The 60948-nt window shown below is 35.7% G+C and overlaps 1 protein-coding gene across 1 annotated transcript; it reads left to right on the top strand.

Annotated features, from left to right (window-relative positions):
• Window positions 1–7173: 7173 nt before the first annotated feature.
• On the top strand, window positions 7174–56256 carry LOC111721248. The gene is made up of 5 exons (XM_031940832.1): window positions 7174–7326; window positions 37925–38162; window positions 43299–43446; window positions 51625–51836; window positions 54880–56256. Exons 2-5 carry the CDS (start codon window positions 37972–37974, stop codon window positions 54956–54958), a joined length of 630 nt encoding a protein of 209 aa, XP_031796692.1. The 5' UTR covers window positions 7174–7326; window positions 37925–37971; the 3' UTR covers window positions 54959–56256.
• Window positions 56257–60948: the final 4692 nt, after the last annotated feature.

Genomic DNA, 60948 nt, shown 5'->3' with positions numbered 1-60948 from the left:
AAGACCATTGGAACTGGCATCAATTATCTCATTATTGGAAAATCACATTCATCAGAATTGATTGTCATATAATATTGTTATTGCTGTGTATAATGATCTCCTGGTTCTGCTCATTTCATTAGCATCAGTTCATGTAAGATTCTCCAGTCTTCTCTGAAATTATCTTGATCCTTTCTTATAGAACACTAATATTCCATTATAGTTTTCCTAATATTGAACCAGCTCTGCATTCCTGGTATAAATCCTATTTGGTCATGGTGTATTATCCTGGGATGACTTGCTGTAATCTCTTTGCTAATATTATATTTAAGATTTTTGCATCAATATTCATTAGGGAAATTGGATTATAATTTTCTTTCTCTGTCTTGATCCTACCTGGTTTAGGTATCAGCACCATATCATAGAAGAAATTTGGTGGGATTCCTTTCTCTTTTTTTTTAAAATGGTTTGCATAGTATTGGAATTAATTGTTCTTTAAATGTTTGGTAGAATTCACATATAAATACATCTGGCCCTGGAGATTTTTTCTTTGGGAGTTGATTAATAGCTTGTTCTATTTCTTTTTTTTTCTAGAATGGGACTATTTAAATAATTTATTTCCTCTTCTGTTACCTAGACAATTTTCCCATCTACTTCTATTCTTCCATTAGCCTCTACCTTTTCTTTCTCCTTTCCCCTCCTACTTCCCTATAGAGTGTGGCAAACTTCTCTGTGAAGCTAAATGTGTCTAATATTCTTTTTGAGCCAGATGAGCTCTGATGAGAGTAAAATTCACACAATGCTTATCCTCTCCCCTTCTTTCCCTCACTTGTAATAGGTCCTTTTTAGTCTCTTCATAAGATGTAACTTACCCCATTTTAAGTCAATCTTCCTCTTCTTCCAGTAGAATCATTTTCTCTTCTAGTTTCTTTTTTAAGTCATCACAATAAATCAAATCATACCTGTCCCTCTAAGTATACCCATGACAGAGATACAGATCTCAAGAGTTAAACATATCATCTTTCCATATAGGTATATAAGCTTTTTACCTTTTAAAAGAAAGTTTTTTTTCCTTTTCCTTTTATCTTTTTATGCTTCTCTTGAGTTCATTTGAAGATCAAATTTTCTATTCAGCTCTAGTCTTTTCATCAGAAATAAATGAAATTCACCTATTTCATTGAATGTCCATTTTCTTCCTGAAAGATAATACTCAGTTTTGCTGGATATTTGATGCTAGGCTGCAATCTAAGTTCCTTTGCTATTTGGAATATCAGATTCCATGCCCTTTCATCCTTTAAAGTGGAAGCTGCTAGGTCCTAGTAATCTTGATTGTGGCTCCTCAATTATTTGAATTGTTTCCTTCTGGCTGCTTGCAATATTTTCTTTTTGATTTGATGATTCTGAAATTTTGCTATAATGTTCCTTGGAGTTTTCATTTTAGGATCTCTTTCAGGAGGTGATTGATGATTTCAGGAGGTTCCTTCCTTCCTCCCTTCCTCCCTTCCTCCCTTCCTCCCTCCCTCCCTTCCTCCCTCCCTCCCTCCCTCCCTCTCTCCCTCTCCCCCTTCCTCCCTCTCTCCCCTTCCTCCCTCTCTCCCTTCCTCCCTCTCTCCCTCTCCCTCTCTCCCTCTCTCCCTCTCTCCCTCTCTCCCTCTCTCTCTCTCCCTCTCTCCCTCTCTCCTCTCTCCCTCTCTCCCTCTCCCTCTCTCCCTCTCTCCCTCCCTCCAAGGCAATTAGGAATTAAATGGGTTACCCAGGGTCACACAGCCAGAAAGTGTTAAGAGAGCAGATTTGAACTGAGGTCCTTCTGACTTCAGGGCTAGTGCTCTACTCACCTAGCTGCCCCTTGATGAATTTAACCTCTGGTTCTAGGACATCAGTACAGTGTTCCTTGATAATTTCCTGAAAGATGATGTCTAAGCTCTATTTTTTTTTTTTTCATCATGGTTTTCAGGAAATCCAATACTTCTTAGATTGTCTCTTCTAGATCTATTTTCCAGGTCAGTTGTTTTCCCAATGAGGTATTTTACATTTTCTTCTGTTTTTTTCTTTTCTTTCTTTTCTTTAATTTTTTTTTTTTTGATTTTGTTTGACTGATTTCTCTCTCTCTCTCTCTCTCTCTCTCTCTCTCTCTCTCTTCTGTTTTTTTTTTTTTTTTTTGGTTTTTTTTTTTTTTTTTGGCTGAGGCAATTGGGGTTAAGTAATTGCCCAGGGTCACACAGCTAGGAAGTGTTAAGTGTTTGAAACAGATTTGAACTCGGGTCCTCCTGACTTAAGGGCAGGTGCTCTATCTACTGTTCCACCTAGATGCCCCCTGATTGACTAATTGTTGAAATCTCATTGAGTCATTCACTTCCATTTGTTCAATTCTAATTTTTAGTGAATTAATTTCTTCAATTAGCCTTTTTATCTTCTTTTGCATTTGGCCAATTGAACTTTTAAATGAGATATTTTGTTCATTGCATTTTTTCCCATTTCACAAATTCTGTTTTACAGTGATTTGGTTTGTTTTTCATATCTATTTTGTAGGAGTTATGTGCCTTTTCCATTTCATCAAATATATTTTTAAGGAGTTTTTTTCAGATAATTTTTGTTTTTCCTTTTTTATACTTTTTTGCCAAATTCTCATTTCTTTTCCCCATTTTCTTCTAACTCTCTTTTAAGATTTTTTTTTGAATTCTTCCAAGAGAGGTTTGTGGAATGGGAAGCAAGTCATATCTCTTTTAGGGCTTCTTCTGGAGATGATTTGCCTTTAGGATCCTCAGAGTTTGAGGTTGTTTCTTCTCTTTCTCCATAAAAACTAACTATGGTCAGAGATCTTTTTGCTTTTTTGCTCAATTTTTTAAAGATTGAGTCTACTCTCAAAGGTGGGACAACCACTTTAAGTTGCCCTTAGGCCAGTGCTTGCTTCTGGTGCTGGATAGATATGGCCCGGTCCCATGTTTTTCTGGGGTTCAGAGACTCACTATTTGCCTTTTGTATTTGCTTTGGGTGAATTACAGCTAATCTGTTGATTTACTGGCTTATCATTAGGACAGAGTAGCCTAAGAGTTAAGCTGGACTCTGCAAAGCCCTGGTTCCCTGCCCTGGGCTCCCTGTTCTGCAATTAGCCTCAGCAACCTCTCCCTCTGCCGGATTGAAACAGACATCTTCTGAAATTCTTCCAAAGTATCTTCTTCTGGAAATTTCTTGTGCTCCAAATATTTGTGGGTTGTTACTCCAAAACCAGTTCAGAGTCTTGATCTGAGGGACACTGGGAAGAATTTAGATAAAGGCCTGTCTACTCTCTGCCATCTTGGCTCCACCCCTTTGTTAGTCTTTTAATGTTCTAGTTTAATTAATGTTAGTGTTCTAGTTCCAAGTTTTGACAGAATACTTTTTAAAAAATCATATATCAAGCTTTGCAATACTGCTGCTCTATAGGGCATTAGGGATACATATGGATAGAATCAAGGAATTGGTCCCATAAAATCATCAATCATAACGTGTAGTCAGGTTGTGGTTCCCTAGAGATTTAGGGTGGTGATATCCTGAGCTGGGATTGTGATGAACATGCCATGGAGTCTGGGTATACCATTGACATAGACTGATGTCTTGGCAGAGAATTCAATCCATTTGTGCCCTTGCAATACTCCTACCAGAGGCCAAGTATGGTGACTGCCCCTCTAGAGGAGGATTTAATATTATGTGATAAGATAATTAATGTGAGAGAGGGACGCTGTGAGAAACTGAGAATTAAATGACTTCCATGTCTTAGAATTTAGGCTTCTCAATATAGATAACTGCGAGAATATTGAGAGGGGAAGCAAGTTGCAGCACAAGACTGTCAGTTATTCATTCAGTAATTGTGATGTTGTGGGACAATGAATGAATGAAGCTGCAGTCCACCTAAGCACTTATGTATTTACTAATATTCTAAGGGTGCTCATTTGGTCTTCAACAAATGCTAGAAGTCATATCTTTTAACCTGTGTGAATTTATAGAGGTCTGCATGTACTGAATTAGAATTTATTTTTCAATAATAGTGTACTGAGGATAATTTTCAGGGATTACAAGTATCTTTTCCCCCTTGCTTCCTATCTCCTTTGGGAGCTTAACTTTTTCATCTTCCCCTATCCTCCTTTCTTATCCACTGACTCCTTTGTTACTACATACAAACATACCTGGGTCATCTCTATTCTTAAAAAATCCTTTATTTGACCCTGTTAAAGCTCTTAGCTGTTATACTATGTTGATCTCTCTTCTCTCTTATAGTCAAAATTTTTAAGGAGATTTTTTTTTGCTTCTGTTTTCTCACTTCTCACTCTTTACTCTTTGCAAAATGGTTTCAGAGTTCCCCTTTCCCCTTTCACTTGACTAAAATGATTTTTTCTAAGATTACCAACAGTCTTTTACATTTGGATTCTGATGGCCTCTCCCTGGTCCTCATCCTTCTAGAGCTGCTTTCAGATTCTGATAACACTGTTGACAACCCTGGATGCTCTCTTGTTCTTTGGCTTACATGACAACTTTTCTGACTTTCTTCTTATTTCCTTTGCTGGATCACCATTCATCTCTATCCACCCTGTTTACAGCCAAGGATGACACACTCTTCTCTCTTTACACTTCCTTGATATGATCTCATCATTTCTAGTGGGTTCAGTTATTATTGCTGTACAGATGACTCCCAATTCTATTTATCCTCCCCTAATCTTTACCCTGGATCTCAATCCTGTATTACCAACTCTAGGGCATCTCTACCTGCATAAGCTAACTCAAATTCAACATGTCTAAGTTGGTAAACTTATTATTTTCTTCTCCAAAGCAAAACTTTTCTTTAGATGTCCTTTTTTTCTGTTATTGTTCCACTGTTATTTCATTTGCCTAAATTTGCCTCAAGGTATTGAATCCATGAGAGTGACTTCTTGACTTGTGGCACTGGTATCAGGCAATGCAGCCCTGTTACAGAGGGCAGTCACTGGCTCTCACAGCGAGTCACAGATAAACCCCAATATAGGACAATGACAATGATCAGCTCTGGCAGTGAAGGGCAATGGGTCATGGAGACAAGTACCACTCAGGCTTATGGCAACACATAGCCTGGGCAGAAGGGGCAGGAGATAGAATTTTATCTGAGAAGTGAAGAAGAGATAGAATTTTATCTGAGAAAGGGAGCAAGGAGGTAGAGATGTAACAGAGTTTTCCAGACACAGGTAGTTGATGTTGTTCACTGAACAGTCTTTGGTAGTCTTGAACAAGTCACTATGGTGGTTAGTTTCCTTACCTGTAATAAATGAGGAAAGCAGTGCTACCCACTACCCGACTGAGGCAAAGGACTGAGGCTGCAGAATGAGACTGGATTATGGCCAATTATGACTCGATTGTGGCTGATGGGGAAATTTGATTTTTCTTGACCATGCATGTCTGTTACAAGAATTCTACTTTTCTTTTTAAACAATAGGCAGGGAAGTAGAAGGAAAAGAAATAGATTTCTGTATATTGAAAATAATTTAAATTTTAAAAATGACTTGTAAATAGGCCACTATTATTTAGAGTCAACAAAAGGTTTGGTAGTTCTTGGACTTTGTGTGTTTCTCTAGCTATTCATTGGACTTGATAGCATATACCCTTCTTGCCTTGTGTTAATCTTGTTGGTTAAAAAGGGACTGCAAAAGTTTTTTTTTTTTTTTTTGTATCTCAACCCTTTTATATATTTAACAGTAGTTGGGGGTATAATTGGACACAAACCGCGGAAATATATTGCCAACAAATAACTGGAAGATGAGACAGAAACCAGTATTTTAAACTGTTGCATCTTCAAAGAAAAAAAAAAAGAGAACTGGCTTAGAAGAAGTAAGAGGAACAGACAGTGCTGGAAAGACTTAAAAGACTCTCATAGTTTGGTTGAAGGCCAAAGGAGCCTCTAATTTTGTGTGTGTTTATGGGAACTGAATTTCTCAGGCCAATAATGGGTTCAGTGGGAGGTTGGGATGCTAAGAATTTTTTCTGGGTGCCTTCTCTCCCCAGGTGAAGATTTGGGGGAGTGCTGTAACCCATCACTCCTCCCTGATATTGGTTTTTGATTGTTGAAATCTCTGCAAGATATTTTGGGGTTTACAGGCTAGATTTCTTTCTTTCAAAAGGACCATGCCTTAAACCCAAATTAATTCCAATCCCAGCTTCACTTGATTTTGATTGGGGCCCTGATTACTCAGGGTGTAAATAGCAAGTATTTCTATTTTGGTCAGAAACTGAGGTACTTCCCCTCTCTGACTGATTTTTTTTTTCTTGTCAAGGTAAAAGAAGTCATTCTCTGCCTTAGTTTTTACCTAGCTTTAATCACGGAGACCTGTTAAAGATCTTAGCTTAAAAGGCCAAAGTCTCCCATTGCATCTAGGGCCATCTTCAGTTATCCTGATCTTTATCTGTCCATTGGACTCAGATGGCTCTGGAGGGGAAAGTCTAGCAGGTGACCTCCTTCACTTAATTCTAATTCTATTCACTTGCATGACACAGCATCACCTGCCTGATGTCATGTCCTTTTTGAGAATGAAGTACAACAACTACCTGTGTCTGGAAAACACCTCCTCCTCACTTCTGTTTCTTGGTTTCCTTCAAGGCTCAGCTAAAATCCTACCTTATGTAAGATACCTTTCTTAGTGAAGTCTTTCCCAGTTCCCATAATGCTTGTTTTCTTCCCTTTGCAATCATCTCCAATTTATCCTGAATATACATCTCATTTTTACATAATAGTTTGCACATTGCCTCTCACTTAGACTGTCAACTCCTACAAGGCAGGGACTGTTTTTGCCTTTCTTTGTATCCCTGTTCCTTAGCACAATGCCCATCACAGAGTCAGAACTTAATAAATCCTTTTTGAACACGACTAATTTTATATGATTACATATATATAATCTTCATAAAACTACTTATCGTTTTAGGGAGGGAAGAGGTGAGTGAGGGAGAGAGGGAAAAATTTGGTACAAAAATTTTTTTAATGAATATTAAAAGTTGTCTTTACATGTAATTGGAAAAATACAATTCAATCAGCAAAAAAGTAAATGAATAAATGTATAAATAAATTAAGTAATTAACAGTTAACAAACAATGATGAAATAGATGCTTGTTGACTTGGAATCTGAGGGTATTGTACTAGGTAATAATGTGTAAAGTCTCTTCCAGCCTCAAAATTCTATGTTCTACGTTCTATATTTTCAATTTCCTATAGAACAGAAGAGGCATTCAGAAGAGAACACAGGAAAGTTACTTTTGGAAATTGTTGATTTAGTCAAGTCTAAAAGGCTCCTAAACTCTAGGAACTTTGAACTGACCCTGAACTCTAAAAGAAGCCCCAGGAAACAAGGGCAGGTAGGAAAGGATGCCAGATGCTACTGATGAATACTGATGGTGTTTGTTGTTCAGTGAATCACTGATTGATGTTGTTCACTGAACATTCTTTGGTAGTCTTGAACAAATCACTATGGTGATTAGTTTCCTTACCCTGTAAGAAATGAGGAAATTTAAAAAATTTAAAAAAGAAATGAGATAATTGAAAAGTATTTTTTCAAATCTAATATGTTATGATGGAATATATGAAGAGAAAAGACATAACTACCAATTAAACAAAAAATAAGCTTGAAAATAAGTGAATTGGAGCCTTCATTTTTCTGTCTATAAAATAACTGAATTATCTTTAAGGCACTTTCTAGAGAAGTCAGAAAGAACTGAATTAAAATCTGGCCTCAGGTACTTCCTAGCAGTGTGAGTCTGGGCAAGTCACTTTACCTTGTTTGCTTCAGTTTCCTTATCTGTAAAATGAGCTGGAGGAAAAAAATGGCAAACCATTCCAGTTTCTTTGTTAAGAAAACCCCAGATGGGGGTCATGAAGAGTAAGATATAACTGAAAAATGACTGAACAACTACATAAGGTACTTTCCAGTCTTAACATTACAAGATTCTAGGATTCCATTGAACTCATTTATTATTACATGTAAATCTGAGTAGAAAAAATTTTTTCACACATGTGTATACGCGTGGATGTTTATGTTGTATACCTTGAGGTATGACTGAAGCTAACTCATATGGAAAGTTGACAAATTTTCTGAGTTAAGTGTTTACCCCTCAAAAATCAGCAAATGTCATATCTCAAAGCTTGATGCATTGTTTTGTTGATTGATTAGATTTAAGAAAATGATGGAGAAGATATTAGTAATACAGGTTAAGCTTAAAAGGATGCCATGGGTATATTATCCCTTCTCCATGTTCTTTAATCAGTATTTACCAGTGCACCACTATATGCCCTCCTCCCTTTCATTTTACAGATTGGGAAATGGCTCCAGAAAGGTTTGAGTGGCTTGCCTAGGATTATATACTTAGACTAGAATAGAGGTGAGATATGAATCCAGATATGAACTCAGTGCTTTTTCTACCATATACCACTGAGCCCTAAGATCCTTTTTATATCTAGTCAAATTTTTTAAAGATTTTTGACCTCCATATCATATTGGCCCATGTATCTGATTCAATTTTAGACTGATGTATGCTGAAATCTCTAGGATATCTAAGATAATATGAAAATATAATCCAAGTATCTTTTATGTATTTGCTTTAGAGTTATTTCCAATCAAAATTTGCTGGTTACTGAAATCTTATATCCAAATATATGAAGGATTTCTATTCCAGGCTAACAGCATGGAAATCTTCCCTCTTAGTTTGTCTTTATGCTTATTAAGGAATGTTGACTTAGGACCTTAAAAGTTAAGTCTGGGAGGGATATTAAATTCAATCTTCTCATTTTACAGATGAGGAAACTAAGGCATAGAGTATGTAAGTGGCTTATCTTAGTTCATGGGAGTAGAAACAGCTGAAAATGGAATCAAATTTGCCAGCTGTCCTGACTAGTGTTACCTGATGGAATTATGTAAATGTATACTGAGGGACAGTGTGGTATAGTAGATAGAGAGCCAGCCTTGGAAGCAGAAAGGGCCAGTTTCAAATCTGACTTCTGTTAAATGCTGGCTGTGTGACCTTGGGTGATATAATTAATTCTTAGAGTCCTAGAAAATTGTCTTAGAGGTTATAAATTTTGCAAGAGTTGCCAATATATATTGCTGGAGGGAATTTCTTGAGGGTTCCCTTACATGAATGAAATTTCAGATCTGGACCAAAAAATGACCTTTAGCCCCTAGATATGACATCTTAAATTAGAATTGTGCATTAAACTTTTAAGCCTTCCATAATCCTCAGAAAATGCGTCATTTCCACCTGGAATTCTGCAATTCCACTTAACTTCGTGTTGTTGGTTTTTCCTTCCAGAAGATGGCAATAGAGTGTCATAAATGACAGCCCACCTATATCACCAATAGTGCCCCTTCAGAGCATCTTTTGACCTTGCAGATCAGAGATCTTGACCTGTGTTTGATATTCTTTGGGGTGTCAAACTTGCAGATTCTATTTTGATGCAGTTTTGGAAGAACAGACAAGCTTTTCATTCCTTTTTATTCATCCAACCTTATTTTTTTTTAATTTATGTTGTTACAATAGGGATTCAGATTAAATGTGTCTTTCTCCAGAGAGAAATCCCTAATTCTATTGGGTCTACCGAAAGGGAAACAAGGGTGGAGGGAGTTTTGATCCTAGGATTGAGAATGGAATTGCAAAACAATAGAATAGCAGCAATATTGGACAATGATAGTAAGAGTAGGATTTGAACTCAACTCCATTAACTCCAAATGCAGCATTCTGTTTATTATGCCAAGAAAGCCAACTCTGCCCGATAATGTCTGATCCTGAGTACAACCTATATTTGAGATGTCTCATTACATGGTTAGAGGAACTAAATGACTAAAGTCAGGAAGATGCTTCCTGATTTCAGGCTTAGCACCTGAAGACAGGAAGACCCGAGTTCAAATCCTGGCTCAAACTCTGGATAACATTTAACCTCTTCCAGTTTCAATTTTTTTTCATCTGTAAATGGGATCACAACATCTTCCTTAGTGGAAAATCTAATCTATGTAAAGGCCACCCATTTGACCTATTTCTTAACATAGAATCTGGGCTTTTATTTTTTTTCCTCTAAGAGGGAGAGGTCCTTAATGCTTAGGAGATTATACTACAAAGTTTACTTTTGTAGGACTGGTTGTGTCTATTAAAACTTTAGACTGATATCACAATAGCCTGCCCACTTATCACTGTCCCTTCCCCAACTTGTTGTTTTTATATACTTCCCAATTTGTAAGATTCATTTTCAATTCTCTAGTTAATGTTATTAGGTTGAAACTGCAAACCAGAAGCAATCTTATTGGAAATAGGACTGCTGTGTGGTCACTTCGAGAATTTTGGGGGGGAAATTAAGCAAACTTTAAGAGCCAGAGCTTTGTGAGAAACTGGAATGGGTAACTGGAGAGAGAAACCTTAAAAATGGAGAGGAAAAGAAGCTGGATGGGGTACTGGGCTACGACATAGAAAAGTGAGCATGCTAAGGAGGATGAAGGATGTTTAGGGGTATAGGAGGAGAGAATAATGACCTTAGAATCATAGAATGTTAGAACTGACTCCTAATGTTCTGTGATTCTGTATTTGTTAATAGACTGCATGGAGGAAAAAAAGACAATTACTACAGAGATAGTAATTGTAAAATGCTTAGCATAGTGCTGTATAAATGTTGGCTGTTGTCATTATTTATCAAAAGGTACTTGTGCTATTGGAGAGCTAAGTCTAAATACCTTGAGAAATGAGAGGGTGGGAGGAGACTTCACTCTCAGAGGCATGATGGAGCCAGATTGAACCAGCTTTGGGTGAGCCAATTGTCAAATTTTCAGGGTAAACATTTCAAGTTCAAAATTTGGCAATCTGATATCAATCAGGGCTTGATTTATCATTTTGTTGATAATATAGATTTAAGAAAAGGGTGGAGAAAAAAATACATATTTGTAACTTAGAGAACTGTTGTAAAGCATTTGCTACCACATCACCAATCAATTGTGAACTTTAAGAAATCTACTTTAAACTCATTGGAAAGGGGTAATCTTGATGAATCTCTATCAAGTAACATGTTTACATGAAATAGGTGAACTTTTTTAGTTTTCAGTGATAAATTATGGGAAAGAGAGAACTTAAGGGATCAATTTAAGGTAATATTTAATTTAGTAATTTAATTAATTTAATAAATAAATAAATTTAATTAATTTAATAATCAAATCTGGCTTCAGAAACTTACTAGCTGTGTGATACTGGGCAAGTCATTTAACCTCAATTTCCAAATAATAGCACCAATGTCCTAAGATTGATATGAAGATCAAATGGGATGATTGTTTGCCTCAATTTCCTCATCTGTAAAATGGGCTAGAGAAGGAAATGGCAAAGCACTCCAGTATCTTTGCCAAGAAAACCCCAACTGGGGGTCACAAAGAATCACACTGGACTGAACCACAAGGTAAGATGAGAAAATAGAGAAGACTTCTTTTCTTTCTTAGTCATTTTCCACCATCCTTATGAATTTGCTCTCAATCAACCAACCAATCAATAAAGCATGTATATGTTTATATATTTACTTACATATTTATAAGTATGTATTTATATACTTATAAACTTACTTTGTTCCAGATAGAAGGGATACAAAGACAAAGAGTAAAACTTTTCTAGTCTTCAAGGATCTCCCATCCTAATGAGAGAGACAACATAAATGCATATGAATGTAAGCATAGAGTTTTTTAAAAGGTAGTTTGAGGAGGGGGTCCCTAGAAGGTGGTGGGGAGAGGACCAGAAAAGCCTCCTGCAGAATGTAGCCCTTGATTTGAGTACTGACAAAGACCATGGCTTCAAAGACATGGGAATGAGAAGCGAGAATATACCAAACATGGGAGAAGATCTATGTAAAACAGAGATGGGAAATGGAATGTCCTGTATGGAAAACACTGAGTAGGACTGTTTGAATAAGAGAAACACTTTTCATCATTTTCTATAGTATAGTGTTTTATGAATGGAACCCTAGTTGACTCGAGAAGATTGTGTCTCATTTAAAGTGTTCATAAACACTATGCTCAAAAAAGTTATCAAACTGTGAATACCCTTTGATCCAGCAGTGTTACTATTGGGCTTATATCCCAAAGAGATTATAAAGAAGGGAAAGGGACCTGTATGTGCACGAATGTTTGTGGCAGCCCACTTTGTAGTGGCCAGAAACTGGAAACTGAATGGATGCCCATCAGTTGGAGAATGGCTGAATAAATTGTGGTATATGAATATTGGAATATTATTTTTCTGTAAGAAATGATCAGCAAGATGATTTCAGAAAGGCCTGGAGAGACTTACATGAACTGATGCTGAGCGAAATGAGCAGGACCAGGAGATCATTATATACTTCAACAACAATACTATATGATGACCAGTTCTGATGGACCTGACCATCCTCAGCAAGGAGATCAACCAAATCATTTCCAATGGAGCAGTAATGAACTGAACCAGCTACGCCCAGAGAAAGAACTCTGAGAGATGACTAAAAACCATTACATTGAATTCCCAATCCCTATATTTATGCCCACCTGCATTTTTGATTTCCTTCACAAGCTAATTGTACAATATTTCAGAGTCTGATTCTTTTGGTACAGCAAAATAACGGTTTGGTCATGTATACTTATTATGTATCTAATTTATATTTTAATGTATTTAACATCTACTGGTCACCCTGCTATCTGGGGGGGGGAGGGGGAAGGGGTAAGAGGTGAAAAATTGGAACAAGAGGTTTGGCAATTGTTAATGCTGTAAAGTTACCCATGCATATATCCTGTAAATAAAAGGGTATTAAATAAAAAAAAAATAAAGTGTTCATAAACTATCCATTTAATAAACAGTCTGAAACTTTGGTAAGAATTACAGTCAAACTCATTGTTCTGTAATTTGGAGAATTCACTTTCCCTTTTTGAAAAATCAGGAATCCATTTTCCTCTCTTCAGTCCTATGGCATCTTTCAGATTTCCTGTGGTTTTTCAAAGGTCAGGGATTGTAGCTCATTAATTATAGCTATCAGTTCTCTTAGTCTCTGCCATTACTCATCCAGCCTTGATGACCTTCACTCACTGAGAAGATAGAGAGAACAAGAAGCCAGTTGTCCTCATTGAGTTCACTTTTGAGGTCTGACCTCTCCATCATTTTTGTACAAGCCTTCCTGATTGGAAGGCTTTGTGATAGAAAATAGTCTTAGTTAACTAAGTTACTAAGTTGTCTTTTTTTTTCTTAATGAGAAAAAAAATTCAGATAAAACCTTAATGATGGCTATTAAATCTTAATGCAGCTTATTTCCTGGGGCTGTCTAACAGAAATGTTCTCTGCACAATTCCTTTCAGTAGTTTGGGTTTTTGCTGGTAAAAAAAAAAAAAAAAAAAAAAAAAAAAAAGAGGGTCCTTTCAAAGATAGAACATCTATGAATCTTATTATAAATAGTGAACAGAATTTTCCTTTCATGTGAATTAAATGTTAAGTGTTTTTTGTTGAGGAAATATGGAAAAGTAGAGAGTGGTGGGCTTGGGGTCAGGAATAATAATAATGGTAGTGATGATGAGCTAATATTTTTATAGCTTAATATATAATATATATAATAAATATATAATATTTCTATACCTACAAAGTACCAGACATTGTGCTAAGTGCTTTACAATCTTTACCCTTCAAAGTAAGTGCTCTTATTTTCCTCATCTTACACACATGGAAACTGAGGCAAATAAAAATTAAGAAATTAAGAATTTAGAAAAAACAATTAAGTAACTCACATTTATATTATTCTTACTATGTGCCAGGCACTGTGCTAAGTGTTTTACAATCATCTTATTTGATCTTTATAACAACCCTGGAATATAGGTGCTATTAATTTGGGCATTTTATAAATGAGGAAATTGAGGCAAAGAAAAGTCAAATGACTTATCCAGGAATACTCAGGTAGCAAGTGACTGCATGTCAATTCAAGTCTCCAAACCTGGTACTCTATTCACTGTAGTTCCCCTGGTAAGATCTAAGTTAAAATTTTATCTCAAATATTTATTAGCTATAAGATCTTGGGCAAATGACCAAACTTGTCCTTGACTCATTTTCCTTATATGTAAAATGAAGAAACTAGATTTAATTCCAATTCCTAGATTCTTTCCAATTCTGAATCTGTGATTAGGGTTAGGGTATACAGAATACCAGTAAAATGGTAGCTTAATTGTTGTTCAGTGTTTCATTTGGGGTTTTCTTGGCAAAGATGCTAGAGTTGTTTGTCATTTTATTCTCCAGCTTATTTTACAGATTTACTGAGGCAAACAGGGTTAAGTGACTTGTTCAGAGTCACACAGCTACTGAATGTTTGAGGTTAAATTTGAATTCAGTCTTCCTTATTCCATTCATTGCTCCATCTAGCTGCCACTTAATTCTATCTTTTCTCCATAACATCGCAATTGTTTCATCTGCCCAAGCAGTGGTTCTATGTAATCCTCGTTTATTCTGTTGCCCTAAGCATACCTTTTGTTTTCTACATCATTCAGTAAATTTCAATTAGTTCTGGGCTTTTGCATTCCTGACATAATTTTTATGGCACTTGGCTGGCTTTTCTTTTCTTGCTTCTCCCATACCTTTTTTTTTTTTTTTTTTTTTTTAAATTTGAGTCAGCAAGCTCTTTCAACATCCACATGGGTTTCTTTACACAGCTTTGCCTTGCTTTTTCTTATTAGTATCATTTGTATTTGTGTCTTCAGAACTCCATTTGTAGGAATTGCCTGACTCTTTTGAGCTGAATTCTGTGGAGTCTTAAAACTACTAGATCCAAGGTCCTTTTTTTTCTGTACTCTTTTAAAAGCTACTACGTTCCCTCAAATCTAGAGTCCAAATCAGGTAATGTCTGACATATTTCCTTTCTTTTCCATCATGAATTCAATGGTGGCGTGATTACTTCCTCTCAAAGTTCCCATCATTTCTACTTTGAAAACTAGTTCTTTATTGATAAGAATCCATCAATTTTTCTACATTGCCTCTTTGATCTTCTGAAAAATGAAAGATGTCACTACAGAAGAGGAGGACCAAAGAAATAATTTTTTTTCCTTTTCTGGTGCAACCAGGTTAAGGATAATTAAGTATTCCTATAAGATAGGTATTCTTAGCTTTTTTTTGTGGATCTCTTTAGAAGTCTGGGAAAGCTGTTGGACCTCCTCTTAGAACAATCTTTATAAAATACATAGAATGAAATATCTAGTATCACAAAGAAAACCAATTATGTTGAAATGCAGCAATCGAATTTTTTTTTTTAAATAACCTTAGGGACAACAGATTTAAGTACTTTTGAATAAGATGTTCCTACTTTATCAACTGTGATACCTTTAAATGGAGAGAATTCCAGTTGGTTAGAGAATTGAATTGTTCCATGACTGCTATATCACTTTCATTCCAGCTTTGTGATCTTTCAGAAGGTGTCATTCATTTCCTCCTTTTACCCAGAATGGTCTGGTTTATTTATTTTATGATTATTATATTTTATAATTATATATTATTTATAATTTTATATATTATATTCCATAACATATTATATAACACAAAATATGTTTTAATTTTATTTTTATATTATATATGATTATATATTTTATTATTATAATATCCATAATAATATAATTTCTTTTTCTCCTTCCATTGATTTTTACCTAAATACTCTACTACCTGCTTTTCCCTGAAAATTCAAGAATTTTCTTTTCAGAGAGATACAATGCTACTTGATAGCCCCTTTGTCAAATATGTTTTTCTTTAGAAAGAGCTACATTCTTCCATCATTCTGTTCCTCTCATCAGTCATCAGTCTCATGCAGCCAATTCTCATTGATACATCCTTGTGTTAAGATCTCAAGTTCATTTTACTCATTACACAGAATATGCATTTGCATATAGAAACCTGAGGCTAAGAGTATTATCATTGATCCTATTTCTGGATCTTGTCTCTCATGAATTATTGGGCCATCCCATGCTGGCTCTAAATGAATAGTTTTCTCCATCCCCCTCCATTTTCAATTTAAAGTCCTCTTGAATGAAACTAATATTTATTTATGGGAAGCTATACCTTAAGAAGCATCAGAGTGTAAAATAGGGTTCAAATTTTCCCATATATTTTCATCTTCAACTACAATTAGCAATTTCTTTCTGAAGATGTTAGTCACTGGACATCCTATGACAGTCTTTTAAATATTACTCCTTTACTTTTAATTTTTAGCTACTGAGCCATGAAGAATGTAGAGGGCAAAACAATATGATACAACAAATTTTCAAGGATTTTAGCCATTCTACTTTGGTAATATTAAGGATTTGGCTTCTAGACAAAGAAAGCTGAAAGTTAGGATTCTGTTTAAAAAGAAATCAATTCAATCATTCAGCAGTTGATTAAACAGTCAGTGGGTTATGTAAGTCCCTTCTTTCTCTGATCTCTTCCTCTAACCAGATCAACACCTGAGCTTTCTGGGCTATCTTGGACTATGGACTATGTACTTAGTACAATGGAAGAATCTGGGCAGGCTTTGGGCAGAATGGATGCTCTTGGGCCCTCCTATTTTGCCTTTCATCTTCTTGATCATTTGGTGCTCTTTCTTTCCAAAAAACAAGTGTATCTTCTTGCTGTTTTCTGGCTACAGGGCCCCTACTATGACACTATGACTTGCTTTTCCTGGACAGTGGTATGGACATCCAAGCAATTGTTTCTCTTCCCCTCCCTTCTACTACAAGATGATTTCCTTAGGGAAAAGGGAAAAAAAAGTTCTGTTCAAATTAATTCCCAATCAAGTATTATGGCTGATGATATTTAATATGCTAGGTTTCTCCCGGGGATTGTTTATAAATTGAAAGACAAGTGTATTAAATTCAAAGAAATGGATTTCTATAAGTGAAATATTTTTTGCTTTAAATTTTTTTCTCTGATGCAAAAACTTTAAATAAAATATTAGCGGAAAGATTATAGCAATTTATCAGCAGGATAATACACTATGACCAAGTAGGATTTATACCAGGAATGCAGGGTTGGTTCAATATCAGGAAAACTATTATCATAATTGACCATGTCAATAACAAAACCAACAGAAATCATATGATAATCTCAATAGATGCAGACAAAGCTTTTGACAAAATGTAGCACCCATTTCTATAAAAATACCAGAGAGAATAGGGATAAAAGGAGCTTTCCTTAAAATAATAAGCAGTATCTCTCTAAAACCTACAGCAAGGATTATTTGTAATATAGAGAAGCTGGATGCATTTTCCCAATAAGATCAGGGATGAAACAAGAATGCCCATTATCACCACTATTCATATTCAGTATTGTACTGGAAATGTTGACGTTAGCAATAAGAAAAGAAAAAGAAAATAAAAGAATTAGAATAGGCAATGAGGAAATAAAACTATCACTCTTTGCAGATGATATGATGATATACTTTAAAAAAATTCTAGAAAATCATCCAAAAACCTACTGGAAACAATTCACAACTTTAGCAAAGTTGCAGGATATAAAATAAACCCACACAAATCCTCAGCATTTCTATATATTACTGATAAAACTCATTAGCAACAGATAGAAAGAGAATTTCCATTTAAAATTATTGTAGATGAAATAAAATACTTGGAAGTCCACTTGTCAAGACAAACCCAAGAACTACATGAACACAATTAAAAACACTTCTCGCACAACTAAAACAAAATCTAAACAATTGAAAAAATATCAATTGTTCATGGCTAGGCTAAGCTAATATAATAAAAATGACAATTCTGCCTAAATTGGTCTTTTTGTTCAGTGCCATGCCAATCAAATTCCCAAAACATTATTTTATAGTACTAGAAAAAATAATAAAATTTATCTGGAAGAACAAAAGGTCAAGAATATCAAGGGAATTAATTTAAAAAACCCCCCCACAAAGGATGGTGGTTTAGCAGTACCAAATCTAAAACTATATTATGGGTCATCAAAAACCTTTGAATCTAAGAAATAGAATGTCGATCAATGGAATAATTAGATGACAAAAAATAATCAAAGCTTTAAAAACTAGTAATTTGATAAATTTCAAACCCCTTTTTGAATAAAATTATTATTTGACAAAATTCTGGGAAAAATATGTAACCTTTAAGACCAATCCACACCTCAAAAACAAAACCCCCAAATAAAAAGGGAAATTTACACAATTTTGAGAAAAGAATTTATACAAAAAAAAAAGGTTATAAAGAAATGGAAATTTTTACATTAATTAAAATTTTGACAAAAAAACCAATAGAAAAAATAAAAAAGCCAAATTGGGGAAAAAACCTTTAAACAGATTTAAAAGTTTACAAAAAGAAACTTTCAATTTATAAAATTCCCATTTCCAAATTAAAAAATGGTAAAGGAACAAAATTTGAGGGAAATTAAACCATTTGAAAAGAAAAAATGAAACACTTTAGAAAAAATGAAATTAAACCTTGATGTACATCTCAAACCTTTAGTTTAAAATAAAAAGAAAAAAAGTTGGAGAATGGGAAAACTGGGACACATAATTGTTTGGAGTTTATAATCCAACCATTCTGCAGAGCATGAGCTACCCAAAGGGCTAAAACTGTATATCTTTTACCCAGAAGTGCCAACATTGAAGAAACCATAAAGGAGGGAAAAGGACCCTTATGTGTAAAAATGTTTGTAGCAGTTCTTTTTGTAATAGCAAAGAATTGGAAAACTAGTGGATACTCTTAAATTGGGGAATGGCTGAATAATCTGTGGTACATGAAAGTTATGGAATATTTTTTCTATAAAAAATGATGAACAAGCTGATTATAGAAAGGCCTGGAAAGATTCACACGAACTGATGCTGAGTGAAACAAGCAGAACCAGGAGAACATTGTACACAAACAGCAAGAACGTGCAATGATTAACTATGAAAGGCCTGGTTCTTCTCAGCAGTTCAGTGATCCAAAGCAGTTCCAATAGACTTTGGATAGAAAATGCCATATACATTCAGAAAAAGATCTAAGGAGACTGAATGTAAATCAACACATTCTATGTTCACTTCTTTTTTCTGTTTTTTATCTCTCTCATGGTTTTTCCGTTTTGCTCTGATTTTTTTCTCTCCCCAACATGATTCATAAAACAATATGTATCAAAAATAAACTTACTACAAAAAATAAAATTTTTCTCAGTATTTTTTCCAATTACATGTAAAGATAGTTTTCAACACTTATTTTGTAAGATTTTAAGTTCCAAATTTTTCTCCCTTTTTTGTTCCCCCCCTCAACACAGCAAGCAACGTGATAAAGATTATACAAGTACAATCATTTCAAATATATTTTCCTATTAGTCATATTGTGAAAGAAAAATCAGAGCAAAACGGAAAAACTACAAGAAACATAAAACTGGTACCAAAAAAAGAAGTGCAAATAGTATTCTTAGATCTGTATTTAGTTTCCATAGTTTTCTCCCTGGATGTGGATGGCATTTTCTATCCTAAGTCCAATGGAATTGTCTTGGATCACTGTATTGCTGAGAAAAGCTAAGTCTATCATAATTGATCATCACATAATCTTGTGGTTGTGTACCTTGTTATATTGGTTCTGCTCACTTTACTCAGCATCAGTTCATATAAGTTTTTCCAGGCTTTTTGAAAATCAATTAGCTCATCATTTCTTTTAGAACAATAATATTTCATTATATCTATGAGTGGAATCTTTAGAGCTGTAAGAAAATAACTTGAGGAAATTTTCTCTAGAGAGAGCCTCCTTGTTCTTTTATATCAACCCATGTAAAATCATAGAGTATACCTCTTATATACTCAAAAAAGTTGAAAATCACAAGGGGTGGAGACAGAGACAATGAAACGAATGGGTAAAGCCCTTTCAGGTGTAAAACTGAACATGTCCACAACTTATAGAGGCCTTAATAAAGAGTAGCTCACTGACATATGAATTGGCTAGGAGAAGACAATGAACTTGCCCTAAGTATATAGACTATTAATCAATTTTTTAAAAAGTAGATTTTTTTTGCATGTCACTCATTTGCAAGAAGAATCTGGGAAAAATACTTGCTGAACTTTATAAGTTACAGAGAGATCTCTCAATAAGGGAATCCAACTCTGAACCTAAAGGAGTGATTAAGGCAAGTTGTCTCTCATACCCTTTCTTGTAGGTAAACTTCAGAGCTGAGATCCTCAGGGCACAAAATTTACCAATCCTATGCAGAGGAAATCTGCTTTTTCTGAAGGAAAGCACAAATGTATGACTGAGTCATACCTGAGCCTGGGGCTAGAGTAGCATAGAGAATAGCTTCCCATCAATGAACAAGTCTGAGGAACACAGAAGATTGATTCATTTAGTAGAAACTCCATGCCCATTGAAGAGCACACTCAGATGAATTGCTCTCTTACTGTAACCCTGTATCTTTGTAGAAAACCAGCTCAGCCTAAAAGGGCAAACCATGAATCAATGGTCATTGATAGCACTCTCTGAAGATCAACAGAGCACACAGGAAAGAGAAAGTACATTGAGCTCCTTCAGTTTATCTCTACTTTCTCTATTCCCCACAGACCCCATATTTATGAGAAAATGCATAGAATCTGAGGGTACTCCTGAATCTGGTACCAAAGATGTCAGGGCAGAAGAGAATCTGAGGGTACTCCTGTATCCTGGTACCAAAGATGATGTTGGGGAAGGAGAATTTGAGAGTATTCCTGTATCCTGGTACTAAAGATGTCGGGGCAGGAAAGAATCTGAGGGTACTCCTGTATCCTGGTACCTAAGATGATGTTGGGGAAGGAGAATTTGAGAGTATTCCTGTATCCTGGTAACAAAGATGTCGGGGCAGGAAAGAATCTGAGGGTACTCCTGTATCCTGGTACCAAAGATGATGTCGGGGAAAGAGAATCTGAGGTTACTCCTGTATCCTGGTACCGAAGATGATGTCTTGGTTTTGGTAGCGAATATTTTATAAATACCATTCTTGCTATGGGATTTGAGTAAATGTCTTTTCTAAGAGCTAATTAATTCTACTAGCTGATTTTTAATGGGGAAGCACCTAGATGAGGACTTGTAACTGTGTTGTCATGACTCATAAGAATACCACTAAATTCTGAAATACCAGTACTTCTCTGGGGAATCAACCTGCTGGTGCAAGTTAATGAAAGAAGCCAGAGGGGTGGTTATAGGTGAAACCAGGCTTGTTAAAGAATGATCATTGCGGGAAAGTGTATTTCAGGATAGGGGACCTAGTACTAGGAGAAATTAAGTTAAATGAGTTAGTTAACCAGTTAAAGATGCACAAGTAGTACTCAAAAGCCACTTTTGCCATTGTACATGTTGCTCCTATTTAAATGCAGCTGGAAACACCTCAGTTAAGAGATTTAAACTGTGGTACAGCTCCTTTCTCCTTTTCCCCTGAAGGATGAGAGTTGAGAAAATGTAATTGCTCATGGATAGTCAAAGAGAAGCCAAGGGTTTCCCCTTCAAGGTTAGGTGGGCCATGCCCTTGTCCTCTCTTTTGGTGAATGAGCCCAGAGGAGTGTTCCTATTAAGCATGATCAGAGTTACTTCTGCCCTCCTCTCTGTGAACTAGAAATATGCATTCCTCTTTGTTATGAAGTGATAATGGATTTCTCTTCTGAATTCAAGATGGATTAGTCCAGAAATTGGCATCAGCATCTGGGATGTATTTGGAAAAAGACAAATGGGGTGGGGGAAGAGGGGTGACCAGCATGGCGGTGATGCTATGGGGAGTTATATATATAGATGAGTTACAGAGCAGTTTGTGGAAAGAAGCAGGGGAAATAGATATTCCTAGACTCAGATTCTTTCCTTACCTGACTTCATCTTTGGTACCAGGATACAGGAGTACCCTCAGATTCTGTCCTTCCCTGACATCTTAGGTACCAGGATACAGGAATATCCTGTAGGTACAGAGAGAGATACATTTTCACCACTGTAATCATGAATCTGGAGGAAATTGAATTGCTGTCTATTCTGAACTGTAAAAAAAAAAAAAAAAAAAAGGAATGACTTAATGACTTTGTATTCATTAAGAGATGTAGTCATACTGTTTTCATCAGTTTAATATTTCTTTCTTTCTCATGTCAAGATGCTGAACATTCAAGTAGTAATCTGTCTTGCAATTGTGAATCAAGTAGTTGAAGAAATAGACAAGAATAAAAAGAAAATCGAGATAGCTCAGGGGACAGTAAACATTTTCTACCCCAAAATAATATCTAACTTTGTAAAACAAACAAACTCTCTTGATATTTACTATTTAAGTACTGTTCTTTAAGTGGATTTATTGAAATAATGAATAATAGCTGACAATTTAGCCCTGAGCAAAGTTTAGAAGTTCATGGTTTTCAGACTAACGGGGATAGATCAGGCCCCTCAAATTCCCATGGTTGGAATATGAATCTGAGAGAGGAATTGTGGGGAAAAGGGCACCAGGGCCTCAAAAATAGCAAGGAAGGCATCTAAGTCCTGCCTTTGTCACATACTGTCTATGAATTTCTGTGAAGATCACTTTGAAGCAGCTAGGCAGAGTCAAAAGATTAAAGTGTGGTAATTAAAGTGAGGAAGACCTGAGTTCAAATCCAACCTCAAACACTAATGTGACTCTAGGCAAGTCATTTAATTTTTCTTTGCCTCAGTTTCTTTATATAAAATGAATCTTACAGGATTAAATGATCTTCTGTCTTATAGAATTAAATGATCCTTACCTATATAAAGTGCTTTGTAAACCTTAACACACTAGATAAATAAGACTATAATGTTTATCAATATTATCACCAAAATAATTATTATTAACTTAAATTACTACTACTACTACTACTATTCCACTACTACTATGCTATAATTACTACCATTATTACCACTACTACTACAACTACTACTACTACTCTATTACTCCTCTACTACTACTCCAACTATTATTGCTCCTCTTCTACTGCTACTAATAATAGTATATTATAAAGCTATAAAGCTTCTACTACTACTACTCTACTATTATTACTCTACTATTACTCCTACCACTACTACTACTACTGCTACTATTTTACTGCAACAACAACTACTATTATTACTTTGCCACTACTACAACTACAACTTTATTTCTCCTCTACTCCTCTTCCTTTTCCTTCTCCTCTTCTTCTATTACTACTACTACAACTACAACTACTACTATTCCTTTACTATTACTACTACAACTACTACAACAATTACTACTATTCTACTACTACAACAGCAACAGCTACTACTACTAACCCTACAATCACTTTAAAAAATTAACCTAATTTAAAAAAATAAATATTGCTTTGAATCTACTATTACTACTACTGCTACTACTACTATAATCTTTAGGCAATGGCCTAAGAGAATTTGTAGAAAGCTTTGGGGAAGGGACAAAGGGTGAAGGGAGTGAAGGTATAAATATGGATAAAAAGGAATTTTTATTTTCACTAATCTCTAAATGTAATTAGCATTTCATTCAATTATTTTTTTTACTTAATAGCCTTTTATTTACAGGTTATATACATGGGTAACTTTACAGCATTAACAATTGCCAAACCTCTTGTTCCAATTTTTCACCTCTTACCCCCCATCCCCTCCCCTAGATGACAGGATGACCAGTAGATGTTAAATACATTAAAATATAAATTAGATACACAATAAGTATACATGACCAAAACGTTATTTTGCTGTACAAAAAGAATCAGACTCTGAAATATTGTACAATTAGCTTGTGAAGGAAATAAAAAATGCAGGTGGGCATAAATATAGGTATTAGGAATTCAATGTAATGGTTTTTAGTCATCTCCCAGAGTTCTTTCTCTGGGCGTAGCTGGTTCAGTTCATTACTGCTCCATTGGAAATGATTTGGTTGATCTCGTTGCTGAGGATGGCCAGGTCCATCAGAACTGGTCATCATATGGTATTGTTGTTGTCATTCAATTATTTTAAAACCTTTTTCTGAGAAGAGATAAATTAACCTTCATCGGGCTAGCAAAGGGAATCCATGACAAAAAAAAAAAAAGTTAAGAACCTCTGCTATAACATTAAACATTAAAGAAAAGGGGATAACCTCATTTTTAGAGGGTGTTTCCTCATTGGGGAATTTCATTTCTCAATTAAATCTCAGATCTTGTCCCTATCCCTATCCATATAGGTCTTGGATAGACAGGTGGGAGGGTGAGGAACTCACTGTGAAACTATTTCCTACAAAGAATGGTCTCACCTGGCACTTCTTGTGACATACATGCAAAGTCTTATGACAAGAAGTGTTATTAGAACCAAAATCTCTGTGAAAGGAAAGCATTTCAAGTCCTAATCACGGGCTTGTAGATTTAAACTAAGTGCCAACACTGCAAAATCTCCTTGGAACACATTCTAGGGATTTGTATGGAATCTAATTTTCTTCAGTATTTTTTTTTCCCTTTTGTTTGATGGAATCTTCATCTTGGATATCTTCCTCAGGGTTCTGAAGAGATTGTCAAATAACAATGGAAAATCCTGCCCCTGAGACTTGGAGGCAAGGACATTTTTTTAAAGCTTTGTTTTAAACAGTGTGCTTTTGTTTGCTTTAGGAAAGACTTTTCCAGAGTTTCACAAGCAAAATTTGTGATCCAACTTCCAGACTGCCTTTGATTCCAGGAGTATGACTGGAAAATTATCTCTGGTTGCTGCTTGATGTTTTAAAGTAAAGAGCTAGAATCTTAATTTTGGGAAAGGGCTTTGGCCCTCCATCCTTCTTTCTCAGGATTTGCCACAATGTTTACCTTGGGTGGTTCAGGGTACAGAGTTTGGGGCCTGGAATCAAGAAAACTCATCGTCCTAAATTCAAATCTGACCCCAGCTGCCCAGCTGGGCAAGTCACTTAATCATGTTTGCCTCAGTTTCCTCATCTGTAAAATGAGCTGAAGAAGGAAATGGTAAACCTCTCAAGTACTTCTGCCAAGAAAAACCCAAATGGGGTCATAGGTTGGACACTACTCAAATGACTGAACAAGAACAACAACAGCAAAAACCTGCCTTTCACCTCTGCTTCTGTGATTGCCTTCTCTCATGGATGAATTCTTACCCAAACCTCCATTTTAAGAAAGGGTTTAGCCAGTCACTGTTCATTTTCCTTTTCCCCACATTTAATTGCTTTTAAGTTCCCTGTTTTGTATGTTTTACTTCCATTTGAATGTAAGCTCTCTGGGTGAATTGATAATATACAACTTCTCTAGGTGTTATTAGCTCATGGGAAAGTTAGCTTTGCCAGTTTATAGAAGTTTCACTTAAAATTTCTTCCTAAAAATGGTAGCAAAAGCTAAATAATGACTTTTTCCATCTAATTTCTCTTCTTGTTCTTAATTATATAACTTCTTTTCTTTTTTTTTTCAATGCAGAAAAGATTTACTTTACATTCTTGCAAGAATGAGTCCCCAGGTTAGTACACACACTTTTAGAACTACAAAAGCAGTGTTTTATTTCCTATCCTGAAGAGCAAGTCTCTCCCCTTTAAATTATACAATTTTGGGCAGGAAAATGGTTCTGTGGTCCCATAGGGACAGACTGAGACCTATCCATCCTTACCCATTCTCTGGGCCTCTTCTCCTCAAGGAAGCCATCTGCTTTCTCTTAATATTAAGTTTGTTGTATGGGGTACTCCACCTATTCACTTGTGATCGCTTGCTCTTGTCATGTGACTTGGATAATTTCATGGATAAGTTTCGCGTATAATTTCATATTATGGACAAAAAAAGTTATTTTTAATTTTCTGGTGTTCCATGGATTTATTCTCATGAAGGCTTATTCCTTTCTTCCCTTTCCCACTGAGGTGAAAATGATCTTTCCCTCCTCAATTATTTAACAGCTTTTTACCTGGAAATCTCCTTGACAATTGTTTGACTTTGTGCTGTGATGAGGCTACCGTGAACTCCCCAAGTGTGCAGTCTCTGATACTCCTTTTTGTCCCAGGTTGATCAATAGTTTTTAATGTTCTTTCGTGTCAGAGTCCTTGACAATCTGATAAACCTGTGGAGCTCTTCTCAGCAGAATATTTTTTAAAAAATAATCAAAGGGAATCCTTAGTTTTTGTTCAAACTTAGTGAAAATAAAGATATAATTTTTTCCTCTCTAAGTTCATGGACTCCCTGAATTCTGTCCACAGTCATCAGGTTAAGAACTCTTAACTTAGCTGTTTTGAGATATATTCCCTAATAATTTGAATATTCCTACTCTTTAGAAGGGATGGTCTGTAATAGTGGGACTAATAATAGCACCTACTTACAGAAAATTATTGTGAGAATCAAATAGCATAATCCATGTAAGGGTTTGCAAACTTATGAATCCAGGTTTTCCTTTCTCCCAGGCCATTCCTTTATTCTTTTTGTCATATTACTTTTCTGTTCACAGGTAGGGATTATTTCCTATGGGCTTCAAGAAAAGTTCACTCGATGTCCCCAAAACTGTAAATAAACCCGCTCATGTTTACTGTACTCCCCTGCCATCTTCTTACCAGCCACTCTGTGTGCCACAAACCAGATATGGTGTGACAGGGCAGAGTACATTGGAGTGATCTTCTCCCTATGTCTCTCTTAATGCACTGTGCACATGAAATAGCTAGAAAATCAGATCAAGGCAGGGCTGCAACTCTATGCAATATTAGGCATGCCCTTGAGACACAGGGATAATAGGATATGCCTTCTTTATCACTTCTGTTCTCACCATATTTTTCATTGTTGGTTTTTCTAGCTCTGTAGTTTCTCCCAGACACACCAACTCATAAATCTCTTACTATTATATAGTCATATTTGTTTTCTCTGGTCCTAGTCTACTTGAAGAAATAACAGAGAGACACACTGCTATCTTTTTTATCCCCCTTACATTAATTTCCTCTTTTATGTTTACCATTTATTGTTTTTCTTGTCCTGAGAAGGATTGAACTCTAGCTTAAAACACCAAGTATAGATTGTTCTTGGCAAGAAAAAAACTAGTGAATTAATTTTGTGAATAATAGCAGCAGCATGGATCACATTTTCTTCTTTGAAGTTCAACTTGAGGAGTATATTTAAAGAAAGTGGGTAAGTTATATGGTATCTAATGCCATCGGGGGTTGACAAGATCAGGCTGGGTTGGGGCCAGCTCTGACTGGCTGGGAAGAGTAGATTGTTTAATATCAGCATGACCATTTATATCTTGAAAATTAGCAAATGCTACCAATCTGGGCTTGGTTTATTGTTTACTGTCTTAGGAAACTGATGGAGAGAATATAAATAATGCATTGTACTTAAGTGTGTGTTATGGGTATGTCTCCTTCTCAACTCACTTCCCCCAGTAAGAGCCAGTTGTTAAACATTTATTAGCACAGCCCTGAAAAAAGTTTGCTTTGTGTTATAGCATATAGTTGCTGCGTTCTCTGCCAAGGTGAGCAGGGAGATCAGTTCTTCCCTCTCAATAGGGAAATAGTTCACTTTGATTCAATGACACTTCAAGAAGACTTTTTTAATTTCTTTTTTTTTTTTTTTTGTTCACATTATGGATGAGGACACTGGGTCAAATGGCCTGCCAAAAGTAACACAACTAATGAGTATATGGAGCAGATTTGAACAAGATGAGTCTTTCTGACTACAGGCCCAGCAATCTACCCATTGCCACACTTAGCTGTCCCACATCAAAAATACTTGATGTATAATTAATCAGACTTTCATTGTGATAAGATTCTTGGGGTCCCCCAATTTATGATTATTTCTAGTTTTCCCAAGAAAAAAGCTCTCAGTCACATCAATACAATATATGAATAGCCATAGAAAGAACAGCATGCATAATGGTAAAGTCCTGGTACCTTTATACCTTAGATCTCTGGATTCCTGCTTCTCAATGTCAGCTTTGCCATTTTTGCTGGAGAAAAGAAAAGTGCTATTTTTTGACTCTGTAATTGGCTTGTCTGTTTTTTTAAAAAACAAGAAAATAGAATATCTGGCTTGGCTTATAAGTAGCCTTGCAATGTCATTGTATACTGGACTCCTGTAGTTTGTAGGTCTTGTTATATCTTATATATTTAAATAGTTGTAGGTATATGTGTGTGTTACATATCATGCAATCAAGTTTTTATTGAGTTCCTTTTATGTGCAAGTCATTGTGTTAGGAGTTGGTGATACAAGTATAAAGAATTAAATAATCTCCACTTACATATCTTATATTCTTTTTTTTTTTCAGTCAGCAAGCTTTTATTAAGCCCTTACTGTATTTTGGGCTCTATGCTAAGTGCTGGAACTAGAAATTCAAGTAAAAAAAAAATATATATATATAGTTCCTGCTCTCAAGGAGCTTATATTTTATGGAGAAGACAATATATAAAAGGAAATTGAAAGGAGGTAAAGGGAGGGAAAGTATGCAACATAGTAACAGGATGGAAGAATCCAGAGAAGTGAAAAATTATCTTATATTCTAATATATAAACATTCAACATATTTAAAGTAAAAATTTATAAGAAATAATGGAAATATATAAATAGGAAACAAATATAATAAAATACAAAGATATAATCAATGTGACACCATGAATATAAGGTTTACATGCACAAAATAGTTAAATACAAGGTAATTAGGGAAGGAGGGCATTGGCAAGAGGTGGGGGAGCAGATTAGGAAAAAGCTTCATTATAAAAGTGTTTGAACTCTATTTTTTAATAGCTTTTTATTGACAGAACATATGCATGGTTATTTTTCAACATTGTCCCTTGCACTCACTTCTGTTGAATTCTGTTTTAAAAGGAGACTCTATGAGGCAGAATTAAGGAGAGAACACTTCTAGGCATGTGGGATGGAACATGAAAAGATGAGATATTGATGGATGGAGTGTAGGGCGAGAGGGGAAGAAATAGGATTTGGTTATGAAGAGTTTTTAAAGCTAAATAGAGGAATTTATTTTTTATTCTAATGGAACTAGGAAGCTACTGGCACTGTTTAAATCAGGAAAGTTTTGTGGTCAGGTTGGTGCTTAAAGACAATTATTTGGCTGCAGCTGTGTAAGATGGATTGGTGTGATGATAGACTCAAGGCAGGGGGACAATTAGATTGTTGTAATAATCTGGGTGAGAAATGATGAAAGTTTGAATTAAAGTGGTTTGAGTGTCAGATGTGAATGAGGTGAAAGTGGAAAGAGCAAGATTTGGCAGCTGATTGGCTATATGGAGTGATGGAAAGTGAAACACTGAAAATGATGCCAACTTTATGAACCTAAGACATTGGAAAGATGATGGCCTTTTAACAGAAAATAATGTATGGAATAGAGTAAGAAATCCAAACTGTTATTAGATATTTGTGGATGTCTGGAGCCTATTCAATAGAAACACTTGTTTTTACTTGGAGTCTCTTATACTATTGTAGTCAAAGCATATCAGCATGATCAGGACTCACTATTGATTTAATAATTTCAATTAGAAATAAATTTAATTAATTTGATAATAAATCCAGGCTAGAATTTGTCCCTAATATAAACTTTTTTGATTTTCCCAATTATATTGCTTCCAAGACTCAAAGCCAGGAAGATCAGGAAAGAAGCAGAGATGCTGACCTGTAGCATGGATAATGGTGATCAGTGACTGGCCAGGGATGCTAATTAATCATTAAGTGGGCTGGCAGAAACGGGGGCAAAAGGACAATTAGATGAGCTCATTTTATGTCTCTGAAGCTATGGGACGAGGATGAGAGATCCCTTGATTGAGGCCTGGGACTTTCTGGATCCGTGAAGAGGTGGAAAGAACAACTGACCTGTGTTTAGACTTTGTTCTGCTATTTCTTGGCTGTGTTCTCTTGGGAAAGTGATTTCACCATCTTAGGTTTCAAATTTTCCACCTGGAAAATGAATGATTTGGAAGAGGCGATCTCTAATATCTTTCCCAGCCCTGATAATTTTGTGGAGTGATATTTCGGATATCCTGGCCTGGTGTGCAAACTCTCTGCCACTTGTGCCCAATGTTCAGATCCGGATTCTATGTGATCCTGAAATAATAAACGGTCTGAGTCATTCAGGAATGATTTTCATCTCAAAGGATGGGAATCATGAGTATCTGGGTGAGGGTCTTAGCTAACTTACAGGTGGTCCTACTTTCCTATCTTATATTCTTCTTTTTTTTCCCCAGTCAGCAAGTTTTTATTAAGCACTTACTATATTACAGACTGTGTGCTAAATGCTGGGAATACAAATGCAAGTAAAAAGGTCTTGGCCAACTGGATGGAGGAAAGAGAAAAAGAACAGGAGCCGATTCAACAACCATTGCAGATATTTTCTCCACCATGTTGAATAATAAATGAGATAGTTGTATGTCTTTATCTTACAGTTCAGGAAGGAAATAAAAGATGCTATCTATAAAAATTGAGAAAGGAGAAAATGCGTCCTTAAAGAAAACTACAGAAGATTCTTAGAGGTAGAAAATGTGAATAATGATAAGCTTGGAAGTGACAAAAGTAGAGTATTATTATTATGATACTATAATAATAATAATAGCTAGAATTTATATAATGCTTTTAAGGTTTGTAAATACTTCTATACAACAACTTTAGGAGATAGATATTATTTTGATGCTCTTTTACAGATGAGGAAACTGAGACAAATAGAGGTTAAATGACTTGCCCACATGTTTGAGTCCAGGTTTGACCTCGTCTTCCTGATTACAGCTCCAGCATTCTACTTATTGTGCTACCTAGTTTCCTCTGCTGGAAAAAAAAATACTACATAACATCGTTGGAGCTGAAGTTCTCAGTAATGATGAGGTCCAGTGTACATCCATGCTTGTGAGAGGTGAAAATAGAGTAAAAGTGTAGATCATTATGGTTGAGCTTGTTAGGATGGAAGAATTTGTAAAACAGATAATTTCCAAAGTTCCAAATGGAATGATGATGTTTTAATATTCTGGGGATTCTAATGGAAAATCTGATTAGACTCAGAGGCAGTGGGCAGTTTTTTTGGAGCAGGCCAGTGGAGCAATGGGACACAATAGCCCTCAGCAGTTTTCCTCCCTTGGTTGTTGGTCTGAACTATAAACCAATGTGTGGAATTAGCCTTTTTGCTGGCATTGGAATTATGTAATGATAACATTGGATTGTGGGAGGGACAAACCAAGCTGGGGTGAGTTATTTTGGTCAACATTGAGGGGTCGCAAATAAAGAAAGTATAAACAAAGTCCAGCCAAATTATATAAAAAAAGAAGTACAAGTTTTAGAATAGCAAACTTGCTAAGACTGAGCTCAATAATATGGCACAACAAATTTAATATTTTTCTATTTTATGGTGAATAATGTTGACAAGATGAGTTATTCATATTCTATTTCTGTGAATTAAAGTCAGTGTTACTAGGAAATGACCAATTGCTGTTCATTGCAATTTACTCTTATCTGTTCTGGTCCTTTCCATTTAGGAACATAACAGATATTCCCTAGGTTATGATGCAATTTTGAAAAGTGCTTAAGTTAGGGAAAGCTATTATTATTTTATGTATTTATTTTAGTTGGAAAGGTAGTATGACTTAGTGACTAGAGAACTGGCTTTGGGATCAGGAAGTCCTGTGTCCAAGTCTTACTCTTGACTGGGTGGCCCTGGGAAATTCACTTAAACTTTCCAGGCAGCTCTCTATGATTATAAATCACAGATTAGGGGCCATTCTGCTTTTTTAGAGAGAGCTTCCTCAGTACAAGTTCTCTAAGATAATAAGGTCATTCATGAGGTCCAACAACAATAATAACAATAAAAAATTTGGCTATTATTGTGGGTGTCTTTTTGAAGTGAAAAAATTTTGGAGATTATCTGATTCAATTATTTCTCATACAGCAGAAATAAGATTTGGACTCAGTGCAGTTCAATAAGAGCCTACTATGTGCTAGGAGTATATTGGAGACACAAAGGCAAGAATGAAATGGTTCCCATTCTTGAAGAGCTTACTTAGTGTAGGACTCGAATCAAGGACTTGAGATTTGCTCTAGACTCAGTGATCATTCCTTTCCTGCAAAGGGGTGTTTTGTGCACCACCTGTGCCCCAGGTATAAACTTCTCCTTGATATCTTTCCCAGTGCTTTCATCTTTATGTGTTCTGAATACAGAAGGAGCTTAGGCAGTCTTTTCAATTGAATTAAATTGAATTTTTCAATGACTCAGGATGTTTTTCTCTTCTTGAAGAAATGCAGGAATGACAGGGTAGAGGAGCTGAAATGTTCACAGTGATCATGGTGGTTAGTCATCCTCAGGGACAAATTGGGAAGTTTTATTTGAGATCTGACTGCTAGTTTATTTGATTAAAAGATGTTGAAATTCTTGGAGGTATATCCCCATTTTGTCGTAGATGTTCTTGTTCTTCTCCTCCTCGTCCTCTTATCTTTCTCCTCCTCCTCCTCCTTCTCTCTCTTTCTTTCTCTCTTTCTTTCTTTCTTTCTTTCTCTTTCTTTCTTTCTTTCTTTCTTTCTTTCTTTCTTTCTTTCTTTCTTTCTTTCTTTCTTTCTTTCTTCCTTCCTTCCTTCCTTCCTTCCTTCCTTCCTTCCTTCCTTCCTTTCTTCCTTCCTTTCCTTCTTTCTTTCTTCCTTCCTTTCCTTCTTTCTTTCTTCCTTCCTTCCTTCCTTCCTTCCTTCCTTCCTTCCTTCCTTCCTTCCTTCCTTCCTTCCTTCTTCCTCCTCTTCCTCCTCCTCCTCCTCCTCTTCCTCTTCTTCCTTCTCCTTGTTCTTCTCAAATATGAAAAAGAAAGCCAGTCTCTCAAGGAACTTACAATCTAATAATTAAATAGATTACACCAAGGAAACAAAAAAAAGGGGAAAAGAAAATACTCGTGTGTGTGTGTGTGTGTGTGTGTGTGTGTGTGTGTGTGTAAAACAATGATGGGGGAATGAAATTCAAAGGGTGCAGCTGAAGGGAAAGAGTTTGCTGGACTTCTGAGCTGTTTTTATATGTTGGCTTTGGGAAGAATTTTTTGCTCTAATCTCTACCTTTCAATTAGAGAATACTGATGTGGGAGTCCAAAATTTGAGCTGCTCTCTGGGATGATGAGTTTTCTGGTGATGAAGGGAATGAGGTGATGGTGTGATGAATACAAACAATTATTTCTCTCAGTGGACATGGTGATGGTGGAGTAGAATCCAAAGAATGGGAAAAGCACTGCCTATGCTAATTTATGTCTGTCCAGGATTAGACTCTCATTGAATAGTTGACTTTCAAACATGTCCCTGGATGATATATCCATCAATCAAGGTATCAGCTTTGAATGGATCAGTGGCTGCAAGATGACTGGAGGGGAATGATAGCTACTTTGTTTTCAACTCAGTACTGCTAATAAGATTATTGCATCAATTAAAAGGAACCCTACTGGTTCTAAACATGTTTGGCTTTCATGGGGCTAGGGTATTTCACGAATTTCAGTGTAAAGATACCTGCTAATCATTCTCAGGATTAAAATTTGAGACAAAAAATAAAGATCTCAAGTTAGATATGCTTTAATACCCATCATGATATTTACTATTGATTTGAATAATTTTAAGTTGTAGTTGATCTCAGAAAAGTGTCAGATTGATTCAGAACCAATATGAATTGTAAGGTACCCATTTCACCAAAGCCCTTCCTTTAAGATAAAAGTCTTTTGACGAAATTAATTGAATTAAAACATTATTAAGCGACTACAGTGTGTCATTCAGAGACAATGTGGAATTGTTCAGAGAGTCAGCCTCAAATCAGGAGGAAGAGCTGGGTTCAAGTCTTCAGCCACAGATGCTTGTATGATGTGGGCAAGCCTTTATCCATATGCTTAATGACTCAGTTTTCCATATTCAACAAACATCTTCTTTACCTCTTGAGTTTCCTTTCCCCTTTGACTGGAAGGTTAGAAGATAGAACATTAAATTCCCCCTAAGATCTTCCTTTTTATTCAGACCTTTTCAGATGACTCCATTTTCCAGCAGCAGCTCTGCTTGGCTGTGATTCCACAAAGCATCAAACTCCTTGCTGCCTTTCCCTTCCCCCTTTTCACCTTCCTTTGCAGGGGTCTTCAAACTTTTAAAATAGAGGGCCAGTTCACTGTCCCTCAGACTGCTGGAGGGTTGTAAAACAAAAACTTTGTTTTGTGGGCCTTTAAATAAAGAAACTTCATAGCCCTGGGTGAGGGGGATAATCGTCCTCAGCTGCCGCATCTGGCCCGAGGGCCATAGTTTGAGAACCCCTGCAGTTTTAGTGTGTGTCTGTGGGAGGGGTCTTCCCCTATTAGACTGTAAGCTCCTGGAAGCCAGGGACTGATGGTAGAGCCAAGAAAAGACAGAATGTGTTTTTTTTTTTATTTTACAAACACTTATGTATTGGTGCTGGGATATAAGGAACTTGGGGACAAGGAAATCACTTTCTCTCTCTCCCCAAACATACTTCCACAGGTTCCTTAGAGGAAAGAGGTTTCCACTTTAGGATAGATTTAGTGAGTGGAAACTTTCTCCTTCTGTTGAAATACTTCAGCTTCTCAATGCCCTTTCCCTTCCTGCCCTTCATTCTCAACCTCAAAACTTCCAGATTTTGTTCTTTTAGACCAGAGTTCAAATGGAGCCATCACTCTCTTGCTCTGGATCCTATACTCTATTAATATAGCCAACAGGTCACATTGGTTGCCAGACAGGAGCTGTTTTATAAACATGTCTTCCACTCTTCTCTATTTCCTAAGATGATTTTTTTTTGGGGGGGAAATGTGATTGAGTGCAAGACAATTTAGTTTTCCAAGGTTCTAGACTTTTAAGCAATTTCTGCTTTCCGTGTGGTCTATTCAAAATTCAGTAAGGATATCATTGTGGCACACTGTACAATTAGCTCATTAAGCCTCTTGACAACATCTCATACCTGGTTAATATGAGATTGTCTTTGAAAAGCATTGATCCATAAAGGTATCAGCATCTGTCTGGAGTGTGCTAAACATCAAAATGGAATTTTAATGCTAATAAATAACCAGAATATCTCACTTGGACAGAAGCTATTTAATTTTCTTGTTTGGGCTAAAATATCATTTTTTTTTAAACTATCAAACTTCCACACTGGAAGGGCAATTTCAATTTTCTATATAGTCATTTTCTGAGGATAGGGTTATATATATATGTAATCATGTACAACATATTTCCATATTAGTCATGTTATGATTTTTAAAAATATATTTTTGGTATGAACTTGATAGTCATCAGCAAACACGAACATTTCTGTTTTCAAAGAAATAGAGAAAGAAGACTGCATATATAATTAAAATTATAGATCTTTATATATATAAATATATATATATTTAAAAGCATAATGCAACTTTTACATGGCTATAAAAACACTTGTTCTTGTTGATGTCTTCTTCAGAAATTTCTTGTGAAGAATGTTAAATTTTTGATAAAGGAATTAAAATTTCTCCTAAAGACATTAGGGAGCCCCTGAAGTTTGTTGAACAGTCAGGAGCCATATTTAGACCTGACCAAGCTGAGGCCATGTCATGATTCCCTATCTTCCTGCTGGTACTGAATGCTTCCTTCAGTGCTATTTCTTTTGTCTTTTTGGGGGGGAGCTGCTGGGATGGGCTCTGCCTCTAAGGGCAACCAGGGAAGCGGAAACAATGCTTGAATGTGACCTAATACACAAAATAACTTTCCACAGCTCTAGTCTTGAGAATGACAGGACTGAGCCATGCAAGTGGCAGAAACTCAATCAATAAACTGAGAATACAGTGACTGAGTCTCCTCATTTTTGGAAATGGAGGCTAGTAGAATTTGGGGAAACCAAAACTGTTCATTTCTTTCTGGCTTATTCTCTACCAAAGGTTCTCTCTCTTTTTATTCCCACCAAGAGTTGTCAGTTAAATTCATGTGATGAGAGGCAAGTTATCAGGAATACAGAATAGTGGAAGTGGAATAGGCCATCATTCGGAAATGTTTCTCAGAGCAACAAAATTTCTTTGATAATTGATTTTTTGACTGTTCAATTGGTGGTTCATATTTGATATTTGGATATTAGCCTCTGCCAAGAAGTCTGTTACAGATATTGCTTATTAATGCCTGCCGGATCTCTTATTCATCTTGTGCTCGATACCAAATTCTAGGATCATAAAATCATGGCTTTACAGATGGAAGGTACCTCAGATGCCCTTTAATATAACCCTCTCATTTTAATAATGATAATGATTATAATGTTAATAACAACAAAATAATAATGATAGCATCTATATAAAATACTTTAAAATTTGCAAACCTGGGGTGCAGTTACTATTATTATTCCCATTTCACAGGTGAGGAAACTGAAGCAGACAAGTTAAATGACTTGCCTAGGGTCACACAATTGATATATATATTTGACAGTGAATGTGAGTTCAGGTCTTCCTTGGCACAAATCCAGTATTTTAGGAATGAGGAAACTGAGACCCAAGTAAGCTTAATGATTTATAGAAGTATGTTGTTGTTGTCATCTTTTCGAACTCAGATTCTCCGAATCAGTGCTCATTCCATTTGGACTCTTGTAGTAGCCATTTATCTGTCTTAACTTGTAATCATTTCTTTGCCACCAGTTTATTTCTTTGATGCATTTTATATCCTCCTGCAAGATTAGTGTTCCTAATGTATAGTTCTAATCATATGACTTCACTGCCCAAAAAGCATTTTCTACTGTATCAGTTAGAGGAGCTGGTTTTGGATTTTGGCTCTGCTCCTTCTTATCTATTAACTGATCTTCTGGCAAGTCAGTTAATTTAGCTGGACCTCGGCATTTTAATTTAATGGAAGAAGGTCAGATTAGATTATGGTTCTTAAAGTGTGATCCAGGGGATCCTGGGGATCTTTGAAACTCAGAGGGTCTGCAAATTCAAAATTAGTTTTAATTTCTCATATGGAAAGTATCTATAAATACAACTCACATAAACAAAAACTCTTTGGATAGCACCTCAGTAATTCTTAGTAGCATAAAGATACTGAGGACAAAAGTTTGAGAAGCACTGGATGATCTCTTAACCCATCTCAAATCTCTAAAGTGGTGAGCAGCACATAAGTTTTATACTCAGGATTTTCTGTAATCTGAACTTTCCAGCCTTTATCTTCCATTGCTGACTTCCATCTGGGACTCCTTTTCTTTGTCATTTAAACATGGTTTTTTTTTAATTTTAAAAATATATTTATTTAACACTTCATTTCCTCAGTTACATGTAAAAACAATTTTTAATATTCATTTTTTAAAAAAATGTGGAGTTTCAAATTCTGTCCTTCCTTTCCCCCTCTTTGAGAAGACAAGCAATTTGATATTGGTTATACATGTGCAGTCATACAAAACATTTTCATATTAGTCATGTTGTGAAAGAAAATATAGACCCCCAACCCACAAACCCACAAAAGGAAAAATAAAGGTTAAAAAAAAACTTTCTATCTTCATCAGTTTTTTTCTCTAGAGAGCAATAGCATTTTTCCATATGCGATTCCTTAGCATTTTCTACAAATCCCCTGTTGTATTTTGATTCCTTTACTTTGCTCGCATCTGCTATTGCAATAACACAATTGAGATATGGTGGCTGTGTGAATAGAGAGGAGGAGATGGATGGAGAATTGTTCTGAAGGTAGAAGTGACAATGACATGGACATATGGAATGAGGAAGTATGAGGAATGAGAGATGAAATTGTGAACCTGGGTAATATTACTCTTGATAGAAACAGGGAAGTTCAGAAGAGGGTTAGATTTTGGGGAAAGATAAGGAATTCTCTTTTGGGCATCTTGAGTCTAAGATGATGATGGGCAATGAATTTGATATATTCAGTAGGCAGCTGGAGATGTGGAGCTCATGAGAGAGACTGGGGCTGGGTAGAAAGATAATTATCATCTGCAAAGAGATGATCATGGAACCCATGGGAGCTAATGTGGTTATCAAGGGAAGAAAAATTTGTCCACTGGTCAGAAAAATGTGATTTGAACCTTTAATAATAAACTGAAATAGTTATTTAAAACTGAACATGAAATCATACTGAGTCTCTTGTATAATTTACATTTCAGCCTTTTTTGGTGGCCAGAATTCCACGATATAGTCTACATTGGGAAACATGTCTCTCTCAGGCTCTGCTCTGCCTTTCATCAGCACTTCCATGATAACCACAGGCAAGGATCCAAGGAAGGTTGCCTTGACTACCATTGTTGAATATGTAACTAAGCGGAATGGAGCTCGGAACATGAACTCAGTTCAGATCCAGTACTCCTCCCCTTATTTTCCTAAGAATTCCCCTTCACCGCTGAGGTAAGACCTGTCACTTGTAGCTGGATGACATTTGGGTGACTGGTCATTGGTTATTCCAGTGTTAAGGAGAATCAGTGTCAGCGTACTACATACAGTAAGTAAAACCCTACTTGCTAAAACCCTTGTCCCTTCAGGCCAAATGATGCTGCTATTGGGGAGATACATATCTACCTACTGTATTTTAGAACTGTAATAGAAATTTTAAATCCATTTGTTGTCACCTTTTTAAAAACATGGCTCTCAGGGACCCAGGAAAATTTCTGAAGAAGTTTAACAAAACAACCAACCATAAAAAAGGAAATTGATATGTTAATTTACTTCAAATATATTTTGAGTTTTTACAAGGAGTAATGTAATTTCTTTTCCTATGACATTGGCAATTCATCTGAATTTAAGTAGATGTCATTTGTAGTGTATCTGGGGGTCTGCTGTCCAGGCACTGAGCTAGGTTTGGGATTTACATACGTAGAATAATAAAGATTTCATTTTTTTTTTTTAAATAAAGGAGATTCTTCTTAATCAGTTAGGACAGGGCTCTTTCCCTGCAGTTTTGGTGTGTAAGAAGTAGCAAAAAAGGAAAAAAGAAGAAAGGTGAAAAGAAGGATGAAGGAAGGAAGAACTGATGAAAGAAGGGAGGAAGGAAGAAGGAAGGAAGGAAGGTAGAAGGAAGAAGGAAGGAAGAAGGAAGGAAGGAAGAAACAAGAAAGAAAGGAGGATAGGAGGAAGAAAGATAATTCCTGCCCCCAATTTGCTTACAATCTAATAATGGGGGAAGCTAAAACATAAAAAGCTGAAAAGGAGGATTGGGGGAAGGAAGAGGAGAAGATATCTGATGGGAGTTGAGAGATATGGAGATGTCTCCTTATCTTCCTTAAATATTCATGGCCCCACCTCCAATCTAAGAGGCTGAAAGAAGTGATGAGGTGGGTTACCAAAGCTGATGAGATCTTACAAAGGAAGGTAAGGTTATCCCAGTAATAAGATTCCTGGGACATGGAGAAAGAATGAATCAGCAAGTCCCAAAGTGAGAGATGAGGATGAAGGTGCATTGAAGGTACTTTTAGTAAGATTGCCATGTAAGGCATAGGGTTTGGAATAAAATGAGATTGCCATTATAGAATAAGGCATTTAAAAACACATTATAAACTAGACATAGAAGATGGAACAAAATTGAGAATACAAGAACATAAGTGGTATTATGTGGGGTTTGATTCAGATCCCTACACCTGTGTTCCCTCTAAATTTATCAAGTTATGAGAAAGAGTTCTGTGAAGAAACTGCAGGCTTTACAGACAAAAATCCTGAGCTCAAGTCTTAACTATGTCCCTATTTATTGTAGGATTGGAGGCTTTCGAACTTTACTTTCATCTCTAAATCTACGATCCTATAAAATGTGACCTGAATTCAAATTTGACCTCAGACACCTATTAGCTGCATTGTTTAACCCTGTCCACTTCAGTTCTCCATCTGTAAAATGATCCAGAAAATGAAATTACAAACCACTCCAGTATTTTTGCCAAGAAAACCCCAAAAGGGGACAGGAATAGTCAGATATGACTGAAAAAAAATATTAAAAAACATTAACAACAGAATGTAAATACTCCTTAAATAAGAAACCATTAAGACTGAGCAACTGTGAACATGTTTAAGCATTGTAATCAAATATAAATCACCATTTGGCCCTGGAGAGTGAACTCCTTCCTATCATGAAGTCATATCTTTCTTTCAGTTCATCCATCCACTGGGAATATGATTTTCCTTTTCCCAGTAACTAATCCTCCTCCCTTTATAGGGGCATGGCTTTATTTTAAAACCCAGCTTGCTAAAAATAAAATACATTTGAAAAAAAATCTGGCAACCAGGAGTGGGAAAAGGAAAGTAAACATTTCCTGTATTTTATACACTTACATATTGAATCTTATTTGTCTGGTTTGCATCTCAGCAGGCAACTGGCCCCCAAGTATTATTCTTTTTCTCCATCAAACTCTAAAATATCATTTAAATATGTGGTTTGAACCCCCAAGCCAGTTTTTGCTGGCAAGAGGCCAAATTGGGTTTATAAAATCTCAGTGATTTAAATCTACTCCCCAACTACATTGATTCAGACTCTTTGCCCAGTCTCACTGCTCAGATTCATATAAGTGGAACTGGCACAGATTCAAATAGCTATTCTGTCTAATTGTCACATACTGAGAAAGAAATCTAAAACAGTACCTAGAAAAGGATATCTGTTCCAAATGTGGCTCTGCCATCTGCAGCTAAAAGGGCAGAGGGGTAAAAGAAAGAATAACTGGTTTTCATTTATCATCCTTTTTATTAGGGAATAGGAAAAGCAAGTAAGTAACTGAAGTGGGTGAAAAGGAAGGGGATCCCTAGTTCTGAGAGAGCACAAGAAGAGAATTTTCAAGTCTCCAAACCTCCAAATAAATCAAACTTCATTCTGCACCTCCAATGAGCATCCCTTGATCATTGGGGAAAGGTGAGCTAGTCAGTTCATGGCAACACAAAAGTTCAATATAATGACTGCTAATATTCAATATAATAATGAATAATAATTCAATGACTGCTCGATGCTATTCTGGCTCCAATCTGCTCCATTCTCCACTCTTCTCCAGGCCAAGTCCTTTGCAATTTCCATACTTTACCCAGGGGTCCTCAAACTTTTTAAATAGGAGGCTAGTTCACTGTCCCTCAGACTGTTGGAGGGCCAGACTAAAGTCAAAACAAAAATTTTGTTTCATGGGCCTTTAAATAAAGAAACTTCATAGCCCTAAGTGAGGGGGATAATCCTCCTCAGCTGCTGCATCTGGCCTGCCGCCAGTAGTTTGAGGACCCTTGCCTTACTCTCTTCATCTGCCCCACTAAATTTACTTTCACTGGGGCTTCTTGTTTTCCCCAGGTCCTTCTCCTTGGTTCCAGCTGCAATCTCTCCACTCCTCTTCAGCCTTCCTTGGGCTGAGAGGGCTGGTCTCAGCCATATTGTTGTCCTCCAACCATTCCTTTGGTATGACTGAGTAGGGGGATGCTGGGACTTTCTGTCAACATGTGATGTCACCTCCATTCCTCCTACCTGCTTATCTTATCCTTTTGCATTGTGTTGGTGCAAAACTTTTTCAATTTCATGTAATTAAAAGGATCTATTTTTAAAAGGAAGCTTTCTTTTTTTAAATTAAAGCTTTTTATTTTCAAAATATATATACATGGATAATTTTCAACATTCACCCTTACAAAATCTTGGGTTCTAAATTTTTTCCACCCTTTCCCCTACCCCTTCCCCTAGATGCAACTAATCCAATATATATTAAACAAGTGCATTTCTCTTATACATGTTTCCACAAATATGCTGCATTAGAAAAATCAGATCAAAAAGGGAAAAAATGAGAAATAAATGCAAGCAAACAACAAAAAGAGTGAAAATGTGATGTTGGGATCCACATTCAGTTCTCACAGTCCTAGTCTGAATCATCTCATTGTATAAAAGAGCCATGTCCATCAGAACTGATTGTTGTATAATCTTCTTGTTGCCATGTACAATGATCTCCTGGTTCTGCTCACTTCACTTAGCATCAGTCCATGTAAGTCTCTACAGGCCTTTTTGAAATCTTCTTGCTGGTCATTTCTTACAGAACAATAATATTCCATAACACTTATATACCATAACTTGCTCAGCCATTCTCCAACTGATGGGCATACACTCAGTTTCCAGTTTCTAGCCACTACAAACAGGGCTGCCACAAACATTCGTGCACAAACAGGTCCCTTTCCTTTCTTTAGTATCTCCTTGGGGTATAAGCCCAGTAGTAACACTGCTGGGTCAAAGGGTATGCACAGTTTGATAACTTTTTGAGCATAGTTCCAAATTACTCTCCAGAATGGTTGCATCCCTTCATGGTTCCACCAACAATGCATCAGTGTCCCAGTTTTCCCACAGCTCCTCCAACATTCAGCATGATCTTTCCCTGTCATTCTAGCCAATCTGACAGGTGTGTAGTGGTATCTCAGAGTTGTCTTAATAGTGATTTAGAGCACCTAAAGAGGAAGCTTTCTTTAAGCTAGTAGTAATTAATCAACTGAAAATTGTTGCTCATGATGATGACCTGAAACATGATTGGTAACTTTAAAGTCAACAGTTGAAGGGTAGATATTATGCTTTATAAATGTGATATTAAGGAAACTTTGTCTTTAAAGTTTTTGAGGGAAAAAAGTAACTCTGTGTATTCTAGCAGCTATTCTTCTTATATAAAAATTCAATTCAATTAAAAAAACCCGTTAAGTGATTGCCACGTGGAAGACAAATATTCAAAGAAAAAAAAACAGTTCTTGTCTCAGGGAGCTTATATTTTGAAGGTGAGAATGAGCTGGGGGATTGGAAATTACCTATGCTCGAGTAAGTTCAAAGTAAAATAAATTTAGGATGGGAAAAAGGCTACTAAATAGGCCTCCAGTAGAAGGTATCACCTGAGCTAAGTTTTGAAATCACTATTTTTTTTCTGAGGCAATTGGGTTTAAGTGACTTGCCCAGGATCACACAACCAGGAAGTGTTAAGTATCTGAGATCACATTTGAACTCTGGTCCTCCTGATTTTGGGCTGGTGCTCTATCCACTGCACCACCTAGCTACCCCTACCTATTTGTGTTTTTTTTTAAATCACTATATTTTTTCCTTCCTTCCTTCCTTCCTTTTCCTTCTTTCCTTTTCCTTCCTTCCTTTTCCTTCCTTCCTTTTCCTTCCTTCCTTCCTTCCTCTCTTATTAATCTTTCTTTTTCCTACATTTTCTGAAAGGCAGAATAAAGGTTGTCCAGTACTCATGATGTCCTATTGTCTTGAATGCTTATATGAGAGTTGAGGTAGTTTTGACTTTTACTTTTATTTATGGGAGATAGTCATGAGCTATATTTGAACTATACTTTGAAATATCTCAGAGAGTATTCTGAGTTGGGGGAAAACAAATCAAAGAAAAATGATTATTTTGGGGGGATAGTGTTCTTGAATGGACCTATTCCATATTAACTTAATTAATTAGAATCACTCATTCCTTAATCAGGTTAAATAATGGTGGGGTGTGCGTGTTCTTTACAAGACTGTTCTAGATTATAATTTGATGCTTAGAATTCACAATTTGTTTTTCCTTGCAGATTTTCACAGAGTGTAATTAGTGAAAAAATGAACACACTTGCTTCAGCTTCAAAGAACCACATAGAGTTAGATAATAAAATGAAAGAACACATTTTGCCTAAAATTCAACCACTGCTTCAAGTGACAGCACCTATAAAGAAGGTGCAGGTAACTATATAGTGAGATGAACTACCCTTTCATACAAACCTCTCTTTCAAATGACTTATATTACATGTATCAAGAGAATATATTTAGTATTTAAATCACATAAAGACTTGTATTTAAACACCATTAAGGCTGTTGGGTAGAGTGTATGGAAATCAGGTGAATCCCAATTTAAGAAAACCCTTTGGATAAAATTCTTAACTTAAAAGAACAGAAAATTAACAAGTTTCCTAGGTCAATTTTTTTTTTTTTAACAACAGCAAAAAAACTAAAACAATTGGCAAAAAAAATTGATAGCCTCAGAATTTGGTGGAGTTTGATAGAAATGGTTTTGGAATAAATTATTATCCTGCTATCATTTTAATGTTTTATGAATTATTGTATTGGTGAATAAAATGAATGCTTATTTAGAGTTTCAAAGAAAAAATAAGTTGTAAGGTCATCCTTTTTAGGCTTACTTGAAAACATCCTTAATACAACTCAAGTAGCAGGCCAGATACTTATGACATGTCATCCTTTTCCTATAAGATTGCCCCTAGTCTCTATGATGTGAAAGGCATAACTGTATTAACCTTGGAAAGTTATTTGTTTTTTTTAAGGACAGAGCAATGTCTGTCTAAAATTGTTAAGAGGATAAGTTTTCTGAATTTTCTTCTATTTAATTTCCCAATCATATCTTAGATTATCAACAGAACTAATATTGCTGAACTTTTCCTTGGCTATTTCAGTATTTTTCAAATAATTTTTGTTAAAAATTAATCTCTTTTTTAAAAAAAATGATTGTCTTTAACACTTCCTAGCTGTGTGACTCTGGGCAAGTCATTTAACCCCAATTGTCTTAGCAAAAAAAATTATCTAAAAATAATCTCTTGATCAATAACATCCAGTCAACTGGCTTATATTGTTAATAAAGCAATATTGTGCTTCAGATTTGAATTACATAATTTTATTCTAGTTAAATCATTTTGACATAAGATTAGCCTATTTATGGGTTTAAGGAAAATTAGAAGATCAACAGTAAATGTAAAGTGGTATTGTAACAAACAGAACTAGAGCAGCTAATACTGCATACTAACTTTTAAAACCCTTGTGGCCTAACATATTCAGCACCTTCCAAATTTAAGTAAAATATTTTATTCAAATGAATTTTAAATATATCCATTGTGGTTTCAACAGTATGTTAAGTAGCCGTTTTACCATCCAGAAAAGGTACTATTGCTTGAGTAAAGAATTTGATGCAACTTGTATTTAATAAAAATAACGTTTAACAAAAAACATGATTTTAAAATACTTTGCATTCCTATGTATCAATTCTCCATTTTAAAATGTCTATATCTTTTGGTCTTTGGTTTACCTAGACAATCAAGTTCAAGAAACATTCTTGCAAATTGAAGTTTGTTTACTTTTAAGTCGGTTACAAATCTTTCTCTTTTCATAGAAGTAATTCCTAAGAGCCAGATAAATCTGAATAACCAATTGTTCCTGAAAATCCACTGATAATCCCAATTTCAATCTATCTTTTTACTGATAAATGAAACAGGTTCAATCCGCCCCCGTTTTTTTCCTCTTTCCTCTTTTAAATGATAAACTTATCACTCTCCACTTTTCAGAATCTAGATAGTTTTCTCTGTAGATTCAATATTCCCTTATTTTCTTTAAAACATCCAGTACAATGTTTGATAGGATTTTAAAAAAATGTATTATCTTGTGACTTCCAAATCAAGAATTGGACTTTCCAGTTATTAACATTTCTTATACAATGGTTTTACAATAAGAGCATACATTTTTAAATATTAATTTTTGACATCCTAAATTATTTGTATTCAGGACCAATACACAAAAATCTCAATCAAATAAAACTTTAAAGATTAAAAACTTACTTTTGCAGTTTCCAAACATATTGTCCTAATGTCAAACATGGTGACAACTTGAAAATTAAATTCAACAGCAGCAATCTATATGTAATATTTTGATAGTGCACTTTTACATTTCTGAGCTCTATTTTCATGATCTCTCACAGAAGAACCTACATAGACCCCATTAGCTCTTTCTAAAGATCTTACAGATTCCACCAGTTCTTTCTGTAGAGAAAGAGTCTATTACTTTGGTTCAGAGGGATGACACTCTCAGAGTAGCTTTTGGCAAAGATCTCTCTTGGTAGAAATCCATAGGCATGCACTAGGGAGTCCAAGGACAGATCTCTCACTGGAGTCCCTTCATGGTCACCAACTGTCACAATAAAATTAAGGTAAATTGAAGTAAAATTTTGAGCATATTATCTTTATTAGCAAGATAGTCATTTCTCAATAAACAGGGTCAATGGTTCCTCAGTAGCCAAAGACCCTGAGACAATGGGATCTTTTATGGTGATTAATAAAATGACAGAATAAAATCTCAAGCAATATAGGTATTGGCTAGACTGACTACAGGTGGGTTCTGTCATCTCAGTTCTTCCCATTACTTCATTGGGAGATGGGCTCAGTTGTTAGGTGACAGGATTTGTCTGCAGGGAATAGAAGTTGCAAAAGCAATAGTTTAATAAATTGATGAGATTGGTCTTTAGATAAAATTGTCCAGAATCTGGGCAATGAGTAAAGTTACAAATGTGAATAAGTCACAAGAACAGAATTGTGACCCAAGTGACCTGAAGTTACCCGAGTACACTTGCAGGAGGAAGGAATTTAGACTCACAACAAGAAGGAAAATGTTAAATCCACACTGGCTTTTGATTAAGTCTTAACAAATAGAATTAATAATCAATTTTTAATTTTATATTTTGCTGTTTACAAAATTTTTTGTTTAACTTTAAAATTGTAAAAATTGACCTTGATATACCCTTGGAATTTGAGACAAATTCTTCTGGGACACCTATGAACCTTAAGGTATCTCTTTGTAGCCTGTCTTCAAGCCCAGTCACATTGGTTTATGTAGATTTGATGAATTCTCTTTTTTTTTGAAGCTTCTCTTCTAAAGTTTCTTGCACTTCAGTTTGATTCCAGATTTGTTATTTTTCTCTTTCAGAGCCTCTATTTCTTCAGAGAAATTCTCTGTTGTATATTACATTTTTTATATTTTGCTATTTTCATTTTGCAAATTATATATTGAGTTCTTATTTCTGATCAAAATCCATTCCTATTTTTTTCCTTTTTAAGGATTTAATTTGTCTTTTAAACCATTATAAAGTTTCTTGCAATTGTTCCATGTTATCCAGGGATTCTGTAGAATTTTTCTTCTTTTTTTAATCATAGTACTTTGGATTCTCTTTATGTTTTGCTCACTATTTCTTTTGTCCTTATGAACTTTTATGCTGCTTTATCTGTTTAGAAAGTAAATTTCAAGCAGAACTAGGGATACATTCTACACAATAGCAGCAGGAATGTGAATGATCAACTGTGAAAGACTTGGTTTTTCTCAGTGGTTCAATGATCCAAAGCAATCCCAATAGACTTTGGACAGAAAATGCCATCTACATCCAGAAAAAGAACTGGGGAGACAATGTAAATCAATACATTTTATGTCACTTCTTTTTTCTGTTTTTTTTTCCTCTCCTGTTTATTCTGATTTTTCCCTTTCAACATGATTCATAAAGCAATGTGTATTAAAAATAAATAAATTTAAAAAACAACACCCCCCCCCAAACAAACAAACAAAAAAAGAAAGTAGGTTTCAACTTGGGCATTTTCTTGGAACTTTTGGTTGAGGCCTTTCTTTTTATTCTCATTCATTTGCCTTTGGATTCTCTTCTCATGCTTTGGTCTTTCCCCATTCCTTTAAAAATAAATATAACTAGTTACAAATTCTCTCCTCTTTACTTCCTCCTCCACCCATTGAGAAGGAAATATGATAGCTATTATATATATATATGAAGTCAGGAAAACATCTCCACAATTGCCATCTTGCCAAAAAAAAAAGCAAGAAAAATTAAGTGTGGAAAAAACCAAACACGTTTTATTCTGCACTCATTAATTTCCTCTCTGAGTCCTTTGGAATTGTCTTGGACAATTGTATTTATAAGAATAGCTAAATTTTTCACAAATGTTTATTGTTACAATATTGTTTCTTTATGCCTTCTAAGGAAGCTTAACCCTCAGGGGATGGACTGTTGGGCAACCCCAGTTTGTTCATCCCCTTTCCCTCACCTTGAGATTGCTCACATCCCTTGGGATTGCAGGGTAGGAAGAGTCTCTCCATAGTTACTCTTCTCCTATCCATCCCCAAATCCAGTTGCCCACTGAGGAGGCCAGGTAGAAAGAAAAACAATATTATTCACATTTCTTGGGTGAATTCATATTCGCCAATTAAAAATCTTCCAGCGAGATGTAGCTAGTAGGGCTCTGTGAGATTGCTTGCACTTCATATATCTGAACATTCAAGAGATTTGTGGTGGGTACACTGACTTGGAGCTTTGAGGATTTCTCTGAAATTATTCCATGAGGTGTTTTTTTTTTTGTTTGTTTTTTTTTTATATTTTGGTGTATTCTATATTATCTTGTAGATTCAATTTTAGTTACTCTATATTCAGTACATTTCATGAAGTTTTTGGGTCACTGAAAGCTGCTAAAAACAACTGCTCTGACATCTCACCAGCCACAAGGTCTCTCCTCAAGTAAATAAGTTTATAAAACGGGATGTGACCTGATTCCTCTTCTGAAACTCCTTCCTGGCTTTGAAGTCATGAGAGACAGTCCTTCAGATGCTAATGGGCTATGTTACTGTGGGCAAGCCATTAATCTCCATGAGCCTCAGTCTTCTAAAATGCAAAATTGAGATTTCTGGTATTTCTTTCATAGGGTTGTTTTGAGGATCAAATGAGACATCATATTTGAAACACTTTGTAAATCTTCGTGTCATATAAATATTACCACTATTCCCCCTTCTGCGTTCTTCCTTCTTCCCACTCCTCTGTTTTTTTTTTTTTTTCCTATGAGGGAGATTTCTAATAAATATCTTACTAGTTTGTGCTTAAATAGTGGACTTTAAGTATTTGTTAATCACTAATTCATTAATCAGTTTTGAATATACTAGTCACTGGGAATACAAAACTGAAAATTATTATACTGTCCCCAATCTCAAAAAATATTACAATCATATCATTGGTAACAGTTAATATTGATAGGTAGTGAAGTGGACAGTGGAACTATTATCACTCTCATTTTACAGATGAAAAAAATCAAGCACAGAGAGAATAATGATTTGTCCAGAGTCACACAGCTGTTAAGTGTAGAGCTAGAATTTGAAAACAGATCTCTTCCAATTTCAAATTCAGAATTCTTTCTGTTATACCAACTTTGACTCTGAAAGAAATTCCCTCTCCTCATTTCTTGCCTTCCACCCCAATAAAACCCAGAGATGATCATCACTAGCCATCACAGAGGAACCGGGGAAGCTAGGAATAGAACACTGATCATGATGTCCCTTTTCAGCATGAATGCTGAATGTTCAAATGAACAATGTCCAAATTTCAGCATGAATGTTCAAATGCAGTCTCAAACTATAGGATGATGACCAAGTTACTTAATCCCAATTACCTCCAATCTCCCCCCTCCCCCCCAAAAATCAGAAACTGATTAATCTTATAATTGATTAGTAAGGACTTAAGGAGTGCCTTCTCTCCTTCTTCCCAGCCCTCCCTACAAATAATTCACACATCCCTCTCTAGAGTTCTATGAGATACATAAGTGGAAAATTCTGGGATGGCCAGGTACCCTGCTAGGAATTATGAACACACATATCTAACAGCGATGGAAAGCTTTTTGGAAGGCACATGTAACATGTACTAGACACATGATGAACAAAGCCTGGGACCCTATAATAGAAAATTGCCATGTATGGGGAAAAGGGGATAGAAGTAAACACAGAAATGCATCAGGATAAATAGTTTTCTTCTTCTCTTTTTGTCCTGAATTTATGATCTGCTAATTACAATAGTCTAGTGGAAATATGGGCAGAATGGTGGTATCTAAACACAACTAAAACATTCAAAAATGTACTCCTATTTCTCTCAAATCATTTATTGCTTCTGTAGGGGTGGTGATAATTTCTAATCTTTTGGATTTCTAATTGCCCCTGGATTATTACCTCCCCCAGACCCCCTTCCCCAGTAGATACTGCTTGAGTACTAATTCACCCATATTTGCCCTTGTCCCCCTCCTCCTATTTTTTAATAATCTTATACACAAATGGAGATTAGCATGCTAATTCTTTTCTCTAGTCAAGATTTAGAACAGCAAGAAAGGAGACTGGAGGAGAAGGAGGAAGGAGAGAACAGTAACAGCTTTTTACAGTTAAGACACCTGGGGAGTGGGTAGGAGACAGTTAATGGTTTGGTTTCCTCTCTGGCTTACCGAGGGAGAGGATAAGGGGGAGGGGGAGGCAGAGGCTCTTCACAGAAGCAGGTTACTTCAGCATCCTACTGCCTCCTCATCCTCAGCCACTACACCAGACACATTGCCTTCCTCAGGAGGCAATCAGATGTTCACAATGGTTTCTCTGACCGAAAGAACAGATCCCGAATCAATGTCTCTTCATATGTTTCCAGGATGGGGGACACACCAGTCTCTGTCTCCTATTCCTTATCTTTTTGGAGTCTTTCTCCCCGAATTCTTCAAAATAATCTTAGACAGAACCCTCCCATAAATCTCTGTTCCAAAGCATCCATTGCTGGTGGATTCTGGGGTGACTGTATTATAAGGCAGGGCTACAAAAAACAAGTCAGTCCCTGCCCTCAGGGCTTATATTTTTCTGAAGGTTTATGTGTTTATAAATAAAGAGACAAAAGACACAAAATTAATCCATAGTCATGAAGAGGGACACTAACAACTGAGGGAATTAGAAAGGACTCTGGTGGTAAGTCGTGAGCTGATTCTTGGAGTGAGCTGGGGGGTGTGTTCCCACTTCCAGTGAACTGAAGACCGAAGACATCTCCCACAGTTGTGGCTTGTACCTGACTGACTACCAGCCATCCTGGGGGCCTCTCAGAGTAGGACAGAAATGTTACTCCATGGGCAACCAGATGATACAGGGCATAGAGCACTGGCCCAGGAGCCAGGAGGACTTGAGTTCAAATGTGATCCCAAACCTCTTGGGCAAGTCACTTAACCCCAATTGCCTCATCCCCCCAAAATGCATAGAAATGTTACCCCATTGAGCAAGAGCAAGGTAGCTCTTATTATTATCCTTTGAGATTTTCAAGTATCACAGGGAAATTATTCAACAGATAAAAATCTCATTTGTACATTGCTTTTCAATAAGATTGACCATGTTTAAGGTGACCTCTGCCTGCCTATTTCCAAATCTTGTCTATCAAGCAATGGGGATTTTGAATGACAACCAATTGCCTTTAGACAGAGATGTGGGGAGGGGTAATTTATTTTTAAAAATAGAAAAATCAAAGAAGACTTGCTTAATAGCTGGTACAAATATGAGTTTCATAACAGCTGGATACAAAGGCCAATGTTTATAATAAAAAGAAGACTCATGATGGGCCATATTTATGGGCAATCTATTTTCTATCTGATGAAATATGCATGACATTTTCTCAGGAAAGCATGGGAGAAATCCCCAGAGAAGTAAGCATGTGGGCCATTTTTCAGGTTCAGACTTGCTGCTTGTCACAAAATATGTTTTTCAGCTTTGGTTTTTGCAGCTTACCAATTGACAGTGGCAACTATGACTAAGAACGTGAGTAGGGTTAGAAATGATAGGATCAAAAAAGACTTGCTAACCAAAATGGTTAACCTTTGCCTGGATGTCACAAGTTTGCTTTGTCTAGTTGAGCTGACTACATTATATATAACAGGTAAAATGACAAATTTAAGGGAAAAATGCCTGGATTTCTGAGATCCCTACTATAATCCACATGAAGATTTTTGTTTTGCTATTTTAAAAACATTTTAAAATCTCTAGATCTAATTAATGATTTCCTCTCATAATTCCAAACTGTTTTCTAAAATAGTTGCATGGATTCAAGGATCCACCAAAAAAGCATGGGTGTGCTTATTTAAATTGGTTCCCAAGTTCAACAACGAAATTTGGGAATGTTTGTCAGATGACATTTGAAACAATGACATTGAGTTGTAAGGCACAGTTCTTCCCTCTGATTAAAAATAAACATCAAATAAACCTGTTTTTTCCCCCTTTATTTTAAGATCTACTTGCCTTTCCCTGTTTGCTTCTTTTTAGAATGCCAAGAAGAAGAGACTGAAATCCCAGCCATATGAGGCTCTGCTCCATGATTTTCGACAAAATATAAAGACTATTAAAAGTCTCATGAATCCAGAGAGCAACTCCAACAAGGTGGTGGGGAATGAAAACAAAGATGTAGATTGTCGAAAAAGAATTAGGCATGAACAGGTTCATTTATTCTCATCTTTTGCTGAAGCAAGTTGTGAAAGGTAACAGAAAAGAGAAAAATCCAGGGATATATTTGGCATTAAAGAGACAGTATGGTTTTTTGTGGAGGTGTCAAAGTCAAGGACAAACGGGGTGCACCAAACCCTGCAGAAGGATTCCTGTGGGTGCATATTTCCAAGTTTAAACATTTAATCTTATCGATTTTGTTAAATATTTCCCAATTACATTTTAATCTCTTTTGGTTCTGTTCCACAGAGTCTCCATGAACATTTGGGATGGATTCTCTGACTTAGCACATCTCATGGTTTTTCTGAGCTAATTCAATTCTGCTTTGCTATGTTGGGCAGTCCTGTGCCAGTGTCTCTCCCATGTCATTCAATTAATTCTAAAGTTCTTAAGTCCTTGAGAGTGTCCTTGTATTGCTTTTTCTGACCTCTGTGTGAGCATTTGCTCTGTGTGAGTTCTCTATAACTTGCAGAGAAAGTTCTGCTATGGGAGGGAATTTCTGTCAATTCCCAATAGGACTGAAATCATGAGTCTAGTCTCTATCCCGAAATGTAAGCTATTATATTTATCACAGAACATCCCTCTAAACACCCAAGCTCAATAACTCCTGTTCCCCAAATTCTTATTTTTCATAATGTGGTATCTCAGAATTTTAGAGACGTTGGAAATCCAGACATATGGTCTGTGGGCCACAAGTGTTATTTAAACCAAATTTCAATGTAACTGAGAAATATTTAACAAAATAAATAAAAATACAACATAATAAATACTGGCTCTTTATAATTTTCTAAGTCAATAGGTGATTCTCAGAGATCCTTATATAGTAGATTAGCCGCCCCCATTTCTACTTGAGTTTGACACCACTGATCTGGCTCAATCTCCTCATTTTACAAATGACTGAAAAATCAAATGGCTTATAATTGCATAGCTAGTAGGGGCCAGAGTTGGGATTCATACAGATGGCAACCAGTGAAGCTCTTTAGCTAAACATGGTGTTAGGAATGTGTTTTTCTTTCCTAGAGTAACCTGAACTACATAAAACTCACCAAAGATTAAAAAAAATTTTTTACTAAGCACCTACTTCATATCAGTCATTGTGCTGGAGGTAGAAATACAAAGGATGAAATGATCCTTACCCAGAAGAATTTTATTTTATTGGGAAAGCTAAATATGCATAAGTATTTACATAATGATTATAAAGAGGAAAAATTAGAAAGTTTGAGAATAGTTGGGGGAGGAGAGAGGGATCAGTAGTTTCCCTATAGAAGGTTGTTTCTGAACTACAGATTTTTCCCCTTAGGAAAATTTTAAAGTATAATTTATTTTTAAAATTTGTTTATTTTCTTTTAAATTTTGAGATCTAAATTCTCCCCCTTTTCAAAATTAACTTCTCTCCTATCCTCTGAAAAAGGCAGACAGTATGTTACCCATTATATATGTGAAATCATGCAAAACATATTTCCATAGCATGTTTAAAAAACAAGAAAAATAAAGTTTTTTTGTTTTTTTTAAAAGAGTATGCATTAATCTCCACTTGGAGTCTGTTAGTTAGTTCTCTCTCTGGAGGCAGGTAGCATTTCTCATGGAGCTGTTTTGAAGGAAAAGAGAAATTTAGGAGTGAAGATGGAATGAATTCATTTCAGATATGGAATGAGGGATTGTTGGTTTAAAGGCACAGAGACTCAAAATGGTCATGAAAATGATGTAGGTAACAGTTCTGAAATTTGTATAGAACATACTCCCAAAAGTCCATTAGTGTTAACTGGTCTGCACAACAGTTAGGGTGAGCTTGTAATTGAAAATTTTTGGTCCTGTTTTGGAATAAGTTCTGGTAAGTGCTTGACCATGACCCTTAATGGTTAAAAATTTAAGTAACAAATTGGTGCCGAGGTAACTGCTAGAAATCCAACATGGCACTGGAAAATCAAGAGACTTAGATTATTTAAGGTACTTTTAGTGATATGTGACAATCAATTTCACTAAGGTCACTCTTCAAGGAAATAATTCAAAAATTAATTCATACTTTGAAGTTTTACCAATAACATCACATCGAGTCAAGTCTAGTTACAGTGAACTTCAAAGGAATGTCAAAATTACTTTATTGTCTTGTCATTTCATCTTATTGAAAACTGGTTCTTACTACCTTTTCAATCTTACTTCACATTACTGGGTGAGTGCCTCTCACATACACATACATTAGACTGCTAATTTTCCTCCAAATGTACCAATGCCATCACATTCACAGAAGTCTTCCCCTTTTCCTGGGATGGATTTCTTCGTATTTCCATTTTTAAGAATCCTTTTCTTTCTTCAAAGATCAGTTCAGCATCCCTTCATCTGTGAAGTCCTTCCCTGGTTCCTGCCAAGCTGAAACTACTAGGACAGTTTGCATTTCTCCTTTATTCCCATTCTTCCTTACCTTGTATTCCATCTATCTGTGTCCATTCTAATCCTCCCAGTGCATTGTGAACTCCTTGAGGGCAGAGACTGCATTTTTATAAAATACTATCACAGTACCTTGGGCACCAGAACTGTTTGTGGTTGTCAAGCAAGTGAGCCATTAGCAAAAGCATAGACATATTTTGCTTGCAGCAAAATTTTATTGGAAAGAAATTTGACTTTTCATCCTAAAACAATGATATTGCCTACTTCTTCCTTTTGAAACTGCATGTCCAATAATTGTTTTCGCTCTTCCCATTCCATCACTCCATGATTAATGGTATCTCTTATGCCCTTTTCTACTAGTTTATGGAGTTCCCTGTTCCATGGAAACAGGGATGTATTTTTTTTCCTAATTTGTTTCTCCAATATAGAAATAAATGTATAATTGATGAAAAGTATCTTCATAATATCTTGCAGAGAGGCACATCATGATTTCTCCTTTTTTAGAACATTAAGAATTAAAATAAATAATTACTGAATATTTATAACTTTGGTTTATGAACATGGACGAACTGGGCCAATGAAGAATCTACTATTTCTGAAAACAAACAAACAAAAAACACCTTATTGAGTCAATTGATGAACTTTTAAAGTTGTGTTGTATCCATATTTGATCCTTTCTCTTTCTCTTCCCAGGGCAGAAGAAATCAAGCTGTTGGTCACTGGAAATAGTTACCCAAAACATAAGACCAAACTTACTGCAGAGCAAAATTAGAGGCTTACTTTTGTGGGAAGCTACTGAATTTATTATTTTTTTTTTCACAGGCTGTTTCATGTTTTCTTTCTGTTGGAATTTAGAAACTGTATTTAGCCACATTATTTTCAAAATTAGAGTGTGTCTTCATGAGAAGATATATAGATAAGATGGAATGCAACCCTAACCAATCAATGTCCTTCATTGCATTGGGTACTTTTGCAATCTTCATTTCTTATGTACGTGACCTTTGACTATTTGTAAGGTGCTGTAATCATCATTATTCATGTTGCCAGGGTTACAATCAAATATAGAACATGCTATGGAGGCAGATTAAATAACTTTCATAAAAACTATTTTAGCATGTTTGCCAGACAACCCATATATGTTATGTAAGAAAAGTTAATGACAACTGAAAATTTTCCCCTCTGCACAGTAATGGAAAGACTTGACTAGCTGCCTCAAAAGCTGGAAGGAATCCTAGAGATCATTGCTTCCTTGGGTGGTTGTGTGTGACTTAATTGAGATGAGGTTCTTCTGCAAAATGAGAGAATTGTATTCTATGGTCTTGAAGACCCTTTACATAGATATAACTTTTAATTCTGTGATCCTATTATGATATATATTTAAAGCACTTTACAGACTTTATAAGGCATTGTATAAATATCAATTATTAGTCAGATCCATCTGTGCAGTTTTATAGATAAGTAAACTGAGACCCACAGAGAAGACACATCTTGTTAAAAGACCCACAGTTAATAATTGGAAGAGCCGGCCCTTGAACCCAGGTTTCCTGTTATCTTTATCTCCAAATCCTAGGGTCTTTTCATTATTCTATGCTCTACCCATTAGGACAAAGGGACATTTGGAGAAACTAGAAGTACTTAGTGAGAAAAGCATTTGTCCAAGAGACCTTGTTTCTAGACCAAAAAAAGAGGCAACATGTAAAAGGAGAAAGAACTTTGGAATGAGAATCCAGAGATCTGAATTTGAGTTCTAGCTTTTTAAAATCTGGGACAGGTCTTTTTACTACTCCCAAGTCAATTTAATTATAAAATGAGAATTTTGAACTGTATATAATGTGTAAGGATTATTTTGGGGGGAATTTAAAAAGTCTGTGAAACTCTGCAAAATCATAGAAAAGAGTAGGTCATTTGTGTAAGAGGTAATTTATTGGCAAAAAAAATCTGTAGAAAAACATTGCTAGTGATTTATGTGGAATTTTGTGTAAGGATCTAATGTGTAAAGTGTAAATGAGAGAACAGAGAAACACAAATATGTTCTCTTTGTGAATCTGGACAAATAAATCATTGAACCTCTGTTTGCTTTAGTTTCTTCATTTATAAAATGGGGATTATATTAGCACCTACCTGCCAGGCTTGTTGTTAATGAGGATTAAGTGAGATAATATTGTGCATAGCACATAGTAAGCATCATATAAACATTAGCTATTATTTTTCTCAGTCAATTGCTTCTGATGTATCATTTAAGTCATCCTTTTAAATGGAATGAACTAGATAACCCCCACTTGAATAACTCAGGCTGTCTTTGGTGTTTAGGTAGCTGTGTTTCTCAAATAGAAACGACCTTAACTTTAACTAGACTACTGTTTATTTCAACAGACTTAATGATTCATTTGGGAGTTGATCACTGCTACTCCCAGTGCTTTTCCAGCCCACAAGATACAAAAGATTTATTTTTACGTATACACACATGTATATTTGCAAGGATGCATGAATGCATGCATTATACATTTTTCCCTTGTAAGTACCAGAAAGAAAAATGTGAATGTGGACCCAATGTAGTCTATTAAGCACCTACTATGTGCCAGACATTATACTAAAAGCTTTATAAATATTTATAATTTATTAAATATATATATAATTTTTACAATTATTTCATTTGATGAACTCCCACAGAAATGGAGAGAGTATAGGAGCAGAGATATAAAATTAAAAAAAATAAAGATTTTAAAAAATATACATAAATCACAAAAACCACTTTGAGTTTGTCCTGAGGGCATCTAGTGTTTATTCAGGGTACGGATCAGATGGTACTCCAAATAGCCTTTAGAGAATCCCTTGTCTGATAGGGAAAACCTCCAGTGCTTTGTCCAAGAGCTAAATAACAAGGTCAAAGTTAATAGATGAAGTCATCTTTTATGGTTTGGAGGGGTTTAGCACTTCCCTTTCCAGTCCTTGGGTTTCTGGTACTTAAATCAACTTGTCACTTTCAACTACTCCAAAAGGCAGAAGGTGCTGACTCTTCCTTCCCTTCCCCCTCTAGGCCACCAGTCTTGCCTTTTTTGCATTGGCTTAAGAAATATGCCTCTGGGGCAAGAGAAAGTATTTTTTTCCTGCCAAAGCCTATACTGGTCTTGGGAAGCAATCATCAAAACATGTCACTTCTGCTAAGCAGGGATGATAAATCTCCATGCAGCCCTCTAATGCAATTTTCTTCCATGTTAAAAAAAGGTCAGGCTAGAAGTGTAAATAAATTTGATCACACAGCGCTGTCTCTTTGATTTAGATATTGAATGTTTATAGTGATGGGCCGTCAGGTATATAGACAATCTTTTCTTGCAGTATTAGGTTATTGTTGTTCAGTCATGTCCGACTCTTGGGGACCCCACGCACCCTGTTGTCCATGGAAGTTTCTTGGCAAAGATACTGGAGAGTTTGTAATTACCTTCTCCGGTGGATTAAGGGAAACTGGTTGTGACTTGCCCAAGCTCATCTAACTAGGAAGTATCTGAGTTTTTAAACTCAAATCTTCCTGACTCCAGGTCCAGTGCTCTCTATCCATCTAGCTACCTACAGTATTACTTTTCATCAGTGAATTTTGATCTAGCTGATCTCCCCCAAAGATACCCATTCTCTTGGAGCTAAAAGATCAAGAGGAATCTATCCAAATCCTCTTAGAGTGGGGTATACCCCAAGACTCCACACTAAGGCCTTTTCTTTACCCTAGCACCTTAGTGATCTTATCTGTCCCCTGAATTCATATATTACTTCACAAGAGATGTATATAAAATGCATACACACATACATATATATGGGTATATGCTATTAAAAAGTATGTAATAGAATATATGAGTTATATGGGGAATTCACACACTTTAAAGAGCCATTTATTATCATTGTTATTTTTTCTGTTATCATCTTTTTTGATGAAGTTCATATAGAAACAATCCTGGAATAAATTACTATAATGATATTTCTTTATATTTAGTATTCTCTGAACTGTTGCAACACATGCAGAGAATTACTTTTCTATAGTTATTATGTTATTTAATCTTCCTTGATAGTATCTGATCCATAATTCTAGGCATTGGATCATGTCTTGCTACAAATTTGTAAATTTTTAGATGTTAAAGTGATTTTTCAGAGTTTTAACTAATTTGTGTGTGTGTGTGTGTGTGTGTATGTGTGTGTGTGACTGGGTCATGTCTTCTTATATATTTGTAAATTTTTAGATGTTAAAGTGATTTTTCAGAGTTTTAACTGATTTTTCACATGTGCATGTATTTATGTATGTAGCAATGGTAGTGATTTTAAGCCAGTGAACACACAGGCAGGACTCAGTTATTCATACTCTCTACCCTTCTTAGGATGTGACTTAAAAAAATGTGTTTCTCACATCTAACTTCTTGGGGAATGGTTTTATTTAAAGTGATGTCACAGTATTGATGGCTAACCGTCTTGTGGCTAACCTAGGGAACTCAGACATCCAGCCACTTCGGCTGACTGATTTTCCCAGAGAAACCCTAACTATACTATTTGTACCCTGGGAAGTTGTTAAAAACAATCATTGTTTTCTAGCTCTGTGCCCCCAACATAAAATCTTGCTGTGATAGTGCTAAATTGAATTTTATAATAATAATTTTGAATGCTATAGATTATTCTCTCCTAAGTTTTCTCCTCAGTCTCCTCTCTTGCTCTTGATTCCAATATAAAAATACACATTTTAGCAGTTAGCCATGATTTTAAAAAGTATAGATATTAAAGCCATAGTAAGAAAAGAAACTCTCCCAGAGACCTATGGTTTAGCATACTTCTCAGAGATAGCAAAGTTATTCTGTCTTTTTAGGAATTATGGAAAAAGAAAAAATGGAGGGGGTGGATATGAAGGTTGGAAGGAGTTCATATGTTACACAGAGAAGCTATATTGAATCATTGCCTGATTCACACTTGGATCACACCCAGATCACTTCCATAGATCCCTATTCCAGCCCACTTTTAATGTTTTTAATTAAACTTATGCTTTCCTTTCTCTTGCTACTATCCTCCTTAGGATAGTGACTTAGCCCCATATCAAAGTCTTCCTTTCACAAATGAACTCCAAACTGAAAAAATGTTATAGGACTTTCCCTGGACCCTTCCAGCTCTTCACATCCTCTGTAATGACTCTATGCTTGTGTGATCTACATTGATTTCTAGGAGTGAGTCCCTCAGATAAAATATATAGTTCTAGTGGCAGTAACCTGGTTCCTGAACTGGTGTTACAAACCCCTCCATTTCCACAAACAAATCTGCATAACTCAGTCATTTGTTGAAAACTTGAGATATTGTTTGAGTTCATGCTTATGTATACCACCTAACAAGAGCCTTTTGATTCCATTTTGATCTGTTTATCATGTTTTCTAAAATACCTTATCAATCTCTCCTCTTTACTGACAAAGAAGTATTCATCTTTTATAGTTACTTTTTAATGATGGGCCCTGGGATTTATTAATATTATCCTAGTTTTTGTTAAGGTACTTTTAAAATCTATTAGTTTATTTTGTAGTATTTGTGCTTTTCCCAGAAATGTGCATTATGAATGGTATTAATTTCTTTAAGTGTATTTTCCCATTAATTTCTATAAAAATGATTGCTATTATTACTAGTACTTTTACTAGTATTTCATATGAATTTCTTTTATATATATTACTTGATACGATATGCCCTTGGTATGTATCCACACACACATTTTCAGGATTGGTTTGTTTATCCCAACTTGCTTTTGTCCGAGAACATCTGAGTGATGAGAAAAATGGTCAGTATTACATGGATTCACTCAAATACTCTTAGGATGCTAGGGATAACCCTATTACAGAATATACCCATCCTGGATACAACGATATCTCTCAAAGCTCACAACATATTTTATTTAAATTAAAAAGATGACATATTAGCTCTTAAGCATAAAAACAATAAAATACAAATCACAAGTACTCATATAAGGCAAGTGAAAAAATATATCTGGATCACACCCTTCAACCAATGTTCTTTGTATTTTTAGGGAAGAGTAGGCTCATGTTACAGAAATGTTTCAGGGAAGGACATAGTTGAAGTAAACTTGTGTGTTGGACAGCTCACAATTCTGGACCTTGATATTAATAGTCCATTCAGCAATATCAACAGCATTTAAATTCAGTCTAATTCTAACTACTCTCCTAGTTCTCATCACTCTCATTCTGGTAGTTTTTCTATTTTTACTTTTTTTTTTTAAACTTCTTTTACTTTTTACTCTTTCAAACTAATGATGCATTTACAAGTTTCTATAATTCTCAGTCACTATGAATAGGATGCTAAGAAAATGTTCTGTTATTGAATTAGTTAGCAGTTTCCTTTAAACTTGCAAAAGTTGTTAGACTGGCTTTTGATGGTGGTGGGGGCAATACAGACAAGCCTAGATAGTTATTCATTAACCAGGATTTTTCAAGGAAAGGCAGGATAAGGCAACAATCCTTTATTAAGTGCTTTTATATGAAGAATCTGACATGACTGACTGACTAAATAACTTGGTAGACACTGTCTACCATGGAAATAGAAATATAAGCAAAATTAGATTCTGCTTTCAAGGAGCTTACAATCGATTGGGAGCAAGACAATGCAAAAAGGAGCTTGAAGTGTGTGTGTGTGTACTTATTTTGAGGGGATGGGGTTGGAACTCAGAAAGTTAGAAACAATGGGGAAGGGAGTGAAGACTGGGTGGTCTTGGGCCCTTCCACAAACTGGAGACCCTAG

Source organism: Sarcophilus harrisii, chromosome 5, assembly GCF_902635505.1.
Source record: "Sarcophilus harrisii chromosome 5, mSarHar1.11, whole genome shotgun sequence".
NCBI classification, from domain to species: domain Eukaryota; kingdom Metazoa; phylum Chordata; class Mammalia; order Dasyuromorphia; family Dasyuridae; genus Sarcophilus; species Sarcophilus harrisii.
Note: the sequence above shows the minus strand (reverse complement) of the source record. Positions and strands in the feature narration are given on the sequence as shown.

Bases quoted from the DNA above. Each gene is read 5' to 3' on its own strand.
- LOC111721248 (XM_031940832.1), top strand. From the start codon at position 37,972: ATGTCTCTCTCAGGCTCTGCTCTGCCTTTCATCAGCACTTCCATGATA. The intron at 38,163-43,298 runs GTAAGACCTGTC...TTTTCCTTGCAG, and splicing joins AATTCCCCTTCACCGCTGAG to ATTTTCACAGAGTGTAATTA. The intron at 43,447-51,624 runs GTAACTATATAG...GCTTCTTTTTAG, and splicing joins CACCTATAAAGAAGGTGCAG to AATGCCAAGAAGAAGAGACT.